Here is a 60,948-nt window from a genome sequence, read left to right on the forward strand (position 1 = left end):
TGAAAACAATTTTATCCCAAAACATTCAACAAACTTAAGTCAAGTATAAGTCAATTAATGCGACAATGCTAAAATGAAGGGACTTGGGGGTGTTAAACACCTTTCCAAATCAACAAAATGTTTTACCTTGGATCTCTTATTGGAGATAGAAAATAATCATAATTTTCATTTAGTTGAAATGTAAATATAATGACTTTAAATATCAAAACTCAATTTTAAATAGTAATTGTGAAGGGTAAATTATATTTATTTTCAAAATAGTCGTTTTAATTGGAAAAAAACAACCTTTAATCCTCAATCAAAATAAATACACAAAGGTTGGGATGAAAATAGATGCTATACACTTCATAGAGGGAAGTGAAGGAACAATTTATATGCTTAGTTTTCATCTCACTCCCACTTTAATCCCCCAATATATTGTTTGTTTAAATTATACATAACTTCTCTTAGAACGGTATTTTCTATTTACCTATCAAATACCAAAAATAACTAAGAAGACCTTATCTTCCTTTAAAAACCATTTTCCTTCAAGCCAAATAACCCACTGAATGTGTGAGCTAAATGTAATGTGAGATTGCTTCTAGTAAGAGTAAGTTAAAAACCAAAGATAATTAAAAGAAAGTAAAAAAATGGAAGGAGGTTGATCCATGAAGTATGATTCAAAAAGAAAAGAAGTGTTGTTGATCTAAGTTTGCATTAATGAGTTCCTACATTGATGTGCAAAATAATATCAGACAAAAGACCAATTGATAAACATAAAACATATACAATGGGCATCTTCTTCTTCATTCAATACTTTCCAAGCTACTGCTCTCTCATAGGATATTGGCCTTCCCATACTTGACAAACAGATACCACCTTGAAGACATGCAAAACCCTACAAAAACATATGTAAGATATGATATCCAGTTACACATTGAAACTTCATAAATAGAGTTGCAGTAGTAATGATGCTTCGATTACATAGAAAACAGCTTGGCTACTCACAGTCTCACCAACAAAGAGAGCGTGTCGGTTTTGAGATTATAAATAGAGGAACAAAAGCAGGAAATTAAATTAGACTAGTGAAAAATGCACACACACACATATATATATACCTGCTGCATTATCTGTGGAAGCTCAGAGTAGAGAGCCTTTCTTCCATTGTCATCGAAAATCTTTTCCAGACTAATATCTTGAAGGGCTACTAAGGTGGTTTCTAGCATGTCAAGTCCAGCCTCATTCGCGAATGTGAAAACTGGCAGTGCCTGTTATCAAAAGTACAGCTCTTAAGAAAAACGCCTAACCATTGCAAAGCAAGAAGCAAACAACTACTTGAGTAAAACTCGGAATCTGATGGTAAACCTCAAACTGCGACTTAATTGAACTTAATGAAAATTAGATATTTAATACCTTCATAGAGCAACACATCAGAGCATCTGAGTGATCCCAAATTTCTTTCAGGATGGATTCACTTCCTCCGCTAGCAGATTTGAGCAGCTCCACGCCTAAGAAGAATCTGCAAGAGAAGATAACATATAAGAATTGGAAATATTCATGCAATAATGTAAAAGTACAATAATAGAACCAGTCAGAGATTGTTCCTAGTAGTTGCTAGATGCACATAATACAAGAAATGCTCTAGTTTTGAGGTTATATCAGGTGGCGACAAGCAACATACCTATAACTTTGGCAAATCCAACGGGCAAGAGTCTGGGCTTCAGGTGTGCCAGGTGGAGATCTTAGACCAGGGAGAGAACCAATACGAGATGGAGAGAGAGCCAAAGCAACCCTCTGAACAGATGATATGATACTGCGGACATATTGACGTGCCATAGCAGCTATGCTTTCTTGAAGATGAATCTCAAATGCAAATTGAAATGCTATTGTCATAACCGATTTTGCGCTACCAGAATTCTTGGAATGATCCCCAGTTGGTCGACTTCCAGCTGGTCCAACCTCAAGAGTTGATGCAAGATCAAGTGTGCGGTTTGGACTAGATGCATCCTGCATTGACTTGAGAAGTAAATTACTAAACGTTGCAAAAACTTGCACTTCCAGATTACATTTAGCAAGTATACTCACCGCCTTGGAATCCAGAGGAATGATACGAAAACCAGAGGGAAGGAGAGGAGCATCATCAGCAAATGAGGCATCAATAGGAGCAAACATGAGCTCTGCACATGTTCCAATAGCATTCTCGTCCACTCCATTACAAAGCTGTGCATTTCAAATACAAAGGATCAGTTTGTCATAGAGACGGCAGAAAGTAAAACATAGGTTTAAAGACTGAACAGCAGATTGTAGACAGTTGGGACTTAGACGTCGTAAAACTGAACTAACACTCACAAGTGAAAGTCAATGATTAGCTGCTACAACAATAATTCTTGCGCCAAAATCCAATTAGGGAAGTAACAATATAGAGTAATGCAAATTGTTTTAAGAATAAAAACGTACTTGCAGAAGGAAGATGTCACTAGGCATTATCATGTCATCTTGATAGTGGCCAATGCTTTCAAGTCTTATCACCTCCATAAACTGTTTTAAGAGGGAAAAAATATTAATAATATATTTACCTATAAAACATAATATATGCAAATGAAGAAGTAAGATCAAGGCGTTCTAGCAAGATACTAGAGATAATTCTGAAATAGTCACTTGCCTCTTCATGTTCAATTGTGTGAGCCAGTGGAAGAATAATTTGTCCACCAAAACTTCCAGTTCGGGTGACTGGTATGCTGCATGGACCAGCTTTAACTGCAGCAGCTGAATAAGCATCGATACCACTGTCTGCCCATTCTGATCGGTGTTCCCGCAAGAACCTTAGCAGAATGGGTGGAGGTACGTTCTGCCAAAAGAAGACAAGATGTGATGAAACAGGTTCTATAAGAAAGAGAGTTAATAAGAAACAGAAGTAGAACATTAGCTTCCGAGGAAACTAGGATCTTCATAAATGGCAATAACTTTCAGGAAATTGCTAAAACTGAACATGGTCCAGATGGAATACAGGAAAATATCTAAAGAACATGCAGAAATTTCAACAATGCATCCAATTGACGAAAATAAAACTTTTACGTCTCAAAGAGAGTACTTTCAAATCCCAGATTCCTTTTAAATAAAAATATAAATTTTTAGAAACTACAAAAATTGTATTGTGAACCCACTATGTTATGAAATATTTTTAAAATGCTGGAATAAATCACAGTTAAAAAAAAAACAATTATTCAAATAGTTGAACGTATGTAGCAGTATATCACATAATTTTTAGTCTCAATATGCTCTTCGTGCAAATTTTTACTGTTTCTGGATTAACCAAGAAACTGAAACTGCATCGCTTGCCCATGCTTTAAACCTTGGTAATGAAATAGAAATTTTATGAAAACAGTTCTTTCATTTAGACAAATTTTACTGCTCCTATTAAATCAGAATGTTAATGTCATTTAAGAATGAGCTTATTACGTAATCCATTCACATAGCTTAGCTCAAATCAATTTGGTCAACAAACTGGTACCTGTAAAAGCATAGAAGCCTTGGCACAAAGCACAGCGCTGCTCATCGATGGAAATCCATTGGCATAAGAGATGTTTGCACCCATCAATTTGCTGGGTGATGAGTTCACAAGAATAGTAACATCATCTACGCCATCACTTTCAAGCATAGACCATCCCTCATCAGTAAAACCGTTAACGGCCTCGTTAAAACCCCTTCACAATGCGAATCAGAAGTTCGATCACAAAGGTAATAAAATGTTAAGATGTCAAAAGAAGATAAGGAATTGAAAGACCAACTTGCTCAATCTTTGACCAAGTGCGCGCAACGCAGCAGGTCTTCTTCCCCAGCCAGAGACAGTAGGATGTGAAATTTCTTGAGAAATTTGTCTCAAGTGACGTAATGCCTGAAATATGTTAAACATCAAAACCACAACTAAGAACTTGCGGTGACTATAGTTCGTTTCGATATCTATCTTAGGAATTCAGAATGAGATTTTCTATGTTAAATATAGAGTCAGAAATTTAATCCTACCGCCATAGTTGTCCTCTGCGACAACAATGTTGATGACTCATACAGTGGACGCAACACTTCAGGCACACTCCATGGCTGACAAAGATTATTAGCAACATATATTAGAAAATAAGTACGGAGAAGAAAAATCATGTAATTTACAAGTTAACACACCTCTAAATCCATATGGTCAACTATGTGAATGATTGAACCACCTCCTTCACAGGGTCGTATCAGATATCCACTCGGCAGTATATCTGCTCTCACAAAACTCTGCACCGGTGGCATACTAGGACCATTCTGAGTGTTGTTCAGGGATCTTTCACATATCTACAATAGAAAAACGTATATTGCATCATCATAATAACAACGGAAAACTGGATTTTTACTTTGTATTGTGACTTTCAATTGTAATAAGGCAACAGCTTTTATTTGATAATTTTACGAGGGACTCAAAGATCTTAGATACATACCACAAGGCTACCATCTTCCATAACAGATGTATACCGCATTAACCAAAAGTCACGAGCTGGTGCCAGTGTAGTAGGTGCATAGAGCTGAAATAAAGTCAAAATACTATATTTAGTGAAAAGTTGTGTTACACCAACAAAAAGTACGGGAAGAATTTTTTCTAATATTTACCTGCATGTATAGCAATTCAATGGTTCCACCGTTTCCAGTGGACATCACATTGAGAACATCCACTGCTCGGCAGTCACGAAACCATGATGGCCGATCTTTAAGAATTTCAGCAACCTTTATAAAAAAGAAGCACAAATATACTTAGAATTTCAGTAGGGAAAATACAAAACTGAATTGAACAAGTTATTTAGGATGAAACCTACTCTTGTAGGCTCTAGACCCACAAGGCCACAAGCACGCGAGGCTACTCCTGAGCAACCATGAGAAATTGCAATGATTCCAATGGAATCCGGACCAGGCTGCAGGCATGAAAGAAAGACATTTTTAAGATTATAAATGACAGAATTTTATGTTCAAATTAGCTATTATATAATGAAACGTTGTGCATATAAGTGTGTACATGATCAAATCATCCAGAGTGTCATACATGTAGAAATTATGTTTAAGAAAAACACTTCTCACGACTTACGATGTATTGATGCAATTTATAAGTCGATAAACAACACTCCAAAATTTTGTAAATTGAAAGATAGGCAATGAAACAAACCTTCATCCCAGGCATTTGGACCCACTCCACAGCAGTTCCAGTTGCCTTTGATAAAAACTCTGTTAAAGTTTCCTCTGCTAAGGACAAAAGTCTGGAAATATATTCAAATATCATCATACAAGCTATGGAAAATAACACATACACAAAATAAAAAGAAGGAAATCGGACTCTGGTGATTATCTACTTACCCCGCAGGGCTTGCATCCCTTGGTGGACGCTGAGGGGTCAAGTTGTGTTGACCACTCGTCACCACAGATTCACAACTATTGTTGTCTGTGGTGGCTAAGGCTGCCTGCAATTTAAAAATATGACAGTTACCACAAACTTTACTACAGCTCAAATTATTTCTCTAACATTGAAACATTAAGTTGGATAATAACAACAGATTGCTTACAGTTTGAGTCTGTTGGCGGAAAAAGCTATTCTCATACACCAACTGTGAAACTTGCTTCTGCAACCTATCGTTCTCTTCCATCAACAGCTTATTCATTGCAGTCAATTTTCTGTTCACGCCTTGAAGGCGCGATGATTCTTTACGTTGCTTCTCTCTACATCTACATTTACAGGAACACAATACCATAACCATCTTATATAATAACAATATTTTTTCCAATATAATAAGAACAAAGAAACTCTAAAAAAAAAAAAAGCAACTTCCCCAATACCTTCTGTTCTGGAACCAAACTTTGATCTGTTTTGGCTCGATATTCGACAGAATTGGACACTCCCGAATCAACTGCTGGCGACGGAGTGAACTAGGCTTTGGACATTCATGATACAACCTCTCCAAAGCCTCTACCTGCTCAGGAGTGTACCTCACATATTTACCACTATCCATCCCAAATTTGTCTTTACAGCTTGATGTCACAGCCATCATCACTTCAAGAAAAATATCAATTTTGAGAACCAAAAAAAGGATTGCATAACAAAAACAAAGTTCAAAAAACAGAGATCCCCTGCTTCATCTTCATTTCCCACATCTTATATATATTAAAACTGCCTCTACAAATCCCCCTTTGTTACAAAACCATCAACCAATAAAAGTTGATTTAAGCAGTTGCAGTGTACAAACTTGACAAATTTTTTTCTTTAGTCAAAAGAAGGGATTTAATAGCAAAAATCCTTCCTACCCAACAAACTCCCAAGATTTCTGCATGTGTATATAGAGACATATATTTTAGAAAAACTCCCATGTGGGAATGAAAAACATTTGGATAATATGAAAATGGAAACTTTCAAAGTCTTAGAAATGAAGAAATGTATTATTAACACACAAAGATTTCCTTACCTTGTACAATTAAAATTTCCTCTCAACACCCAAAAAAGCTGTCCTCCAATTCCCCCACACTCCCTTCAAAACCACGCAGCGTCAAGCACAAAACATAGATCTTTCTTCATCCCACAAAATCAAGAAGAAAGTAATAAAAACACAATCTTTCTCAAGAAACAGCAAAGACTTTTCTCTGTATAAAAGGATGGTGGTCTTTCTTTTATATTTTTGATGCATATAAATGGAAGAGTTAAATGGGAAACACCATTTTGATTACTTTGCATATAATGGGGTTGCCTCTAGTGCTATAATTTTTTTCCAAGAATTATTTGTGAAAGTAACAGAACAATGTGTGTGTGTTCTTTTACTCTGCAAAACTACAATCTGTCTGTCTTAAAACATCAGAAAAAGATGGGAATGTGAGAGACACAAAAAGAAAAAAAGTCCCACTTCAGTTGGTAGCCTGCTCTGCTCTGCTCTGTCTTCACTTTTTGACGTTAATGCCCCCCTACCCCACTCCTATAAAATAATAATAATTTGAGTACATTTTACTCTTTGTACTATTAAATTTGTTTTTAAAGAAAAAAAAAGAATTGGTTTTCATCTCAAATATAGTCTTTTAAAAAAAAAGAAAAGAATGATGAATAACGTCGATTTCAAATTCGTATTTTGAATATAAAATATTTTTTATCTTTGAGTATAAAAAATTTTTGGTAGAAAGTATGTCTTTTACATAGATTTTATGCAACATAAATTTTAATTAGTCGAATCTCGATGCACATATCAACGCCACCATATATATTAACTTTGGTAAATATTTGTATATGAAGGGTGAACAACCATAACAAGTGGAATTCAAAAGAGTAGGTTATATTTTTAGTAACTTAATCATGATAAACGAAAAGGCAAAACTTTGCTAGCTAATCATAATCTATGAGTTGTGAAGAATAAGTATTCCAAATAATACTCTGTATATCAATTTTTATGTAGAAGAGTTTTAATTTTAATTTATTTTTTCTATTTTAATTTGCTAAATAATACAGAAAATATGAAATTTGGTAAGAAGGTGAAAAAATGAGGGGTATTTTGTGGAAAGAAGATATGTCATGCGTACGTGGGAAATAGGAAAATATAGTAACAGAAGCTCAAGGTTAAAAAAAGTGGGGAAAAAAAAAAAGATTGCTTAGAGGAGTGAAAAGCAAAGGCAAAAAAATAAAGAAGACAGCATAATGAAAGATGTTTTGCATGCGCCCCCTCGATTTTTGTATGCGACGGTTTTTAGATTTAAAATTTAAATTGTGAATTATATTATTTTTTATGTAATTTATATAAATATAAATCTTATTTTTAAAATAATTAAAAATTTTAAATTTAATTATTTAACTAAAAAAACAAAAAACAATACATAAATTGAGACAAAAGGGAATATATTGTTTTCCCCACACACCTATTTGTATTTCTCTCTCATTACTGTCACTATCATCATCATCATGATCATACATAGCATGTATACAACAAGCATGACATAAAAAACAAGATTTTTCAGTTCTTGTTTTTTCTTATAAATAAACAAGTATATATTCATGATTCTTTAGTATTTGTTTGTTTTATTTAAGCAATATTAATATATTTTGTGCAATTTCATGAATGGAATTTGAAAAAAAAAAGATGTATAAGTAGTTTTATTTTTATATTACAAAAATAGAGAGATTATTTTTGATAATTTTTTAAACTTTTATAAGGTATATAAAAAAGTATGTATAGTAAATAAAAAGAAGTTAGGTTGAAAATAATAAAGAAGAAATAGTTACATTAATAAATAATAGATAACTAAAGTATAGGAAATAACCAAGTAATTTTAAACTCTTCACCTGTCTTCTACCTCATACTTTTAAGTGATTTATAGCTTCATTGTCTTTATTTTCTTCACCTCCCACCCTCACCTCACCTTACCTTACTCCCATTTTTTTTTCTTTTTCTTCTTCTTCTCCGGTCAAATTATTTATAAAATTCATATGAATTTTTTGGTTTAATTGAATTATTGATAGCAAGTTAATTATTTTTTTAAGAAAATTTATAATTTTGAAGGTACTATAAACTATTTCTTTTCATATAAGTTCAAAATTAGAAATGACAATTCTAAAAAAATTATCCTCGAAGTTGAAAGAACTCACTTAAAATCGGATAAAAAAAATTTACATGATACTTTCTAATCATCTTGAAATCTAGTGAGTTTATCAAATTGTTCGAAATATAGAAAAATATTCAAATAAATTTTAAAATTAAAGAGAATAAAACTAGTAGAAGTTAAACAAGGAAGGTGAAGATGTGGTAAAAATGGTGACATTGAAAGTGAGAAATTTCAATGGAGATGAATGGGTTTTTGCAAAAGAAATAAAAAAATAAAAAAAAAATATAAATTTTATAATAAAATATTTATAAAAATAAAATAAAATAAGTTATTTTAGATTGCTCACTCTCTTTGAGAGTACGCACCACTCTCTATGTCAAGTGGACGAAAATGATATAATAATGTCAAAATTATTTAGTGGGTAATAGTACTATTGGAAAGTTAAGGTATTTTTTTAAAAATTCGGGATAACTTAAGTGGTGACTTTATGATTTTTCTTTAATAATAAGGGATAATGCATAAGTATTCCCTCAACATATGTCCGAAATATCAGAGACACAATTATACTATACTAAGGTCCTATTACCCCCTTGAACTTAAGTAATTAATAATTTTCTACCCCTTTTTGGCCTACGTGACACTATCTTGTGGGCCCAACGCAGGTTGATTTTTTTTCAAGTTAGTGTCATGTAGGCCGAAAAGGGGTAGAAAATTACTTATAAAATAAGTTCAGGGATGTAATAGGACCTTAGTATAGTATAAGTGTGTCTCAAGAATTTCGAGCATAGATTGAGGGAGTACTTGTGCATTTTCCCTAATAATAATAATAACATTAAAAAGGTAACTAAACAACTCTGAACTATCTACTAACCTTTTCTATCTAGAGTAATATCCCTAGTAAGATGTAGGTATGTCATGTCATGCTTTGTCTATCTTTCTTTTAGGTTAAACTCATAAACAAATCTCTAAACTTGTTGGGTTTTTCCCCTTAGAGACCTCAACTACGTCATTTTCCTATTAAATCATTGAACCACCCATAATTTGTTCCTTTTAAACATCGTTAGTTGATTTTGATCGGCTATTCTACTGTAAATACCTTCGATTATGTTCGTCTTGTAATTTTTTTTAATCAAAGAATGACAACAAACTTCGTTAGTCTCATTTGTATTCTAATATGTTCAAATGAATTGAAATAAAACATAATTATTCTCGAAGATTTTCAATGTCAATTGGACTAATGAGTTCTGGAACAACATATGTATCTTGTATCAATGCCCTTCAAAAATTTGTTTCCACATCAGCCAACAGTGTTTGTTTAAAAGAAATAAACTATCGGTGGTTTAATGATTCAATATGAAAATGACATAGTTAAGGTACCTCAGAGAAAAAACCAAACAAGTTTAGGAATCTGTTAATATATTTGGCCTTCTTTTTATACAAATTATATTATAGCTAACATCCTACACTTTCAAACTGAGATATCTTGCATTTTTTGTTGATCACTTACCCAACTTATCTTAGTCGTGCATCTCTTATCTTGTTTCATTGAAGTCATTCCCACCTTGTTCGAATAACTAATAACTCTATTTCTAGTCCTATTTAATTTTCTCTCACATCTTCTGAATGTAGGAGTGTTTGATCGGTCAACATGACTTTATCTCATACAATATAGATGGTGACCGACCACAACTTTATAAAGCTTACCTTTAAGGTTTGATATCACATTATTATCAGATAAAATATCAAATATGGGCTTGTATTTCATCTACTTTGTTTCAATACAATGTATAATATCATCATCAATCTTTTCATTTCCTTAGATTATTGACTAGGGGTGGAGCCACCTAAGTACAAGGGGGTTCATTCGAACCCCCTTCGGCGGAAATTTATATTATTTATATATAATTAAAATATTTTTCTATGCATATATATAATGCATGTCGAACCCCCTTCTGCTATTTCGTAGATCTATTTCTACAGATTTTGAACCCCCTTATTCAAAATCCTGGCTCCGCCATTGTTATTGACCCTATAAATTGGAACTTCCTTTTTAGAGATGACTTGTATATCAATCATTACTTATACATAAGTTACTATCAAAGGCAAATAGAATTGGGTCAATACTCAATTCCTAATGCAGCTCCATCACGACCAAAGAGTTATTCGAGTCTTCTTTCATACTCTGGTTACTGAGGTCTTGGCTTCATCGTACATCTGATCATACTTCCTACACTTGGAAATGGACTTTAACACATATGAGCAAGTAAGACATCACTCGATCCAAGTTGATATGCTTATGATAAAGGGTTCAATTCTTTAGCAAGGAATCTCACAACGTAGTATAATATCTTTCTTAAGAACATTCCTTCTCGAACGAAGTCTAAATAAGCTGAAATGAAAATTTATTTACAAAATATAACATGTGTCTTCTTTATTATAGTATTATTTCATGCTAGATGGTGCGTAGATAGATATATGGTTACATTGTTTGTCAAAAGGATTAATAAAGGGCATATATTATGGAATCCTAAGTAGTAAAAAATATTGACATTTATGCATGGTGGACATCATTAGTAAGTCAAATGATGTTCTCTTTTATTTTCTTCTGCCCTTTATTTGCTTGTTGGTAGAAAGAATAACATCAAGATTTCCTAGTTGACATATTCCGACAATGACAAAAAAGAAGAGCATCCAACTTCAATTCTTACCAAATCCTAGTATATATCATTGCTTAAAAAATATTATATTATATATATATATATATATATATATATATATATATATATATATATATATATATATATATATATATATATATATACCTCTTTTTATTTCCTTTTTGTGTTATGAGTATATTAGTTGAAAATTTGATTCTTTTTACATATGTACACCTGCATTCTATATATCTTTATTTAAAGAGTAAAGAGTCTAAACACTCTTAAATTTTTTATTATTGCATTAATAATGTACGGGTTTATTAATTGGGTGGGGTTTAGTTAGTAATGAGTGGGTAGTGGGTTGGTTTATAAATTATATTAATAAATTAAATTATAACTAATAGTTGAACGTCATATTTTAAAAAATATTTAAAGAGTTTAATTTTAAAACAATTAAATAAGTGGTCAATTTTGAACCCAGAGGTGGATGACAATGGTATTTGGAGCCAATAGGTGGATGAGAACGGCATTTTGGAGCCAATAGGTGGATGAAGGGTAATTTTGTACCATTTTCAATACTTTAAGGGTATTTTAGGCCCTTTTTCGTTTATAGTTTGATTTTAAAATGTCATTGCCGTCAATATTTTGATTCGAAAATGTCCTTGCAGTCAATACTACGATCCGAAAATGTCTCTATAGTTACTAAATGGATCAAAAATGCCCCTTTTCGAATAAGTATAGCATTATTTTTCTGTTAAACACATCTTCTTAATTAAACATTCCTTAAAGAAACCTATTCTAATTTTCTTTCTTTTAAAATCATTTTAACAAATAAAAATGTAGGAAATATTTTTTTTCAACTTAATCCCATTTTATCAATTATATATATATATATATATATATATATATATATATATATATATATATATATATATATATATAAAAGAGAGAATAATTACTATGATAAAATAAGAAATATTTTCAATTTTTTTTGAATTAAAGTAAGATAAACATCTGTTAATTTAAAATAATCTTATGAGAAAAAAATGTGTTAAATGAGTATTTTGTTCCATTAAATAACAGTAATGACATTAATAGATCAAAGTATTGACAAAAAATATTTTTTAAATCAAATTAACGAGTGACACTTTTATTCTTTTTTACCTTTTTTCCTTATTTAATTTTTTTTAAAACGTTATTGGTATTGTTAATCTGATTAATTAGGTATAGTTGAGAGTGCAAGTAGCATCCAGATATAATATAAGACAGGTCATTTGAGATGAATTTACTTTATCTAAACATAGAACTCAAATATCAGGCAATAGTAATCGTGATGATTTTATGGTGATTAATTGAAGATGCAAAAGGGTGATGAATTCAAGCTAAAATCATATTGATAAAATTTATGGCATAATTAAAAAGTAAATACACTTTTTATTTATTTATTTGTATTTGGTGTGTAAATAAAAAAAATATTATTCTAAACTAAGCATTCGTATATAATCCGTGGTGGGAATGGGTACTAGATAAGCGAGAGTGAAAGATGAGGTGGGTTGGAGGATAGGAAAGCCACAATTTATGTAAAATATAATTTGTAAAATTTGTTTTCGTCACTTTTATTAAAAAGTTATTTTTCTCATTTATAAGAAATTTATTTTTCTGAGATAAATTTCTTTTTGATAATTTTAATTAATTAAACATGAAAACAATTATAATGTATTTTCTCAAAAATATTAATTTCCTTCCCACCCTAAATGACGACTCATTCTGGAGAATCCTTAATTATGCCTTAAAAGTAGATTATTGAGCATGAAAATGAAATAAGCCAAAATAAAGTGGAATGAATATCAAGACTTGTATAATGTGCTAGACTAATTAGTATATATGATGGAGACGTAGTTGATTAATTTATTAATTAATAAAATTTGCATATTTTGTTATAGCTTTTGACTAGTATACCTCAATATTTTTAGATATTTTTGGACAAGTGGTCCATAATTTAGATACCACTATGTTTCATAGTACTTACTACTCTAATTCATATTAAGTAAATAACGATTTCTTTAAAAAAAAAAAGTGATTTTCTTATATTTGAAAAGGAAAAAAAGATAAATATATTCTTAAACTATCATAAATGGTATGTAGATATTCTTTGTCATATTTTTGGAATATTGGTACTCCTATCGTTCAAAAACTAGAGCATATATTACCCTTGGGTATATACGTGTCATAATCTTATCCATTGATCCGACATTTATTAAATATCGGATCGTTGGATAAGATTGTGTCACATGTCCCTATTTGGTCTTTCGTTAGAATGAATGACATATATGCTCTAGTTTTTGGACGACAGGGATACCAACATCCGAAAAGTATAATAAAGGATATTACATACCATTTATAATATTTCGAGGGGTATATTTTTCAGTTTTTCTATTTAAAAAACTTATTGGGATTTTAAAAGAATTTGAAGCGTATTCATGCACACAATGAACTATATGGTGAATGTGGTGATAAACAAGCGTTAGAAAAGCAAATCATATATTATTAAAAGTGTGAAGCTCCAAACCTCAAAGTTGAATTATCATTTTATCCTTCACTTAAATATTTTTAAATATTTATTTTAATGTACAAAATATAAAAATATATTTTAATAACTAATTGAATAATCAATGTTAAGTATTCAATTTAAATTATTGTAACTAAGATATAATAGAAGACAAAATGTCATTCAAATGAATGAAATAGGTTACATTAATTTGCTAGGTGGAAGTTCAAACATTTCAAATGAAAAGTATTAAAAGAAATTGTTATATATTGCAGTCTCCAAAAATTTATTCTTCGCCCCTAATTTGTATACTTTCTCTTTCAGGTTTTCTTTTATCGACAATAATGTGTAGTTGAATTTGGTTTAGACAAAGTAAGACTCTCATCTTCCTCTCCTTTTTACATAAAGTTCTTATGGTATGTTCTTTAGTATTTTGCATTCCGTCTAATTTTTTAATTTTTTATTTATCATATAAATCATGCTCAATTCTTTAATTGTTATCGAAGGATTTGATCTTTCACATGAAAATAAACTATTAAAATTTTGTTGTCACCATTTATGAGGTAGATTTTTAATTTCAGGGATAAATATATGATGATTTTGCAGGCAGTTGAATTACTTTGTTGCTTCTATTTTTCATGATAAGTATTGGTCATGATGCGATTCAATATATATATATATACATACATACATACATACATATATATATATATATATATATATATCAATTTAGTTTTTATTGTTCATGCATAATCGTTAGTTTCACAAGATAAATAATTTTTCATTACAATATATATTTATCTTTAAATTAGAGTACTATGTATATGTCAGAAAAGTACTATCGAATTTGCAAGAATTTTTAATCTCAATTTATGGGCTTGTTATTTTTGTTTTCTATTGTATTTGATTTTTTTTCTTTTGTAGCACATAAGAAGTCTATAGTAATATATATATGTCATTTAAATTTTATCATTTGTCATAGAAGAATTGTTTTAAGTATTTCCGGATAAACATGTGATGCACGTTCCCAAAGACTAGTATTATTATAAGAGGGAACAAAAAAAGTTAAAAGTTGAATTACAATTTTACCCTTACTATAAATTAAAATGTTATTAAAGCATTTATTATTTAGTTTAAATGTTAAATTGTATTATTTTGATAAAAATATAGATGACTTTTGTATTTCCTTAAATTAATTCTTAATTAAAATATAAGCAAATAATTAAATGTTTGGAATGTGAAAAGATATATTTTAATTATACATGTATATCCTAGAATAATTACTGGCATATGAAAGAGTGCTCCCCATTTATCCGGTTAATGCCACTGATTTTATTTATTTGATTTATTATTACTAAGATATTAAAAGTGTGTTATTATATATGAATGAATTAGTAATAAATTATTGAGATGACTTGTAATTGCCACATTTATTACTAATTATTACAATGATTTGTGTTTTTCATCTTTATAATTATTAGTGGTAATGTTAATTCTCTTATTAAGTCTATGACTAGGTGATAACCATTGAAAAATGAAAGATAGTGTCATTCAACTGATAATAAAAAAACTATTCCATCTATGATAGGCAAAAAAGACATGAAAAAATAGAATACATGAGGTGGGAAGAAGAACTTGAAGACTTCTTTTTAAACATGCCTAAGTCCTCATATCTCTTTCGATATATATTCTCCATCACGAAGATTATTGTTGTTTCTAATTTCTTTTTCATTTCTAATAAACTCATTGCGGTGTTGTAATCTTTTAGCTATTATTATGAGCTTTTGAAATAGATGTATGTATGAAGTTGAGTGTTTAAATTATGTATCTGTCAGTTTTATATTTTAAATGTAATTGCTTTTAATCTTGTATAATTTTGATAGTATGGTCTTTTAATTTTAGAACCTTACTTAAATAATATAAATATTTCACTCTATCGTTTCTCATTAAAATAAAATAGGGAATCTTATCAATAAGTGTGCATGTATTTTTAATATCCATTTATGGCTATAAAAGGTTATCACTGATATTTAGATCATAAAAAAGTCTTATACAAAGTTAAAGGAGACTATATTATATTGATTAATTTCACATACTTTTTGCTTGATGCCAAATGCGCAATCCCTTTTTATTTATTTTTGTTGATACATGAAATATAATTGGTAAAATTAACATTGTTGATTTAAATATTTTCTATTTAATAACATAATTTTAAATTATATAACAATATTAAAAAATAAACGTGCAATCCACATTGTCAAAAACTAATTTATATAAAGGAACAAAAATATAAATAAATAAGCAAGCAAAGAGTACATTAGGCCAATAAACATAATATACACATCCAAGGTATAAAGTAAATGAAACATGAAAGAGATTGTTTGACGTTGATGTTGGGAGGCCACAAACATTATTTTAAGGAAAAATATTATCTTGAATAATTAAGGTGTTTTGCAATAAGTAAAATTGCTTTTAGATAGAAATAGATACAATTTTCCGACCGTAGGAAATAAATCAAAAGTTCATGCTTCTTTTAAGAAAAATAGAAGAAAATAATTTTTTTCAAGATCAAAATATTCCTACCATATATACATATTTATCAATATGTTCATTATATTTATTTATTTTTGTGGTGAATTTTTTTTCAAGATCAAAATATTCCTACCATATATACATATTTATCAATATGTCCATTATATTTATTTATTTTTGTGGTGAATTTTTTTCATCTGTAGTGATTTAATTTGTGAAATTATATTTTAATTTAATTTGCTAAATATTTGTAACTATATTTAAATCATCATATTATTATTATATCAATATTCAGTTTTTATTTATTTATTACATATAATGTTGATAGAAATTTGAATATGTATATTTTAATTTAATAAAATAAAATTTTAATTAAAAATTTATAAATAGATATTTAAAATAATTTTTTATAAAATAATCTTAATTTTAAAAGTGCATTGATACTTACTTTTTCGTAATTTAATTCTCAAAAGCATTTTATAAAATAATAGTCAAACACAATTTTCTTATCAAAAATATTTTTTAAATGAATTAGCGAAACATAGATTATTATTTTCTAACGCATTTTTCTAAAAAGCTATTTTAAAAAATCAATTCTAAAAAATAAGCAACGTTTAACAGCAAGGTCAAACACACTTAATCTACAATGATATTTGATTCTTCAGCGAAATCATCAGAATTATTACACCCCTTTTTCACCCCGTTTAAAAATAAATAAGATTTTTCTCACTTAAAATAACTATTTTAAATAAAAATTATGTTATCTATTTTAGAATCATCACCTCAAAATTAAACGCCAAAATTAAACTCAAGTGACAATTTTAACATAAATTTAGTAACTCATTTTTTAAATATTCATTTTAATTGAAAACAACCTCTTTAGGGATAATTTTGTATTTGCATTCAAGCTAAAAATCACATCATTATTCAATAAAAATAGATAATGTAATGTACTACATATCAAGAGAAGCTAATACAGTAACAGACCTACTTGAAGTATGTGCATATGGAAGGAAAACTAAAGATCCCACTATATATAGCGGATAATTTTATATTTTCGATGCATCTCATTCATTCGTATTATTCGCATTAGAAAGAGATGTCACGGGAACTATATCGCTTAGATTAGTTCCTCTTTTGTATAGATAAATCATCTATTATTAATAATAAATAAATCCTTCTGTTCTTAATAATAAAAAAGAAAGGTCGGTAACATAAAAGACTATACTAATAAAATTTCATATATCAATTAATTAATTATTAAAAGGTAACAAGAAAACGATGTAAAATAAAAGTTGAAAAGTTAAAATAGATCATAGGTCTAATATAATGTTAAGAATAATTCAGTTTGAATATAATATTTTTTTCATTAAATTAATATCTATTTAATTCCATTAACATAATTCTTAATATAATAAAAGCAAAACTTCAAATATGATATGATTAGTCATTTATCATTCAATTTATATATCTATCTCTCTACATATACATAAATACATCATATAGTCGTAATGCAATAAAATCAATTACTTAGTTTTAAAATATAGGAACCTGTATGTAGAAACTTGAGTTATAAGTTAATTGCTTATTGGTAAAATGTGTAAATGATGTGTGTGTGTATAATATGTAGAGGAGTAAGTTTAAATACACATGATGTGTATTATATATATTTTTTTAATGTAATTTTATCATAATTCGATTAGCAAAATAAATAAAAATAAAAAAATAATCCAATTACAATATTTAGTTGTTTAACTAATTAGCTTAGATTAAATTTTTAATATTTCAGTGGAAAATCTTTCAAGCAAGAATTTTCATTTACATTCAATATTCATTTCAAATTCAATTCATATAATTCAATAATAGGGTATTTAATTTGTAGTTATAAATTTAATTTAAATGTTTAATATATTGGGGGGGTGGGGAATTAAAAATGATGAGAACGCTAAGATATAATTATTGAGTTTTTGAAGGAAAACTCATTGGAGGATAAAAAATAATGTTAGATACCAACAATTAATATATTGATACAGTATAACTAGAGATTTCAAGTTTAAGTATCTGTATATATAAAATCGTCTTTATTAAAGAAATATTTTATTCTCTAATATGAGATTTTTCGGCGCCAAATATATTTTTTGCATTTTCTGGCATGTACTTTCTGCCCATAATTTAAAATCTAATATAGATATGGGAGAGAAACAGAAGGTTTGTCTGTCTTTATGGATCATAAGGGAATAATATATCCTGAAAAAATTGGTATTTGTCCACATCTTAATTACAATAATTAATTAATTATTTGACAGTACTATTGTTTTTATCAAACTTGTGCCTAAAGTTAAGGGCTATGAAGGACCATTTTTTAGATAAGAAAGTGAGAGTAACACAGAATATAAATAAATAAATATATATCAACTTTTTCAAAGCATGCTTGAAAACAATAGTTTATAAATAACTTTTACTTTATAAAATATTAAAAATAGATGCTTAGTGTATTCCACACAGCCGTTACTTTTTCTTTGATAAAGCTTTTAATTCAAAAGTGGCCATGGCTAAGTGAGTCTTCAGTAGTGGTCAATTGCAGTAGCTCAGGTTTCCAAGATTTGAATTATTCAAGATTAATAACATCACTTTAGGTTTCGAAGCTAAGTTTTATCGAGACGGACTTAGAATTTAAACGGTAGAATTTTTAAACAAATTAACTAGGTATTTAAAAAAGAAATTTTCATATATAGCCACTCAAAAATAGCTTAATTACGCTTTACAGCTATAGTTTGTCAATTACTATTCGTAGATACATGTAATAGGGAGGAGAGTAGCAAGCGAGACTAGGAGAGGGAGGAGAGAGGCGAGCGAGAGAGGGCAGAGAGTGAGAGAGATGTGAATTGTGTATGTATATTGGATAGATAATTGTATATTATACATATGTATTTGTATATTTTGGCGAGAGAAATTGGAGATGGAGGAGAGAGGCGAACGAGATTGAGAGAGGTAGGAGAGAGACGAGCGAGATTGAAGAGATAGGAAAGAGGCGAGCGAGATTAGGAGGGGGGAGAAAGACGAGCGAGGGAGGACAATAATTTGTATAATTTGCATCTCGTTTGTATATATAATACATAGGTACGTTTGTATAATTCACATGCTTTTGTATATTTGAGTAACATAAAGTATGAAATTATACAAATATAAAAAAACTTGAAATAACAAATTGATACAACCATAAACATATGAACTTTATACAATTATTTATACAAATTACATTATATAAACTAGATTATACAAAATCCAAAAACTACACACTTAAACAAACTTTAAAAAGTTATACATAAAAAGATTGAATGTATATGATGACAAAACTGAAAAATCAAAGGAAATCATCTTCATATACAAATAATACAAACCATGATATACAAATACAAATCAAACAAAGAATTGTTTGTTGTGAATTATACAAATGTGGCGAATTATACATATATAAACGTGGTAATTATACAAACTCGAAGCTAACCCATATAATTAATGGTTAATGTTAGTTACGAGTGGCCGGTAATTATAGCAAACTTATAAACTATGATGAATAATTAAATAATATAAATTTATGACAAAATATAATGAAATAGATATATTTGAACCGAAAATATAATAGAAAAAATATGTATTTTAGACTAAAAATTTAACTAATGGTATATCTAAACTATTACATTCAATCCTTTCCAAATTAAAAATAGTTGATAAACACCAACTATTGAAAAATACTTTGGGTGTTGATGATATAATTTATTAATAATTCGTTACACTTCTTAATAAAAATGCAAAAATTACATTTTCTATTGCGTTTACCCATAAATATTAATATTTAATTTATTTTTTAATAGTATGGTTGAACAAATATAAATATAATTTAAGACTATATATATATATATATATTCAAATTTGGGTTCCATAAATTTTTAATGAAACGTGGTCTATTCAAAGAAATGTCGATAAAAAAAATAATTTCCTTCATATATAGCAGATGATGAGTGGATGCCCAGTCTTTTTGGATATTGTAATTTTCCACACACAAAAATCAAAATGCATTGGTCTTAACTCTTCTTGAAGATGGAAAATGTAAGTATTTTTGAAGTTTGAACATAACGTTTTCTGAAGAATTATCAAAATTAGAGTTAATGGCAGACACATCTAAGTGGGTTTCAAAAATATTTAACAGTCCACGCACTCAAATGTAGACTTCTAAATGGGAAAAACAATACCGTGTTTTTAACATTATCACTTTGTTCCGAGGATTGTTACGTATTCTATCGTATTATATTATTTTAATAAATATAATATTTGAATAGATTATATTATTTATTATTGTTAAAATATTCTTACGAAAAATTATAGGATGTGAGGTAGAATTCATATGAAAAGGTAGGATAATTAATAATAAAATAGAATTAATTATTGAATAATAAGTAAATACAAAATGAGAAGAAAATATAAAGGCAACAATGTCAACACAATCACACAAAATGTGTCTATCACACATAAATCTCTGTAAAGAGTTAATTACATTTTATCCATACTTTTTTTCTAATTACAATAATTCCTTAAAATTTATACTTTCCTGATACATTAAAGAGTACTTCGGATACATTATAATATAAAATTTGATACATAATATGTAGCTCTGATATATTAAAAACTAGCTCAGATATATTATAAAATAAATCAAACACATAATATGTACCTCAGATACATTAAATATTGGCTCGGATACATTAATGTATAGCTCGAATTCATTAAATACATTATGAATAAGAAATTTCAGAGATTTTTAAAAATAGAAGGGAATACTGAAAATAAGGGAAACATAAGTCGTGTATTTCAGTAAATTTTCCTCAATTGTAACGATATAATCCAATAAAATTTAAGCAATAATCAAAACAAACATTATATATAAACTAACGATACAATACATACAAACATGGTGTATGTGTGTGGATAATGTAGTATATTGAATACTATAGAAATTTCAATTTAAGTTTCAGCTGAGGTAAAAATGCTAAATAATTTTTATCAACCAATTTAAATCTTGATGGAAAGAATTACTTTATACGTATATTAATGAAAGATACAGATGCATAATAAAATTAATTAAGGTATATGAAAGTTGGTCCGTCCAAAATTATAAAAATAAATAGTAGTGAAAAGGATGAGTTTATCTGTGGACTAATTAGTTTGTGGTATCATATAAGTCAGTCCAAGGTTGAAGCACAATATATACTGCTAATGGGAATAATTCAAACTTTAATTTAGTCCTCCAAATATAGTCAACATATTTGAAATTAAAAAAGACATAAGAAAAACATAGAAACGTTCAAATCTAAAATCAAAAAATTAATTGACATATTTGAAGTTAAAATGAGAGAATAGAAGAAACGACATGGTTTTAAAGTCTCGCCAACAATATTTTTCTTTTTTTTTTATCTTTAGATTACTAAAAGAATACATTAATGCTTGTTAAAAGTAGAACAAAAAACTTGAGAGTGCTTTGTATATCGATTTTTGTAGGAGTAGAAACCTTTACTTTGATTTGCATGAATGACTACCCAAAAAATTTGATCTTAGAAAAATAAACTAGATTTATCGTATTTCAAAACTAAGGTTGAATTAAATTAAGTTCTTTGATTCGTTACTATACTTTATCATTAAAGTCGTCGCATCTTCAAATCAATGCTAAGTATCTTCTTATATTTCTTGATGATAAAGATTTCAAATTCATTAATTTTTAACGTATTTATTCTTTGCTTTCAAAAAATTACATATACGTAGAGATCAAATTTTTATTTAATAAATACAATCAATATTAAGTTATACATTTAGATAAGAGTGATTAATCATGTCACATAAATTCAATTTATTCCTAAGATAATTTATTAAACAAATGTTAGTGTCTTGTGTTCTTGCAATCTATTACAACCAAATCATAATCTGATTTCCCAAGCAAAACAAAGATATCATAGCTTAGGTTAGTGTGTTGCAATCATTCAATAAAAAATAAAGAAAAAATAATTTGATAATCTTATTACCCAAAAATCACGAAATTAAACACATAAATAAAAGTCTAGTGAATTTTATACACCTATTGACTTCACAAGATTACTAGACCAGTGGACGACTTAGTTACTTGTAACGCGGAAAAATATATATAACAATATTTTGAAGTCATAAGAACTTACTTACAATTGAAAATAAAAATAAAAAATAATAAAAGAACTCGATATCATTCGTTCTTCATAATATTGCGTAACTAAAGAGAATAATTGTTCAACTATCAAAAATAGTAACTCATTAATCGTAATATAAAAATATTTATAATAGTCCATAAAGTAAGAATTTCTAAAACTATCCAAATAGGTCATTGACATACTTAAATATTATTTAGAATAAAGCGTGTTAAGTTGAAATGAGCTAAAATTTAAGTTACAACTCAATCTATCTAATTTGTAATTAATATATATACTGGATAAACATTTTTTCCTTATATGATAAACGTAAAAAAAAAAAAAAACATATCAAACAAAAGAAAATATAAATAATTTTTCAAACACAACTAAATATGTTAAAATGAATTCCATTGTTGATAAAATAAATGAATTATTTATTCATATGACTTAGGAGTAATGATTATTTTGGATTGCATTTGTCACGCTTGACTTAACCATAAATTTTGAGAAGTTTAGAATATAGTAATGTAAATGTAAATAATATGAAACTTAAGGTTTTACCAAAAATTGTAACAGCACGACACGTGTCCCACATTGAAGGTCAAAAGTGGAGGGTAAAAATGTAAGTTGACTCGAGTGGACTGTGGTGGTCCAAACATGTGGGCCGCCTATCAGATTGTGGTCCGCACGCGTAAGGGGCTGCCCGCTACCTTTTCCTACTCTGAAAATTCAAGCAATGTGTTAAAAATAAGGGAAATTGCATAGAAATTGAAGATATTAAAATAAATTGAAATATATATTATATTTGATCCGTTTAAATTTATTTGAATAAATTTTAAATTTAGTAAATATGAAATATTTGTATATTATAGGTATAGTTTGTATAATTGCGATCCATAACAAATTTTTATGGCTATTGATATGTATATTTTGATATACATATATGAATCAATTATATAATATGTGTTTGTATAAAGAGAGAAAGACAAAAGAAGATTGGGCAGGGGAAGATCTGTATTTGTATAATTATAAGTGTATAAGCGAGAAATGGGAGTGGCAAGCGGAAAATTCAGGGAGAGAGGCGAATGACAATTGTTTGCTACGGGTTACAATTAAATCAAACTGTGTTGATACCATTTAATTTGAATTAACAGTTTGCTATTTTATACAATTTTCTCTATTTATTTTAAGTTTTTAAGTTGGGTCATGACCTGTGTAATTTGTCTCGTTTAATTTCAATAATTTTTACACATTATTACTTACCTTTCGTAACCACAATTGAATTTCAACTCAAGATTTTTTATTTTTATTTTTGAAAGAAAACAACAAATTACTAATGGATAGATAAACTTTAGAAGGTATAAAATAGATAATAACTCATATCTTAGATATGTGAACATTCATTACACTAATGCAAATTAAGAGTCTTAAGGTTGAAATTGAAGATTAAATTGAACTCAATTGAAGATTCTTTTAAGATGTGTTATGACTTGAATGGGTTGAATTTGACATAATTCAAAAAAATCTTGAGTCCACTCATAAAATTTTGAACTGATTGAAAAAATTGCATATATTTGGGCTTATTTTAACGCGCCTAAATTAAACCAATATATATATATATATATAGAGAGAGAGAGAGAGAGAAAGGTTACATATTCAGCTCAAAAATTGTGTTAAAAATGGTACAAAATCAATATGAAATATGCATATTTCTTTCGTGACTTAGAATTTCATTAACATTATTCGCGTAAGAAAACTGTATAGAATTCCATATAATATTCATACAAATTTAATATAATTACAACAAACATACAAAACTTATAATACAATTATCATACAACTTTAATTAACAAAATTTCATTTTAATTTGGTTATAACATTAAATTTCGACAAACTAGAAGTGAAATTCAATCCAAATTAGCTTAAATTATACCCAAATAGCTCTAGAGTTTTGATTTAAACAACTTTCAATATTTCAGTTCTTTTAAAATATTACTAAGTCAAAAATGAATATCTTTGAACTTAAGCTTCAAACTTCTTTAATTAATGGTTGATAACGAAATTTCAAGATAAAGACTGCAATGATGGCAAAAATGGGTTTTGAAGAGGGAAGAGCCCTTTACGTTTGGAAATTAATTTCAGACCCAATAGTTTTTCTGACTAATTGGCCCTTAAACATGCCTAGGCCCAATTCACTTAGGCTCATTATTTGGTCACCAGTTCAGTCCCAAGTTAAAATTGAGGTGCATAAATTTCATACATTTGGTGGCTAGTCAAATCCCATTTCAAAAGTTTCTCCCATTAAAAAATCTCAGATTTTTCATTGATTACTTGGTTGTCCGATACATTGCACATGATACATTACTTAATGAGAGAGATATATCCGAGAGGAGATATAGATGTATCTGAAAGAAGAAAGGAATGTATTCAAGAGAGGAGAAAATATATCTGAGTGGAGATAGAGTGGTACTTGAGAGGGGATTTTAGTAATTTTTTTAAATGATAGAGAATTTTAGAAATTATAGTATCTTAAGTTGTTTACTTGTGTAATTTTCCCTAAAATTAACTTATAGCCCATTTTTTAATTTCATATTCCACCAAGGCGTTTTAACACATCAGGCCAAATAATTGCAAAACATATAGTGTGTGTATATATATACACACACTCTTCCATTAAACCAGGCCCAAAAGCTACCCTTGCTAATTGATTCATGGGAAACTTTCACATATAGCCACTAAAAAATAATTAATTACTCTCCATAGATATAGTTTGACAATTGCAATTTCTAGCTACATGTTATATGAAGGAGAGAGACGAGGATACTGGGAGAGAGCGGAAAGAGGCGAGAGAGAGGGGAAAAGAGTGGGAGAAAGGGTGAATTTGTATATCTATATTGGGTAGATAATAGTATATTATACATATATATATATATATTTGTATATATGGCAAGAGAGGTTGGGAGAGGGAGGAGAGAGGTGCGAGAGATTGAGAGATGGAGGAGAGAGGTGAGCGAGAGAGGGCAGAGAGTGAGAGAGAGGTAATTTATATGTATATAATTGTATATTATACATATGCAATTATATATATGGCAAGCGAGATTGGGAGAGGGAGGAGAGAGGCGAACGAGAGAGGTTAGAGAGTGGGAGAGAGGTGAATTGTATATGTATATAGGTTAAATAATTATATATTATACATATGTATTTGTATATCCTAGCGAATTATACGTATACAAACGTGACTAATTATACAAACTCAAAGTCAAACCACATAATTAATGTATATTATAGCAAACTATAGCTATAATGAATAATTAAATAGTATAAGTTTACTTTGTTGCGTAATTTTCCGCTGATTCATTCAAAAGATTGGAAGAAATCATCGCAACTCATAAGTTGGTTTGTTTACTCCACTTCTAACTAAAAAAACAATTTAATAACAACTTTTGCAAAAGATTTAATCAATAAATTCATCAATTCCTTTAAATAATATGAACCTAGTAAATCAACTTAATTTGTAATATATTTCTTTCAAATTGGACATCAAATAGACAGCTTCATATTCATACTGAGACTTACTTTGTTTCAAACAAGTCTAATCTAAGAAACTCATAGTTTGCAACTTGTCCAATTCTTCAAAAGTCTAATTAATAAGAAAGATTCCATTGAGATCACTCATTAACCATAATGGTCTCACACGATGTTAGCAATACACATAAAAAAATTATATATAATGCATATCCCCTTTACTATATATTATATATCATATAAAAGATATGCGATATGTATACGACTGGTTAAAAGATAGTTTAAAAGATAGTTTAATGTAATCAAAATTTTGAATTGTGTTAGTTGTTACTACCTTCATTCCATTTTGATTATTGTTTTAGCTTCTTTTTTTTTCTACCTGTAATGTGATATTATCATTAATACTCGATTAATTCAGATTCACATCGGATATAACCCAATTTAGGAGATAATACTTCATATCAAAAATCTTTTCATACCTAAAGCTCGAAATCTCTAATTAAAAAAAGAACAATCTCATCTACTGCACCATATTCTTTGGTGATTATTTTTGCTTTTGTTTTCACTCACATAAAAATAAAGTATATACAAAATATAATTTAGTAATTTACTCTTAATAAATTTGAAGTTCAATGTTTATGAGGAAAAAAAGAAAAACTAAGACTATATTGGCATTAAATTGATACTAGTGTAATAAAGTAAAGGGAGAGAGTCTCTGATCACGTGACTTATGTGATAGAAGAGCGAAAGTGCGGTGAATAAAATGAGAGTGTCACGTGACATGACGCGCCACGTGCTCTCACGTTGCTGGATGCTTAAGCTAAGTAGCAAAACAAAAAAGAAAAGGCTCAAAATGAAAAAATAAAAAGCTCCCTTTAATTAAATGCCACGTGTAATTGACCACCGTCAGTTATGGCTTTGGATATGAACCAAAGTGAGTCACATGCTGAGCTGACACACTCTCACGTGCCCTTACTACACTCCAAATATTCACGTCCTTCATTTCTATTTGTTTATCGCATGATTTTTTATAAAATAATATAATATTTATTGGAACCCGCAGCGGATTCTGTAGCGGAGCTAAAATTTATTTTAAGAAGTATTAAAATATAAAGAAATAAAATTGTATAGAAGTCAATGAGTGTCATTATGTAATATATATATATATATATAAAATATTTTATTCTAACTACACAACGTGATTTTTCTACAAAGGGATGTCGGTCGACACCCCTTCAATATATGTGGTTCCGCCATTGGCAGCGCTACAACCTCTACCAAAACACTTTGTGATGAATACTTTGTGTGCATTGGGTAAACGTATAATAACCTGCAAACTATATAGAAGATGTAAATCGCATTAGGCAAGCCCTCTATGACATATTCAACTCGGAAAACATTCAGGGCAGAGATTGCACTTGTTATAATTTTTATATATTTATTACTTAGTATTAAATAAAAAATAAATAGTTGATGTCAAAAATAAAAGAAATTATATGTTAAAATAAAAAATATATGTGAAAATTTATTTTCTAAAATAATGGATAAATAAAAGTTAATAAAGATATTAGCTTTAAATTGAAAAAAATAAATTTAAATACTATTTCCTTTCTTCCGTAACACCATGTGACTTGACATAATATTTAAGAATAAAATGAATGTTTTTAAACTTTGTGGTCTAAAATATTTTTTAGATATCTGCATAGTTAATCATTTCATTCGGGATAAAAAAATTAAAATTACATTTATTATAATAAATGGCTTTTTTTTTTTAAAAAAAAAAAGGTAAGAAAGGAGTACTATTTATTTATCATTTATAATAATAACAATAATAACAACGTCGTAAAGATAAAGTATTCTGAAAATAGCAAACATGCACACTCTCCTTGGTGACCTCCAAGTTAAGCAACATCGGGGTACCTTCCCTTTTTGTCACCCTTTACTCTCTCTCTCTCTCTTTTTTTTTTGAAAAATAAAATTCAAACACTAAATTAAAGCACTAATATTAGATCTAGTTTTGAATCTTCTTTGTTAATTTGACTTCATAGTTCAATATTTTTTATTATTATTTAGTAGTAATATTGTTGAATAGGCCTCAACTATTGATGGTAGTGAGGAAAAGGTGATAAGTTAGTTATTGTTGTTCCAATCAATAAATTGAATAACCTATGAAAGCATTAACACCTTATCCGCTCTCTTACATACATCTTGGGATCAACACTATTGTCTAATTATTAAAAAAATGCATTAATCTATAAATTAAACCAAATGGTAGTGAAGTGAGTTTAAACGTTAGGGGGTCATCAAGTAATTATCTCGGAGTTAAGTTATTTATGTATTAAATTTTGTATGATATCATATTTAATAATATTTTTTTGCTATGTAATTTATAAAATTTAACACATTTAATATGATGTTTGATCTATAGTTTGAAAAGTCATGTAATTAATATACGTATATGTTATGAAGAAATTAATGTATTATTTTATACATGATAAAAAATAAAATAACTAAATAACTAAATCTCGTATAATCAATCATTATACAAAATAATGCATAAATTCTCTCGTGAGAATTAGTTACTATTGATCACAACTTTCAAGTCGAGTCTTTTTCGTGATAGACATATAAGGATGTTTAATGAGTTTATTTTTTTTATTTTGCATTTGATATGGGTCTTATTTCATAATTATTTTATTAACTATTATTATAGATAATGAAAATTTTAAAGTATTACAATGCCACAATACATAAATATATGCTTTTTAGTTTGATCTAAATTGATATTTGTATTATTTAATTTTAAGTGCATACAATTTAATATTTAAATTTTATATAAAATTAAATAAATAGACTTATATGTTTTTGTGACATAATTTATATAGTAAGCCATGTAAGGTGTCATGTAGAACATGAATTGTCGTTTAATACACCAACTAAGATGTATTTTTAGTTGTTCAACACTATAAAATTTAATTCGCTACTTGTACAACCACACCAAAATTAAAAGACACAAATATTAATTAAAACTAATTTAAAAGATATATTTATATGATATACTTATCTCAATTAATAATCAAAATCAGATCCTACCAACCATACAATCTCTTAATTTATAAAAGGAGAGACGCAAACAAAAATCATGACCCCTTTGTCACAAATCAACCATAAGCAAGTTTCATAATTAGCGGTAGAGTTAAAAATTTTATTAAATAATTTATTTTTTTCTTTAAAAAATTGATACATCAACTAATCAAACAAAATTCAATATTTGCTATATATAAAAAAAAAACTTATTTTAATTATACATATAAATAATACAATTTTTCATTAAAAAAACAATTGGATAGATTTTAACAGTTAACAGGGTGAATAAGTAATTAGTACATTAACTAAACAGACAAATGTAAGTTAAAATGCAAATCGTAAGGAACCGATCTAGCAGGTTTGTCGCTGCAACTAGTGTCCAACCTTTACAGCCTCATTTTATTTTTTTTAATTTCTATCATTGGGATTCGTGTACAAATAATAATTAGTTCACAGTTTTTTCTAAAATATCTCTGAAAATCTTCTTATTTTATTTCATTAATTTATTTCAATCCCCATAATTAAATCATTTCTATTTTGGTTCTGCTTCTAACTAGTTTTATTTTCTTCTTCAGACCCTTCCACTAAACAGCACGATGATTACAGCTAGGCTTAATATAATTACTGACCAAAAAACTAAAATGTAATAGCATATATGTAAAATTATAAAGTTATTTTTCAAGAATTAATTTATTTAAATATTTTTTTCCATACAAATAAAAATATTAATTACGAAAAACTTAAATTAAAAACGTCGTATAAAATCGGCGTGCATAGTAAAAAAAGAGAACAAATGTACGCGGCCAACAAAAAAAAAAGTCAAAATCAATGAGAGGTAAGAACTTAACATTATTTGTTCACTCATTAAATAAACTAAATGAAACTCTAATCTCTAATTGTGATGATTAAGAAAATTATATATAATATCAGGTTAATATCATTTTAAGTCTTTTTAAGATAAAATTAATAAGTTTCTTTAATAGTGAGATATGGATGCATTAAATCCTTATTTCATATTATCAAGTTTTAATTTTAATATCTCAAAGTTATAATTAATTTTGATACTTCAACAAAAGTTCTTATGATTTTATGTATTACAAAGTTACAATACTTATCATTAAGAAAAAGTTTATTATTTAATAATATAGTAATGAATTTTTTTTTATTATTTTATTATATAGTAATGTATTAAGCTTCTTATTTTCTCTTCAAACTTTATGTTTAGAGTTAAATGACAATAAAACTTTATTTGATATTTTGAAATTCTAAATAAATTATTTAAAAGGTATTATTCATCAATAAGATTTTAAAAACAAGAATTACCGGTATTATATTATAAAAATAAGATTGCAAAACTATGAAAAGGAATTCACATGAGTTTAGAAAAAACATATTCTATTTATGTACGAGCTAAAGTTTTTTTTTTACATTCTTTACATATAAAATTATAAAAACATATGAATATTAGTTTCATAATAAAAATAAATTTTTGTATTCCTCATTAACTAAGTACCGCATATACCATGACACTCTTTTTTTTTTTTTTCCTATTGAATCTTTTTTCTTTCTTAATCATCACATAAAAGAGAAAAAGATTTGGTAGTGAAGTAGCTAATGAAGAACTATTTCTTAAGTAATTTTCATTTTCACATTACATTCTATGCCCTCACGTGTGGTCCACCAATGGAACAGTGGTAATTCTAACACTCAATTCCTTATATTATTTCGTTATAATTTATTTCTTTGAATATTAATTTGTGATATTGAATTTAAAATAAATTTTAAATTTTTTAATTTTAAATTTAAATATATATAAAATATATTAAAATATTTTTAATTTTATATTAAATATATTATGTGAAAAATTAAAACTAAAATATTATTAAAAAATAAAAGCAATTTTTTTAAAAAAACGGAGTAAAAAAGAAGTACACAAATAAACGAAATGAAATGATTAATATCACTCGAAAGGATTGGAAGCCTGTTTGGTATTGGGGGAAGCCAAAATTTTGAGAAAATAATGTTCTTTTTGAAAATTATTCGACAAAATCTTAAAATTGCTTTTAATATTTTTTTTCTGAAAATTATTATTTTTATACTAAAATATTTCTTTCGATATATATATATTTATCTTTGTATTTCTTATTAACTGATTAACATATCTATAAGTTTGATAAAGTTTTATTCAAAGAATTTTATTTTTTATATGATATTTTTATTTTATTTTATTATATATTATTATTTTTGTATTTTTATTTCATAAATTATTTCGTGGTAAATTTTCCGTATATAGTGGTTTACTTTATTGAATTCTCAAAAGCATTTTTATACAAATGATTACTCAAACACAATTTGCTTATCAAAAACTTTTTAATTGAATTAGCCAAACATAACGTTATTTTCCAAAAAATGAAAAATTAATTTTAAAAATAAATTATTTTTTGTAATAATACATTTTTTTTTTCCATTTGGCATAAAGAAACTTTAAACAATTATTATTTAATGTAAAAGAAAAATTAGGAAATAGGAAGCTTTTTTTAAAGCCATAATTTTCCCTGATCAACATCCAAAATTTCAGCTGTTTGCTTGTCCCCTTCAAACGCAAATAAACCCCCCCCTCTCATTTCTCTTCTTCTTCCACCTCTCTCTCTCTCTCTCACACCAAAAACACACACTCGTTTCACACATTCCTCTTTTAGCTGAAATAATTTCTAATGGAAACACCTGATTTCTTTCAAACAGGTTACTATAACTCTTCCGAAAAACAGCTCATTTCTGATGTCAAAAATGGTGAACATTTCGTTGTTGACGACCTTTTGGACTTGCCTAACGATGAAGGAATGGCCACTGATGACACGTTGGACCTTACCGTCATTGGAAACTCCACGGATTGCTCCGTAGTACATAATTCATGTAACTCCTCATTGTCTGGAAGCAATCACCACCCACAATCACTCGGCTACCGGGATTTCCCCAAAGGACACTTGTCCACTGAATTCGCTCTTCCAGTAAGCACAATTTTCATGTAATTTCGTAACGTGGTTTAATTTGTTGTTTTGTATATAAAAGAAGTGAGAAAAAGTAGTCACTACACAAGTAACTTTAATGCTTTTGTGACGAGTTTTGTTTAATAACCTTTTTTTTTCTTCTAGAAAAGAAAAGAAATATTTACTTTTCTTGTTTGGTTGCTGAATACAAAGATGAAAATTCATGAATTTTTTTTGTTTTTTTTCTTCTAAAATGAATTTAACGAAAAAATAGTTATTGTATTTGCCATTCGAATTGGTGCCTATTGTCCCCAAATTATGAGACCACTAGTTTGAAGAGACCAAAATTCAAATCATCAAGACAATAAGTGAATAACAGTGTAATTTCATAAGTATGATTTGAATATGTAAATCTTATTCTTGAGATAGAGAGATTAAATTATTATTATTTTTTAAAATATTTGTTACTAACAAATTGTTGTTTTTTAAATAAAAATACAGTATGAAGATATGGCTGAGCTAGAATGGCTGTCGAATTTTGTGGAAGAATCATTTTCTAGTAACGAGATGCATAAAATGCAGATGGTGCAAGCAATGAGGAATCGAACTGATTCTGAGATTCACCAATTCATTCCTGACCCGAACCGAGCATCCGCAACGTCTAACACAATCTTCAAGCCGGAAATGCCTGTCCCAGCCAAGGCACGTAGCAAACGATCACGAATGGCTCCAGGAAACTGGGCCTCTCGATTGCTAGTCGTGTCTCCGAACACTACAAACCCGGATTCCTCGATGGACACGATATCAGTGCAAGACATGTCATCGTCATCAGAGTCCGGGATGATAATCCCGAGCTCTGGGAAGAAGACAGTGAAGTGTTCCTCTGCTCCGAAAAAGAAAGAGAATAATATCCATCATGTTCCGAGTAACAATACGGGTAGCAATAGTGAAGGAAGGAAGTGTCTTCATTGTGCTACGGATAAGACACCACAATGGAGGACAGGACCATTGGGTCCGAAAACACTTTGCAATGCTTGTGGTGTAAGGTACAAGTCTGGACGTCTCGTTCCTGAATATCGACCTGCTGCTAGCCCAACTTTTATGCTCACTAAACACTCCAATTCTCACCGCAAAGTGCTTGAGATTCGGAGGCAAAAGGAAGTTACTCAAGTCGAACACCAACACCAACATCAATTCCTTCCTCATAACATGATGTTCGATGTATCCAATGCCGATGATTATTTGATTCATCAACATATGGGGCCAGATTTTCGACAGTTAATCTAGTGATCATGATACCCGTGTAGGAGTTTGCTTTCTCATATTGAGTTTTGAATTTCCTAATTGTTTGTACTAGGACTAGATTCCTAACTTATCGAATTTTGTAGCATTATCATAGAAATTAAACGAAAGGAAATGTGAGAGTAAAAAGAATGAGCAATACAAGTAGAAGGTGTAGGGTCTAGTGTCCTAAGTTTATGTTACTTTTGCCAAAAAATTTGGCAATTTGATGGAACCAATTTTTTTTGCTAATACACAAACTTGCTTTAGATCTCTTTGTTATTCTACTTTTTTTCGTTTACATTTGGTCTAATTTCTAATATAATTCTTGACAGTTTTATTTTCTATTAGGCAACAAGGAAAATGAAAAAGAAGCATAGTTATGAATTATTAATGACTTCTAAAATGCATGGTTTGTTAAGTGCAAGGAAACGTCGAATTGTAGGTTTTTGAACTTTTTTATTTTTCTTTAATTTATAAGTAAATTCAACTAGAATTTATTTGTTTTTTTATTGTATTTATTATTATTGCTAAAGTATTTCCATTTCTTCGCTTATCGTTTGGTAAGTGAAGGTAGATATATAGTCATATAATCCTATATCTTTTAGCAATAAATGTACTCACAATTGATTTAGTAAATGTATTGCATTTTATTCTAATTTAAATTTAATACATTAGGGGGGTGTTCGGTATGAAGGAAAATGTTAATGATGTTTAGAAATTATTTGGAAAAATAAGTGATTTTCTTACTTAATTTCTATTGTTTGGTTAGTAAGAAGAAAATGTTGCTTCAACAGCATTTAGGTATAATCTGGGCAAGTTATGTGACATCTGATTTAGATCCCCACCCTTTAACATAGACTCAAACCCCTTCCCCGACCTCAACATGGAACCTAAACCCTAACTTGGAACCCAACTCTTAGTCCCAACCCCGACTTTGACCTCGGTTAGGGATTCGACTTTCCAACAAGAGCCTAGGACCTAACTCTTGACTCTGACCCAACTTGAGACCCTACTTCTGACCTTGATCTAGGAATCGATCGTGACCCCGATTCAAGATTTGACTCATGACCCCAACCTAGTCCCAAATCTAAACTATCGCCCGAATTCTCTATCAATATCTCAACCTAAAATGTGATTACTCAACTTCTGACTTGGTACCTGATCGATTCTCAATCCCGATCTTGACTCGAGACCTAACTCTCAATGTCGACTCCTATTGGGATCAACCTGACTCTCGATCCCAATTTGGGACCTAACCCCAACTCGGGACCTAAACCTCGATTAGGGGCCCGACCTCAACCCCATTATGAAGTGAGGTTGAAAGAGTTTTGGAAAGTATTTCCTTATTTTACGTAGAAAAGTCATTTTTTTTAAATTAAAGGAAAGTAAATTTATTTTTGAAAAACATTTTAGCAGACTAAACATAAAAAAATTAAAAACATTTTGTTCTTCCTCATTCCAAATACACCTTTGAATAGTTCGTTTTTCACGTAAAATTCTAATATTCGACTAAAGTACATATACATTCATTTATTTACATATATAGTGTGAAAATCTATATATAATTGAAAACATAAAGTCATTATATAATTACTAGATTAGTAAAACTTATCCGCATGAGAATCTCATGTATGTAATTGCAAATACGTTTTTTTAATATCTAATTATGGTTAAGTTATATGCATATTTACTTAGACTTTTTGATTCTTAAAATTAACTATTTAGTCCAACAATTTCAGTATATATAGTGCCATATGGAAATTGTACTACTCTTAAAACAATTCTTTTTTCTTTTCATTGGGATGGTAAAAACATGAATTTCAGCAAAAAGAAGTAGAATTAATTAAGATGGTGTAGTAGTATATGTGTTGAATTGTTTTACAGAGAATGTTAAGAGGAAAATCACATCCCAAGTTCATATATATCAATGTTACTTCTATAATTTAACCCATATACACATTGGACGTTCATCCTCCTTTTGTACATCGTAATTTGTTCCACTATATATACACTATGCTTTTTCCACAGAATATCCATTTAAAATATCTTTAATGCACAGAATTCAACACTCACTCCATCCCCAACTTCAACCCAAGAGACAAGAGTAGTTAATTAAATTAAAGAAATTTCAAGAAAAAAAAAACTAAATACTATACTAAGTAATAAAATATTTAGGTGGACGTGCCTACTTTCATGCACACCATGTGAGATTCTTTAATTTACTATTTTCTAAAAACAAAGTTAATGATGAAAAACGAGAAAAGGATCTAGAGTCGAGATAATTAAGGCCACTCTCGTATTAACAAAGTCGATCCGTCTAACTCCAAAAATATGGAACGAAATTAGTAATGAGATTAGAAATTTTTTAAAGAACGTTCAAAATTTAATATATATGGATGAAAAATAATTTTTTACTTGTATATATGGTTAGTACCATTTTCTATATATATAATTTCTCGACAAAGGGTGTGCCACTGACCATTATGTGGCTATGCTATTGAACGGAGCAGTACTACACTTAAATGTATTTAGAGATAATTACTACGGACAGTTACATTTTAATTTACTTTATAAATGTCCCAAAGTTAATAATAATATCAAATTTGATGACAAATATCTAATTTTATTTTATTTTTAATTAATATTTATATTTGTTATAGCTACACTGTTTTTATCGTAGTGATGAGACTATCAATTTTGTATGTGGGATCCATAGGAATCAAATTTTATATTCTTAACTAAAGTACCAGTAATTATTACCAAATATTTTCCACCAATTTCATTGTGGTTTAATAATAATTTAAGTGTAATTACTTGAAAAAAATGGTCTGCCAAGCCTCAGTAATCCACATGGTGTTTGGTGCTTGTTTAACCTGTTTCTCATTATGGTGTCAAAAATTTAATTAATTAATTATGTCAAATAAAAATAAAAAGTTGCTGCAGGAGTTGTTACAGAAGCAGTGGTATAGCAATTTGATTCTTATAATTTAAGAATATTTGCAGCTGTGAATCAACTAATCAAATTAAACAACTAGTTTCACTTTTATTTTTCTTCTTATAATGTAATTTTAATCTGTAGTCACATGCAGCTCTTGTGCCTCATCCTGCAGTTTTATTAATTTGTTATTCAATTAATAAAGTGCTCTTTTACATTTTGTTAATTAGTGCAGCATTTGATACCCGTCTAAGGCTATTATTAACTAGCTATATCATTACTTAATTTAATTTAAAGTTACTAATTTTGAATTTTGTGTGTTTAATATAAAGGAAAATATTTTCTTGATTTTTAAGTGATTAGTAAGTGAGCAAGAAAACATTATACTAAAAATATTTTTATACGTTATTTAGCAAAATACTATGAAGGAATTCGGAGGATTGGGTGGGTGAAAGGATACAATAAACTTGAGAGGTCACTTTTTTAAATACCAAACATATTCAGTCTGAATTGAAAATTATAAATTTATATATACCGTATGAATTTTAAAACTAAATATAAAATTTTCAATTAGAACTATTGAATTCGATCAAACTCGTAGCTGATACTCTTCCTTTCGGGTCCAACCATGCCTCAAGTTTTACACTTTTTGAAAGGCATAATGTATAAGTAGGGACATATACATGAACCTATATATGGTTATTGTAGTATTGTACTTTTCACTAATAAATGAACGTTCACAATAAACTTTATATATATAATATTTTTTTTAAAAAAAGTAATGGTACGACACATATATAATATAATACAAATTAAAGTATATTAGTTACTTCACATTCAAGCGCTCTCTCTAAATTTACTCCCTCTCTTTCTCCTATATACCTAGGTCCTTGTTTAACTTAGATGTATATTAATTGTTCTTTTGTTGAATTTAATCTTTTTTAGGGTAGGCTCTTTGAATTTATTGTCTTAAGATGATGAAGACTCGCATATTTTAAATCTCGACTTCTATCAGTTATTTTTTTCGTTTCATTTTATGTGAAGTTGTTTGACTCGATATGAAACTTAAGAAAGAAAGGAAAGACTTTTAAAATTTGTGGTTCAAAATGAATGATTGAAATTGTTGTGGCTATAAATCATATCATTAAAGTTAAATTATTACTTAATATAGAAATATGTTAGTACTTCTTTTGAAAATGATTGAAAAAAAAAGAGTAAATCACGTAAATTAGGATAAATGAAAAATGTTAAGTCCTTCTATTTTGTTCTTCCAATCTTTAGTACAAATCAAATTATACGATTTCTGTATGTATGCACTAAAGAGTTAAATCTCTTTGGTAAACAAATAAAAAGTGAATAGAAGAATATTATTAAATTCTAATTAAATATAAAATTTAATTAGTCAACCTATATCATACATGTTTAAGTTTGTGTAAACACGGATTTATTTCCCCTAATCAAACTAAATCAATTGATTAATGGGATACCTCGACAAGACCAGCAAATTAAGATATTGAAAAATGGTTCACTTAATTAGAGTAAGAGCAACAAATCACGTAGTTACATTTTTTAGGTAAATCTTCAACGTTATTCTTTTTAAGTACTTTTCTACGGTATTTCAAAAAGATCTTTGTTTTGATTTGTGCTTTTAATATATAAAGAAATATAATTATATTTTTCTTTTTACCTTCAACATTTATCATTTATCTGCTAAATCATTTCTCAAAACATTAGAAATACATATATTATGAGATGAATATTTATATCAAATTATTATTATTTAAGGAGCGTACAAAGAAGTTCAAAGTGATCAATAAAAATGAAGTAAAAACATAGACAGACAGCTTGAACAAATAAATAAATAAAAGTAGTTTAATCAATTCGAAATTCTAAGTTGACCCCTAGCTAGTGTGGTGCCAAGTGAGTGAGTGTTCCATATTCTAGGAACAATGCTATTAATACAAATGGTAAGACAATACAACCATACTAGAATACTTTATTTTAAATATTAAGAGCTAACATTTCATAAATTAAATATTTAATTCATAAAATATAAATAATTTAGATAGATACAAAATTACAAAAAATGTATGTTTTTTTTTCGTGTATTATTTTTTTAAATATTTTATATTTACTTGTTGAAATTTCTGAGTTCGCACTAGTATGTTAAACCTCGGGATTATATAGATATATGGGCTCCCATGCATGGGGAATATTTCATCGTTGAATGAAGACGATTTTTTGTCTTCATTTTGGTATAACATCATATCTCTGGACAATAACTTGGCTCCTGCTTTTTTAATTATTTCTTTTAACATGGTATGTTAGTGCTTAAGCACAACTTTTACAAATTATCCCCCTTTTTATGACCAAAAAAATAAAAAAAATCATTAAGATGGATGTTTTATTACGGAGAAAATATTTCCATGAAAAATGTTTTTCTTAAAAAATAATGTTTATATCGACGAAGTATGTGATACCCTTCCATTCAAAACAGATAATTTTTGAGAGTTCAAAGATGTATCAATTACTCTTATTTTTCTAAAATTTTACCTCTTCTTTGGATAAAATTTTCAATTATCTTTTAGTTTTAATTAAAAAAAAACTCGAGAAGAAGCAAATGACAAATTATCCTTTGATTAATGTCATCTATCTAACTTTTCTAAAGGACATGCGATATCCTAAAAATTATTTATTTTGAACAGAGAAAGTATAGAGCAAGGATAGTCTATATGATATCAATGTAGAGTAAATTAAAAGTAAGATATTTGCAGGAAAAAACTTTCATATGTAAGAGAAAAGTCAGTGTTTCGAATATTTTAATAGCTCAGTTAATTGACTATTTAAACTTTTACCTTATTGAAGAGAGTTCGATTATCTCAATAATAATTTCATTTTTTGAGCTAAAAGAAAAAAAAAAGACTAATGAAGTGAATTAGAGAGGGATTTAAAGTGCAAAAGCTATGAAGACAGCTCATTATCAAAATATAGCTTTGACCATGATTAATTCAAATCTTAAGAATCTTCCTTCTCAAGTAGTAGTTTTTATTTAATTCAGCAACTTTATTACTATGATTTATGGGTATAGGAATATAATATCTATCCACTCCATATACAAATTTTAAACTAGGCATGGTAGGGTTATTTTCCCATATGATTCTCTAAGCATTTACACAATCAAAAACTTTTATAAATTACATCACATCCACCTTCTCAAGAACTAATATAACTAGCTTCTTAAAATTATGCAACCTCTCCTAAACTTAGTTATTTGGACTCATCATATGTGTAGTACTGAGAATAAAGCATAGGGGACAAAAGCTGTATCGAAAATGTCATAACGTTAACAATCTATATCCATAAAATTTGTGATGTAAAAATCTGCAGTGAGAAAATGACTTTCATCGTTACCAAAACACACTTAATTATGAGGAAACTGTGCCAAAAAAGGCAATATTCCAAAGTATGATGGATCTTCTGTACCATCCAAGCCCAGCACAAAGAACCAATTCAGTTACCTTTTCTTCCTAGATAGGATGTGTTTACATGATTTCACAACAGTGCATTGTGGCACCCATTAAGATGGTAGGACAAACCAAATTATAAATGAGTACAGGCTAAAAAGGGACCCAATTTTTGCCCTTTTCTCTCTCACCCCCACTTTTTTTTTTTTTTTTGTGTCAGGACCAGCTTTCGCACACCTAGACTAATTCCTTGAGATATCCATCACCTTCCACCACCACCAAGAATCAAGTAACATTATCCACCAAAGCTAGAACAGATGAAAAGAAATCACTTAATGTTTTTTGTCTCGATTGGGAATTGCACGTGAGACCGTATGGGTGCCCCACTTTCCACCCTTTTCTTCCCTACCAAAATAGACAATGGCAGAAGAAAAGTCCAGGATGGAAGAGTGACAATTGATGATGGAGACAAGATGGCAGTGGGCAAAGGATAGGAGACACAAATATCATCAACCATCCCACCCCCTCACATGCACTTCACGTTTTCACAACTAAGATACTATCATTCAGCTTCTTCAACAAAGTATTTACGCCTTTTCATCTGGCTAAAACTTTCAGATCAAACAAATTTACCTGAAAAGTAGAGTTTACCTGATAACTCTCGGGGGTTGAAAAAAAATACCCACGAGATATCCCATCACAAACAATGCAACAAAATGGATCAAGAGATGCGCTCATGGTATTAATGACAATATGATATCAGATTGAGCAGTATGACATGACTACAAACATTATTACTTCAAAATTGTTTCTAAACAAAATGAGGGACAGTATCTTATAAAACATTGATAAAAAATATTAGGGCAATTGAGGTAAAACTCAGAAGTTGCACGTGTCAATATCATACATGATTAAGAACAGAGATTGCCGAAAATTACACAAGGACGTCAGCTGATAAGAAATTGTGATTGTCAATTAAACAACCTTCTTCTTTGAGCAAAAGTCTCTTATCGCGGCACTGAGAGTCCTAACTCTGGTAAAAGGGAACATCATGAGTCAGCATTATCTATTAAACTCCATAAAGTAAAATAACATCAAATTAAACATGACAGCCCAATTAAGCAGCAGTTCTTCAGGGAGCACTCTGATGTTTATTAGCCAACCAGGTTATCATTTCATGGACTTCTGTTTTGCTTTTTATGGCCATTACAAATACATAAGAGATATGATATATACAAGACATAAATGCAAACAACATGACTGAGCACCTACTTGAAGTAACCATAACACTTCCAAAGCAAACAATTGGGCACACATCAACTCGAAAGCTGATTATTAGCTACCATGTTTGGTATGCCAGCAAAAGGATATAACTTTTGATTGCATGGTGAGACCGATAAGTGCAAGGCAAGTCAGCAATTTTTCTAGGGTTAGATTAATGAGATAAATGAGCAAATTTCTTTCAACTTCCAAAGGTTGCACTGACATGGTTAACATAGTGATCCTCATTGAGGATAATTATGTCATAAAGAATGATACAAGATCTCGAGAAAATTCGACGCTAAGAAGCATCTGACTTGTGCTCACAACCAAGCACAGCAGAACAGGAGACAATGTAACCATTGTTGTCTTGCTATTCCATGAGACAATTTTTAGATTCTATAGTCAAAGCTAATATCAAATGCCTTTAGACCCAAAAAAGAAAAGAATCATCAGGATACGCATAACTTTTTGAGAAGGATGATAGTCATAGATTCATAATGACATTTTCATGTTTATCAATGAATAGATAGGATATGAAGTAGGCTAGAACATTTCAAGAATAACACATATTACGCGTGCAATCTAAGTTGCTTGGACTCTTCACTTTTGGTGCCGCACCCATGTCAACACGATGTGGGAGGGGGTGTGGGATCCTTGCCGGATTTGGTGAACCGATTCTAGGTACTTCGACCAAAATCAAATGAGAAATTTGGGACAGATACAATGATTTTGTAATCAAAACAAAAGATGGGTGGAATTGAAGAAAATGGAATACCTTGTAAACAAAAATTTCTACGTCAGTTCTTTTCCTTTTATCTACTTTGGTGATTCCCCTAATAAATAATTTCTCCTAAGAATACCATGGAAATTTTCACATAATTTGGTCATATAACTCTATCTTTAGATATGTCAATTATTTTTGGCCGAATCCCGCACCCGTATCCATAACCCTAAATCTTAAAATTTAGATCACGAAGGATGCAACCTCTAGATCGACACTCATATCGTACGCCAGCACCCTAGCAACTTAGCATGCAATATGATGAGCATATTTACTTAGTGTTGTATCCCAAAAAGCGACATAAAGTAATCCTTTGAGTAGTCATAGCGCAATTAATTGAAAAGGTATCCAATTGGATATGATTTAAATAAGTTGCAACTAACTAACAACAAAAATAAAAGCAAAGAGAGCATCTAAGGTAGCAGCAGCGCTAATGACCAAGTAGAGAAAAACTTCACCAAGAAAGTAGGTGAATTCTAACAATTAAATATTGATTTGATAATTAAAGAGAGACTTGAACAATTCTTACTACACAATGTCTAGCATAGCTTAACAAAGAAAAAGACGGAGAACAAATATTAAATCTACAGAACTCATGCCCAACATGCTTTGCAAATATGCTAATATCCTTTAATTGCTGTCGTTTGGTTTAAGTTTAGAGATATAATCCCCACAAAAAGATCAGCATAAGTTTAAGTTTTGTTGATCCTTTTTGTTTTCCTCATAAATAGTACATGCAGAATTTATGTGGAAATCTATGTTTTATTTCAATGGGAGAGAACATGAATAAGAATGTGAGTAATAGTAATACTGATACATGAATTAGAAATGCTAAGATAATAAAATTGACCCTCGTAATTTGTTTGTTTTAAGTAACAAATATTTTAAATTATACATTACATATTAATATATGATAATCAAACTAAACATTCAACAAGTAATCCTGCAACACTAATTCTTACATTACATTTTCTTCATTACCAATCCTTGCATTGCCTTTAAACCAAACGACCCCTTACATTATTGTAAGCTCGGCGTTTCTAGGACTTCCCTTAACAAATCTAAAGACTTCTAAAATTTCCTTAAAAGTCTAAGTGTTATTTCTAGAATGGTAACCTGCAAAGGTACGGGTCAGGTCTGCATACACCCCACCCTCCTCATTACCCATGAACTCCAGGAAACATAGTGGAGGAAATTCTTGGTGTAATTTTAAGCAGTTTTTTTTTCTAAAACCACTAAGCCTACCAAGGTAACATTTTTAATTTGGACATAAGAACTCCAACCCTTATCTTATTTCCTAATCAGAATCATTTAACGCATTTATTTTAATAAGAGTATAGTGAACTGACACCAAGATTTAACCATGTTCAAACTAAAGACATTGTGAGGTTTAGGCAGCAGTCTTATCCATGTCTCTGTTTTATTCGTACTACGTACCGCCAGCCTGAAACTGGGAAATGACTAAGACTTAAACCTTTGATTTATAGACCAATTCCTACTTTCAAATAATGAACTGGCCCCTACAAATGGGTAAAACGGATTAGTCAACTTAAGTGGCAACCAAACATTCTACATTTCAAATTGTCTTATTGAAAACAATAAGAGGTGCTGAGTATATCTCTGTTATGCAAACAGAGGAAAGAACAACTATGACAACAAAATAATGCAATAATTGAAGCGAACACACACAAAGTGCATGTAATAACTGAAACCGAATAACAAGAAACTATGAGGATAGTGGAGTCCTGAAACATATTTGAGCCATAAACAGATAAAATCGACACAAATAAGCCACAGTTCTAATATGTAACTAAAATATGCTTAGAGCCCATTTGGATAAGCAAAAAATAGCTTTTTAAGTAAAAAAATAGAAAAGTCAAACTTTAAATGACTTTTAAGTCAAAAATAAAAAGTTGGGGGAGTCCTACTTTTGGTTTTAAACTTTTTTTTAAGTCATTTTAAACTTATTTTTAACTTTGTCAAACATTATCTAAAGCTAAAAATGACTTACAAGTAGGTTTGACAAACTTTTAAGTCAATCCAAATAGGCTCTTAGTGTAGTTTTTTCTTCCATTTTATCAAAAAATAAAATCCACAAAAGTTCGCCTGTTTACGCCTAAATTTTAACATAAAACGGATTTTTCCCCTACACTTCTATAAAATAGAACTCTTCCTTAACACTTCACAAAGTGGAAGTTTTTCTTAGACTTAATAAGAAAATTAACTTTACCAATAACTTTTCACTTTCTTCCTCAAGTCAATTTTCTAACCCCAATTCACAAGTCCCAATTTGACAACCCAATCGACCCCACATTAAAAAATGGAAACATTACCTAAATACACATCTTATTTTATCATAACCTATAAAATTCCCTACCATTAAAAAAAAAATCAAAATACCCTCGAAGATACATCACTCGCCTCTCGCATATACATCTCTATCTATCTCTCGGATACAATCCTCCCTTCTCTATACATCCCTTCCCTCTCGGATGTATCCCTCCCCTATGTACCTGAATGTCCTATCCCTTCTCGGATACATCCCTCCTCTATGTATTCGAATGTCTGCTAATGTATCCGGAAGTCCAGTGATGTATCTGGAAATCCAATGGTGTATCCGGAATCCATAAAATTTTCAAGGGATTCTTGTAATTTGGAAAATAGTAGGAAAATAATGTAATTAGCTATTAACACTATGATATTTATGTAAGCTATACTTAAAAAATACATTCTTAGAAGATTGAAATTTATATAATAAAAGCCAGTAAACTAGTAAAATCAGTCTAGCAAAATGTTTAGTAAAGCTAGATGACTTTAAAATGTTTTCCAAGAACTGCTCTTTGGAACACAAGTTCCAACCACCCTTATTATATTACAATTATTTCTAAAAACAAATCTTAATTAGATGACTGGAGAAATCAATTAATTTTGAACTTTCATTTTTACTAGTTCTTATTATAATTATAATCTTCCGAGAATTCAATTTTTTTGTGGGATAAATTGTTGGGTTGGGACTAGTGAAGGGTTAGATAATTGATTTGAGGAATAAAGTGAAAGGAAAGTGAATTTTTTTTGGTAAAGTTAATTTTTTCTTATAAAGTGTAAGAAAAACTTCCACTTTATAAAGTGTAAGAGAAAATAACACTTTATAAAGTGGAAAAAAAGTTATGTTTATAATGTGTAGGAAAAAATTATGTTTTATGTTAAAATTTAGACATTATCAAACTAACGTCTACGTTTATAGTTTTTGATAAAACGGAAGAAAAAACACACTAAGCCTATTTTAGTTGCATAATAGAGTTATGGCTTATTTCTATTAATTTTGAACTCTTTGTGACTCAAATAGGTTCCAAACTCGAGAATAATGCTAATACCACTAGTATAAAGAAGGTCCAAGTACGACCACCAAGCCTATCCCATACGAAAGTGAGAAAATGCTCAACTACCAACTAACCCATACCTCAATCCGCGACCTCCAAACCCTCCTATCTAAGGGCATGTCCACAATAAGCTTAAGATGTGTCATTCTTGTCTAATTACCTCCCCCAATATCTCTTCATCCTATATCTACCTCTCCTGATGCCTGCTATTGTCAATCTCTCACACTTCCTCACTTGGGCATCCACACTTCTTCTCTTCACATGCCCAAACCATCTCAACTTACTTCCCTCAACTTGTCCACCACGAACTCCTACCTTACCATGGATATCTTCATTCCTAATCTTATTTCTCCTAGTATGCTCAGACATTCACCTCAACATCTTTACAACGCAACTTTCATCTTCTGAACATATAAGTTATTGACCGGCCAACACTCCATTCAATACAACATAGCTGGTTTTACCACCACTCAGTGACCAGTGTGTAGAACTTAACTCTAAGTCTTGGCGATACATTACCTTTCTATCACACAAGACTTCAGAAGTGAGCCTCTATTCACCCGTCTCGCACTAATACGATGTGTGACGTCATCATCCATCTCCCTATTACCTTTAAAGAAAGGCTTTAAAGGTCCCAGATACACCGGTGAGAAATGGATAAAATAAATTATTCGTGCATCTCTTTCTTCAGGTTCTTAGTTATAATCATTGGCTCCCTAAAAGAATTTTTTTTCAAAACATAGGGAGTTCAAGGGCACAGAGACCCACTGTCTCCTTTTTTTCCATATTAGTCATGAAGGACCTGGGCAAGAGGCAAAGCAAATGGAATAGATAAAAAGGTTTAGGCCAGATAGGAGGAGAACAAACTCCCCATAGGTTCCACGCATCCTATATATTTTGATGACATATAAATACTTTATGATGCTGACAGACTATAACTTAACGTATTTGAGGGTAATCTTATTGGTATCTAGTCTACATCGATCCAACTAAGAGCGACATATTCCTTGTTAATGTGGCTATAAGTAGTGAATAACCTAGTGAGACTCTAGGCTGTTGTATTGGATGCCTCAAAATACTTATTTAGGACTTCTCCCGAGCAAAGAACAAGGCAAGGGAGATCTGGCATGGGATACTGTAGCTATGTGAAAAAAATGTTTTTGGAAGATACATCACTTCTCCCTTGGAGACAGAATAGGTACTAGTTGATTGTCTTCTACTTGGAGTTAGGTTGACGTATAACTTGCCACAATATTGCCTACGTAAATTTTCTTTCAAGAAGATTGATTTATGATAGATGTCCGTTTTGCTTACTTCACTCACAAGTGAAAAAAATGATCAAACACATTAGCGAAGAGTTGTCCAAATGAGGCAATCCTTCAAAATATTGAATGACAAACTTGAACTAGCTAAAGCTACCTTCGCCATAGAGGACTTATTGATTGCAAACAATGAGATAGATATGCTAACACATTAAACTCAGTTTATCTGATTCTAATCATTTACTGGCACCCTCTTCAACCTCTCCTTGTTTATGTCCCCTGCAATTGCAACCTCTCCATCCAAGAATACACAAGACGATTATAAAGGAGTGAATGATGAGGCTTAAATGTTTGCAGTATCAACTCAAAATCCATAAAAGTCAATTCAATTTCTCTCCACCTATACAATGTTATATCCTCAAGAAGCTCTCTGTTCAGCTATAAATCCCTACCAGATGTTGGTATAACCATGAGATGTTTCCAGTGGCCAAAATTCCAACAGCCATGTGATCTAAGCATATAGCACTATATTTAACTAAAATTTTATTGTAGTTCTCGTGATCCCACATATCACTAGCGATCAATTGCATCCATTTACAATTACTAACTGTCAATTAATTCCCTTGGCTATATTGCGAACTTGGAGAAAGAAGATAATTTCAGCCAGAGCGCATTGTTCGTCCAAACATTTACATACACCACATTCTACCAATATACATAACTACTGTCTTTGCGTCGACCAAACGACCTTACATACTAGCCACCGTCTTTCTATCAGGGTACCACAACCACAAACAATTATATGCGAAGATTCATGCCAAGGTAAAATCTAGATACTACTCAGTTAACAAAAAAGTTAGCCAAAGAGATACATAAGCATAAACATTATCAAAAGTGATTTTGCTTACAGATACAGTTTCTAAAATATCAAACTCCTGGGTTGGCACTGCAGAGCATACCCTGAGACAACGATCTGGAGCCCTTGGAATCAATACCAAGGCAAGATGTGAGTCGAGCTGCAGAGACAGCAGTGTGGAGCGGCAGCAGAGATTGAAGACAACCCATTTGAGGCAATGGCCTGAAACATCAAAATCAATTATCAGAATTGAATCTCTATTCAAGAATTTCAATACATTGGATGAAGGACTTGCCTTGAGAGTGTTGGAAATGGGCGAGGAACGTTAAAAGAGGAAGTGGGCATGCTTGATTGTTTGTTCATTGTGGATTTGACAAAGTTAATTGCTGGTCTTGAGAATGAACGACAGCGAGAAGCCATTGCAGATGAAGCACAAAAGCTTTGCACTGATGTTAGGGTTTGGAAATGGGGTTTTGGTGAGGTTTTACAAAAGGTTGTTTGTACCATAGGCTATACACGTGGTAAATCAATTTGTCCCTATTTTTATGGCAGAATACATCAATAGGTGACTATTGAATTTAATTTGGACATTTGAATTTGAGTATTTAAATATATGATAATATATTTATTTAAATTTTAAAAATGTAATTGTGTGTTTTCTTAAGAATTTAATATGTATATAAATTAATCATATAAAATAAGTCACTTTTTTTAAAATTGTAGGCATCAATATCAATTGAAATAAATTTGAGGTTTTATTAAAGCTAACGTGTATGTTTTAAGGAAACTGACTGATTTTAAGTGATTAACTTGTCTATTTAGTGGTGCTTGAGATTAATTACAAACAAATTTTAAAATTTGAGGCGAAAATGTCTAATAGAAACACTTTAATATGTGTTTATATGATTAATCTAAGCACACTGTAATTTGAGCGTCTAAATAAAATTTATCAACAAATTCAAAAGATTATCGGTATGTGTTAGCCTATTTTTATTGCACTATATATTTTTCTAACAATTTATTGTCATGTCGAGCCATATTCTAGACATGACATGAAATATGAACATACATCTATACATGAGCTAAATGCATAGTTTACAATAAATTCGTCATGATAAAAAGAAATAAGTCTTCAGATAAAAGTTTTTCACAACCATTATGAAAGTTTCGAAGTATAATGACACAAAAATCAAAATTGAAGCATTTAAAGTATAATGACACAAAGGTCAAAATTAAAGCATTTAACATGATTGAGTAATGTCTAATGAAACAAAATTTCGAATCTACCTTTAGCTAATCTACTAACTACTTAGTTGAACTAAATATGACTAAATCTTGTGAAAGTAAGGACTAACATCTCGAAAATGTAGTTCAATTACCAAATCGAGGTAACCGGTCATTTTCGTCATGTATCATTCTTCCATTTACTCAAGGTCTTTTTCACCCTATATACTTGGGTTTATTTAAAGATGGACCATATGGTGGTTCCTTTTCTTTCAATAAATTCTTTTGTGGTGGGTTCATTTTCAAAAACTATATTGCTAAGTATTCAACAATATTTACGATTAAATGGAGAACAGTGATAATTTACTCTGTTTCATTGCTCCCCTGTAAACACTAGCGCGACGTGGGGCTATCCAACCATTCAAAAATATGATCTAGTTGTTAATAAAATGCTTTGTAAATCATAAGGTCTGAGATTCAAATCTCAATAAAGATTTAAAAAAAGACCACAATTTCTCTCCATTTATACCTACACAAACTAGTTATTTCTATAAAGAGATTGTTTTACTACTCTTGCATTTGGATTAATCACTAAAGTCTTATACAATTTAACGCCGAATGATTTAGACCGGGAATGTAAACAGCTACTTGTTAGCCAAAACAGTGATTCTACAACTGCGTCAATTCTCGCAGGAAATAGTTAAACTAATTGTAGTAATATTTTCATTCATCTCTTCAAAGAAAGTTAAATTAACGCACCAAATAAAAAATCTTAAAATCCATGGGGTCTTACAATTATTTGGAAATGTAAGAGACCAGTTCCATTTGAACAAGGCATCCACATTTGTGAAATGTGTTTAGAATAATGTTATACACAAAGTTCAATAGTAGCAAAGAATTGCAACATCAATTGTCAAAGAACACCATACACTTTTTAGATTACTCTATTATCATGCAATATAGTACATGGGATTTGGAAGTTTAAAGGACCTCTCTGCTACAGCGAAACCCGTCAAGTCACTCCACTGATCTCCAGAGTTTCCCCGAATCCTGTAACCTTCATCTTCTAACTCCTTTCTTTTCTCAGATTTGTATTCGGTTGCCAGTTTACCTTTATCGGAAGGTCCCCTGTTACATTACAAAGGTTCAGCCACAGGTTTAAGGTGAAGAAAACTTACAATTTGGTAAAATGGAGTACTCTGATTAATGGTAAGAAATGCGGTGATTTGGGAATTAAAAACATCAGGCATCTTCCTCTTTTTTTTTTAATGTAGGTCATTCATTCAAGATATACCACATGTTGTTGTTAGAAACCTCAGACATCATAAAATGAGCTTATTGACGAAGTGCCTATGGAGGTTGAATACATAAGTGGAAGCTTTATGTGTTTGTTTATCAAGAAAAAGTATGTTGTTGATTGTTATTGGTGTACCAGATAAGTTCGAACATCTTTTGGCGTATGAACATGAAGGGTATCAGATCACAATAGCCTTTTTTTCAAGGCTGACTGGTTTTAAAGTAGGCAATGTAAGGAAAATCTCATTTTGTTTGGATAACTGGGCTGGTAATGGCTCTTTGAAGGAGTTTTTTCCAGATTTCTTTATTTTGGCAGTAAACAACGATCTTCTTTGGCTAATAGCAAACTTAATGGTATTCAGATGATTAACTTTAGAAGGAATTTCAGTGACTGGGAAGTGATTAGGTTTGTTGGAATTTCCAATCTTCCAAACACTTACTAGCAACTATCAAATACTGATGATAGCTTATTATGGAACCCTAACTGCAAAGAAGTTCTAACACTGAGTTCTTGTTACAGGAAGCTAATAAAGGTAGAAAATCTGACAAAACATTGGCCATGACTACAAATTTGGAGATCCAAAGCACCAAAAGGTAACTTATTTCACGTGGATAGTCAGCAAAGTAGCCTGTCTCGCACCAGAGAATTTACAAAACAGAGTTTTGCATTATATAGCAAATGTCTTCTTTGTAGGAGACAAGTAAAGACCATCTGTCATTTATTTTTGCACTGCCAAGTTACAACTGTGGCAACTTTTCTAAAATATAACCAGTATGCATTGGATTATGCGAGAAACAATAAGTGACTTGTTGAGATGCTGGACCAGAAAAGTAAATAGGAAGTGTGAAATTAGGTCTTAGGCCTAACTCACACCCCAAAAGCTAGCTCAAAGGAAGGAGGATTGCTCAAGCCTTATAAAGAGTCCACTCATCTCATTAATCACCGATGTGGGACTTTTGTCATTCTTTAACACCCCACCTCACGCCCAGTGCTTAGCATCTGGTGCGTGGGCAATTTTAATTTTGGGGCCCTAAAATCGGGTGAGACGGGTCCTGCTCTGATACCATGTTCGTTAATGAAGGGAGCTTCATTATGATGAGAAGAAAAAGAAAAAAACAGCTAAGAGATAGCTAGGAAGAGGAAGAAGAAGTTAAGAAGAAGAAGGAAGAGTAGTATATTTCTGGTGTCAAAAACGTGAGTAACATATACAAAGAAGAGCTGTATATATAGCTCTTCATTATACCAAACTAATAACAACTTTGTAACTAACTATTTGAAAAGTAGTTATAACTAACTTTATGTAAAAGACTATTCTACCCTTTCTAAATTCTACAACTTTTCTATATTACAACACTCCCCTTCAAGCTAGGAGGTGCAAAAATATTCAAAACCCGTAGCTTGGATAACAAGTGTTCATGTTGTAGTCTAGATAACCCTTTTGTCAATACATCAGCTGGCTGTTCTTTGGTATGAATGTACTCCACTTTAATCAGTCCCTTTTGTAACTTTTCTCTTATGAAATGGCAATCAATTTCAATATGTTTGGTCCTATGTTTGGTCCTTTCATGGTATACTGGATTGGCAGCTATTTGAATAGCAGCCTTGCTGTCACTGTAAACTTGAACTGGTACTTGAACTTTAGCGCCTACTTCCTTAAACAATCCAAGCAGCCATACCAATTCTGAAACAGTTGAAGCCAAGCTTCTATACTCAGCTTCAGCTGAGCTTCTTGATACTGTTGTTTGCTTCTTTGCCTTCCATGATATTAATGATCTATCAATCTTAACCATATACCCTGTCACAGACTTCCTAGTGAGTGGACAAGATGCCCAATCAGCATCACAGAATGCAGTAACTTGTCCATCTGAATCACTTGCCAACAACAGTCCTTGACCAGGTTGTTTCTTTAGGTATCTGATCACCCTTAATACAGCATCCAGATGAGACCTTTTTGGTTGCTGTAAAAATTGACTCAATGTCTGAGTACTGAATGATATATCTGGTCTTGTCATATTCAAATACAACAGCTTGCCTATTATCTTTTGATATGTTGTTTGATCAATCAAAGGATCATCTGATTCTGCTTTCTTCACATGCTCATCATATAGTTTAGATGTTAGTTTAACATTGATGTCAATAGGTGTTCCTGCAGGCTTAGCTGCTGTCAATCCAACCTCAGCTATAAGTTCCAGTGTATACTTCCTTTGATGCATCAATATGCCAGCTGTTGATCTGGTAAACTCAATGCCTAGAAAGTATTTTAATTCTCCTAAATCTTTCATCTTGAATGCTTGTTGTAGTGCCTTTTTTGTGTCTTCTATTAGTTTAAGACTGCTGCCAGTAATTAGCATATCATCAACATAAACCAACACTAATATAGTTCCTTCTTCTGATTGATTAATAAACAAGGAATAATCATGTTGGCTTTGTTTGAACTTGAGATTGCTAAGAGCTTCAGTCAATTTTTGATTCCATTGCCTAGAGCTTGTTTCAGACCATATAGGGACTTTGTTAGTCTACATACTTTCTCCCCCTGACCAACAAATCCCTGAGGTAGTTGCATATAAATCTCATCATCCAAATCACCTTGAAGAAAAGCATTGAATACATCCATTTGATGAATATGCCAATGCCTAGCTGCTGCAAGAGAAACAATGGTTCTGACTGTCACCATTTTAACAACAGGTGAGAAAGTCTCCTTGTAATCAATCCCTTCTTGTTGAGAATAACCTTTAGCCACTAACCTTGCTTTGAGTTTCTCTACTTCTCCTGATGACTTGTATTTAACCTTATAAATACATCTACAACCAATGGCCTTCTTCCCCTTTGGTAGATCAGTAAGCTCCCAAGTATGATTACTTTCTAGTGCTTGAATTTCATGTTGCATGGCCTCTATCCATCTTTTATCTTGAACAGCTTCTAGATAAGACTCAGGTTCCTTAATTACAGAGGTGGTTGCAATATAGCTTTGGTATGCAGGAGAAAGATGATCATAACTCATGTACTTTCCTAAAGAGTACATGACATCTTTATTAACAGTTAAGGACACAAAGTCTTTCATCCAAGTTGGTTTGGGTTTCTGTCTAGTAGACTTCCTATGAGTAGTAAGACTTGCAGACTCTTGATTCATCTCATTATCTACCACATCACCAGTTGGAGATTGTTCTACCTCATCAACAGAAGACAATACATGAGTCTCATGAGACACATCATCATCAGGAGACACAGTAGTGGGAGGATACCTGGGAATCACAGGACTTATACACTGTACCTCACTATTTAGCATGTCTGAAATTTGCATAGGATCCACAAACACTTTTTCTTGTAATGAAGGATCTAACTTTGTAAAATGAAACACATCTTCTCTAAACACCACATCTCTACTTGTGAAGAATGATTTATTAGTTAGATCAAGGAGTAAATATCCCTTTTGTAACTCTGAATAACCCATAAGAACAGTTGGTCTTGATCTAGGCATCAACTTATCATGTTCTATAGAAGTTTAGCAAAACACAAGCATCCTAGAGTTTTGACATGAGATATTGATGGTTTACTACCATATAACCTTTCATAAGGAGTATTAAAATGTCGAACACTACTTGGTAACCTATTAATGATATATGCAGCAGCCAACAAACACTGACCCCAATATCTGATAGGAATATGAGCTTGAAGTCTCAAAGCTCTGGTAACTTCAAGTAAGTGTCTATGCTTTCTCTCAGCAACCCCATTTTGCTGAGGAGTGTATGGACATGATCTTTGATGTAGGATCCCCAATTCTGTAAATAGCTTGTGACAATCTGAGTTTACAAACTTAGTACCATTATCAGTTCTCAACACTTTAACCCTCTTTCCAAACTGAGTTTGAACATATTGCAGAAACATTCTAATTGAGACACACACAACAGACTTATGTGAGAGTAAAAACAGCCAAGTTACTCTTGAAAAATCATCTACAATTGTAAGAAAATACTTCTTGCCATCAACAGTAGGTGTATTATAAGGACCCCAAAGATCAACATGAAGTAGCTCAAAACAAGCAGTACTTTTAATGCTACTGTTAGGAAACACATTCCTTGTTTTTTTAGCAAATGGACATACAAGGCACTTAGAAATGCTACATGTACTTTGCTTATTTACTGAAAACATTCTTTCAAGCACTGTGGATGATACATGACCCAATCTTCTATGCCATAGTACCATGTCTGTCTCCTTCACATCATGAGCAACAAATGCAGCCTCAACTTCCTTTTCTTGATCATTACACTGAGTAGTTAAATGCTTTATTAGTAAGTACAATCCTCCTTCCTCCTTACCAACTTCTTTCACCTTCCCACTGTAGAGTTCCTGGAAGACACAAAAATGAGGAAGAAAGGTAACAGAACACCCTAGTTCCTTAGTAATCTGACTTACTGATAACAAGTTATACTTGAAATCAGGTATGTGAAGCACATTTGATATAACACTCCTTGTTGATAAACTACAAGACCCAATGTGAGACACCTGAGTAGTAGTACCATTAGGTAGATATACAGGCCTAGATACTTCAAGTTCATGCACAGTGTTATTAGTCAACATATTCAAACTAGACACCATATGATTTGTTGCACCAGTATCTATAATCTACAAGTTACTGTGTTCAGAAACAAAGGATGTTTTACCTGTATTGTTTGCAGTATTACACACAGCAGTTGTAGGCTCAGACTTTTGTTGAATCATTTTTAGAATGTGGTCATATTGATCCTTTGTGAATGTACAACCTTGAAGCAACTGTTGAACCTCTTTCTCTGCTGGATTCACTGTTCTATTAACACTGGGAATCTCTGATGAAGATTGATACTGCTCAGATATATTTCCCCATCCTGGTGGAGGAACATTGGTGTTCATTCCATAAGTGAGATTTGCATGTGTTAACTATGTCTGACTATAGTTGTTACTACCAGTATTACCATATGCAGGTGAAGTTCCTTGCACTTTTCTTTTGGACTTAAAATCAGGAGGATAGCCTACAATTTTGTAACAAAATTCTTTGTTGTGCCCCTTACATTTGCAAAAATCACATATCAACAATGTGTTCCTTTTCAATTTCTGACTTACATTGGAGTTGCTACTTGCTTTAGAATAAAGAGCAACTGACTCCAATGCAGCTGAAATACTATTAACACTACTCACTACGGCCTTTTGACTTTCATCACCAACTATCATAGCATAGGCATAGTTAATTGATGGTAATGGATCCATCATCAAGATTTGACTCCTTGCTTGATGATAAGAATCATTTAAACCCATTAGAAACTGATATAACTTCTGCCTATTCATATGAGCAACAAAACGTTTGGATATTTCACAGTTACAACAGGGAGATGGCACCAACACTTCAAACTCATCCCACAAGCTTTTCAGCTTTGTATAATACATAGAAACAGAATCAGTACCCTGCTGCAGTGAAGCAATATCTTTGTGTAGACTATAAGTTCTAGAGCCATCTACTCTATCAAATCTTTCTTTTAGATCAGTCCAAACATCAAGAGCAGCAGAAGCAAATGCAATACCACTTAGTAAACTCTTGGATACAGAATTCATTAACCATGACAACACAATAGCATTTACCCTTTCCCATTGCCCCCACATTTCCTTACCAAACATCTCCTTTTTAGCAGTTCCATCAATCAAACCTATCTTATTTCTTCCTAGTAGAGCTATCTTCATAGATCGACTCCACAAAGTGTAATTCTCAACACCAATCAACTGAAATGAGATAATACCCATACCACTAACATCAGTAGGATTAAGAAACAAAGGATGGTTATAATCGATACCTTGACTTTGCCCAGAACTGACTTGTGAAGAATTATATGCACCTGATCTGTTTGGAACTGAATCTGCATTTTCACCTTTAATTGCCATTTGAGACTTGAGAAACAGTGACTCAGCTGTAATTCAACAAACTGAAACTTAAAGATCTTTCCAGCAAAACTTGTAACACTTGTGAATCTGTGAATCAGTAACTGTGATTCTTTGATTCTGTGGATTCTCCAGCTTCATCAGTGTTTACTGAGAAGCACAAAGCTTTGATACCATGTGAAATTAGGTCTTAGGCCTAACTCACACCCTAAAAGCTAGCTCAAAGGAAGGAGGATTGCCCAAGCCTTATAAAGAGTCCACCCATCTCATTAATCACCGATGTGGGACTTTTGTCATTATTTAACAGGAAGCTACTACAGTGGAACTATACCTGCTTGTATATGAGAGAAATTAGAGGTGTTTAGAAGATGGTGCCAAATTCATTCACAAGATGATGCTAATTGTATATTTTTGTTTTGTTTTTGGAGTAGATGAGGTTGGATGGATTTTACTTAGAATCATTACAAGATTAGTTGGGGCATGCTTTTGGGTTTTGTTTATTATGGCAATCTTATGCAGTTTGAGAAGCACACTCCTAGTGCTGGTTCATTGATAAAATTACCTTGCCTTCTCAAAGAAAAACAATTGTTTGAATACCTCAAAATAAGTCGTTCCCAATTGCTGTATCCAGCATGCACCATATTCCTTTCTGTCTTGTTCCTTTGATTTTCAATCCGACCAGTCAACAAGAATATAGTAAATCCTCGCTGTTGTAGCTCCTTGTACAGTTTTAAACTTGCAGGTATAGCAGGAGCATTAGCTTCATTCACCCATTTGTCAAAGGTGATTTCATCGAAGATCTGCGATCTGCATACAGCAGCAAAATGTGATCAACCACAAAACAACACAGCAACAACAAAGAATTAAAAGAATCACATTTGACGGTCAAGTTGATCTTCAGCTAGCATTGTCAAAGCGAAAGTGTAGAAAAGTAATGTCTACAGGAGCTTTAAGCTGAAAAGAACAATTAAAACACGAGTTTTAATGAAGAAAAAAGTGCAAATTAGAAGACTTAAAAAATTATGTCTAATACCAAAAAGAGAAATAACTATTAACAAAAAAACAACAATTACATGGACAAAGAAATTGAAAAATCTAAGTTAAGTGAAATACACTACAAAAATGTTCAGAGATCATTTTAAGAATTTTGTTTATGCAGAGATGCAATTTTAAGTTTTTACTTGGAACTTTTGACTAGTTTCCCATAATAAATTTCTTAGAATCAATAAATATTCATTTATAAGTTTTTCTTCACAATTAGCATATAATCTATGTATTTATTGTTTAGTACTTTCTTTTTCAAGACTTATCTCATGCGCGACAAGGTACACATTTTAATTACCTTGTGGAATGCAATTCAAGTGCGACAAGGTACACACTTCAATTATCTTGTGGAATGCAATTCAAGTGAAGTGAGACACCCAGACTATGTTGCACCTAATTTCAGGGATTGAGTACATTTGAAACAATCTTTTAGCAACAGTGTCTACTAGACTTTGAATACTAAAGCATTAAAAGTCTACCAGAGGCACACTTTCTTCTGTTCTTTTCTAATAAATCAGAGGAATACTTAACCCATTCTTTGATTTGACAATATTCTTCACCCTCAATTTCTTCAATACTCAGAATCAAGAATGCAGATACGTCGAATAACAAAACGAGAAGCAGTAAAACAAAGCTACAGTTTTTCTGGTAAGTACCAATCCCATTCCCAGTTTTACCATACACATCTGTTTGAAAATGAATGGCTAAAACAACAGGATCCTTTCTGTTGTTGAATTATAGAACTTCTGTGGTAGTACCATATAACGTCTTTAATTTAATTTCGAGATTACGACAGCAACATACCCAGTGTAAATCCCACATCAGACTGTATGAAATCTTACTTCTAAAGCATAATAGTTTAAAGGCTAAGTCTTAAAGGAAAACAAACTTATAACTGCTTCATCAGGTGACGAATTCTTCCAACACTGAATTATTCAGTACCTGCCCAAACCACAGAAACAGTTTCCATAGACAATTATTGAATGTATGATCAGAATGCCAACAAGCAAGTAAAAATCCACAAAGTGCGATCTATTTTAAATCAGAACATTGAAGTTTGCCCTCCTGTGTCAACCAAACTACACTAAATAAACTAGAATCTTCTCGGATAGCAGTATCACATGTAACTCAAGCTCAAATGGGAAACTGTCTTATGAACATCGAAACAAAGGGGTTACAATTTCAGCATAACTTTGGCTCGAAATCTGGGTTTTGTATAAATATTTACGAAATTGGAATATTTACAAGAGCATTAAGTAATCCTCAACAACTTACACAAATTGTACTATATACTTCTTGCTTAAGAAGTATACCAAGTTTTTCTGGCTAAACTAGTCGTCCCCAGATTGCTTTTAAAAGTTTACCTCGTGTGGTGAACACTCTTCCATCCTATGATTGATTTGTCAAAGAGGCATAATGTAGTACTCCTAAAGCTTTCAACAAAATAGAAACTAGGAGAAGTGCCAGGTACAGAAAACGAGTTGAAGTAAGATATAATCCTTGGAAACTTCAAGCATGTCATACTTTAACCAAATGCAAATTACACCTTGATCCTTGATAAAACTAGTCTATTTTCAACATAAAGAGAAGCTTAGGCTTTAAGGCCACTTTTTCAAACCATTATCGTTTTAGGTTCAGAGTAAAAAAAAACACTAAACTAATCAAATTATATTCTTATTATAGGATTTAGGAAAATTCAAATAGATTTAAAAACAATAGAAAGTCAAATCTCCGTGCTTCTATGAAAGAAAATAATTAGGATATAAGTTTACTACTACTGCTTTCAACAAGATTAAACTTTGCTAGGATAGCTTCAAGGGACTGCAACTATAACTCTATAAGTTTGCTGATTGCATCAATGGAATGTAATTTTCACCTTGAAGCCCTATCAAGCTTGCCTAAGCAAAGAAATAGTTAATAAGAAAAGCTACTGCATGAAGCTACAAAATAAGACTGCTCAAACTGTTTGAATGACAATGACAGAACTGTGGCTGAGGATTTTACTCATAAAAGAAAACTGTAAATTTGAGAGTCTATAACTAGTGGTTGCATAGAAATCAATAGACTGTTCCTTTTGAGTATTTTCTTGAGTATGTTGCGGGTGCTTGTTGCATCATGGCTTGATAAACAAAGGTTAACATGACGATGGAGTGAGATCCAAGTTTTATCACTAGTTTGTTACGGTTAGATTCAGATATGCATGCACACAGAACTTTTACAGGATACTTGTAATTTGTTAAGTACAAGCGGATGCTTAACCAAGAGTTGCTAGATTCATCATCACCACAAAAATAAAAGGATGTTTTGTATATTTTGGTACATCTATGACCTAACGATCTACTTCAACATGGCATGATGAAAACATGTAGATCAACGAGCAAACAAATTTTTCCAAGCAAATGAAGATGGGACCTGAAGGGAGAACAAGGAATTATTACTTCTTCACAAGCCAGGTAATCTTTAAAGCAAGCCCAACAAATTGGATATCCAATGCACACAAATATTTACAAGTACCAAAAGAATGTGATAAAACATGAGTATCTCACTGAGGGCCAATTTTATGTATTTATGCAGTAGCCTATCGTAATTTCGCCTAAACTCGCCAATTATATCTAATGACATGGTCACTACAGGATTCCTGATTGTTACTACTATATAGCTGATATTGACGTGACTTAATGGTAAATGCTATCTTTCCCCAAGTCATATATGTATTCCCCAAATAAGCAAGTTTTAACAAGCTAAATGAGACCAACTGCGGTAAAGCAAAAGCAGAAATTACTCAGAAACAGCAACTGTTCAAAATTATTAACCAAATGGATTTGAGGAAGAATCATTCAACATTGTCATTTTGTATAATAAACAGTCCAGAGTAACCAAATGCATATGTAATGAAAGAGAAAATTCAGTAAATTACAAAGAAAGTAATCATTACCCGAAGCCATGTTCCACATAGTAGGGCAAGTTGGAGAGCAGCGTTTCGTCAATATCGAAGACCCAAGCGTCCATTCCATCATTTGAAACGTTTATTGTATTGGCAAACGCGAGTGAGAGGTCAGCCACTGCTGCTGAATCTGAAGAATAACGATCCCCGGTGGTGTAGTCCTGAACGAAGGAAATGCATCTTTGAGGGATCATAGACCATAAACCAGCGTTATTAGTCTCGACCGTGAACCTCCAGCTATCACAGTAGAGAGCATCGTCATTGGGAATTTTGCGGTGGCGGAAGACGCGATTGATGGCAAAAAGGTCTAACAATTGAGGGGAAATTTTGAGGATTGATTGAGAGAATGAGGTAGACATGAAGGTGAAAGAGATGAAGAGAACTGCAATGAAGTTCTGATGAGCGTACACCATTATAGCAGAAACCTGTTAATGGCGTCGCTTAGCTATGGAAAGTGAATCTGGAGAGAGATTGGAAATGTAAATGGTATGTGAAAATTAAAAGGCTAACATTTTCAAGTTCATTATCTTCTTTCCCACCCACTGCCTCCGCCATCACATTCCGTCATTATAATATATCTCACTCTCTTAATCTCATTCCTTCATTATAATATTTCGACATAATATATAAATACCATTCTTAATTTCTTTAGTTGATATAAGTTTACAATCAAATTTATATAAAATTAAATAAATATACACATATATTATATATGACACACTATATAATAATTTGTGTCTTTAAATGTATTATATCATACTAATTTTATATAAATTTAAATATATGTTTATGTAAACTCAAAATTAATTTTTCCTTAAAAGTCAAATTATCATCGCATTTGTGTATTAATGCCAAATATTTTATTGAATAACATATAAGTACTTAGAAATCTGCACTAATTTTAAGTGTTAGTGTGTAGCCTAATAATATATATTTTAAAAATATAACTCCTACTCCCGTGTATTTGAGTTAGCTCTAACAATAGAACTTGTCTCGTTACAATAACAAAAAACTAAATTATAGGCCCGTTTGTATGGGATTAATAAAAGTAGCTTTAAAAAAATACTTTTCTTAAAATAAGCAGTTATGCGTTTGGATAAAAGTGCTGAAGTTAAAAAAAAAATTGTTGATGTGTTTGGCAAATAAGTGCTGATAAACAGCTTTTTAAATTAAAATGTCTGAAATACCCTT

The 60,948-nt window shown here is 30.6% G+C and overlaps 4 protein-coding genes across 5 annotated transcripts; 1 reads left to right on the forward strand and 3 right to left on the reverse strand.

Moving 5' to 3' along the window:
* Positions 1–640: 640 nt before the first annotated feature.
* Positions 641–6,936, reverse strand: LOC101251205 (homeobox-leucine zipper protein ATHB-15). Its single transcript, XM_004245107.5, has 19 exons — positions 6,459–6,936; positions 5,836–6,049; positions 5,565–5,724; positions 5,359–5,462; positions 5,171–5,261; positions 4,827–4,922; positions 4,624–4,737; positions 4,455–4,538; positions 4,156–4,311; positions 4,003–4,077; positions 3,768–3,874; positions 3,491–3,683; positions 2,642–2,827; positions 2,437–2,517; positions 2,065–2,199; positions 1,661–1,986; positions 1,393–1,498; positions 1,098–1,247; positions 641–877 (listed from the first exon to the last, which is right to left on the reverse strand). The coding sequence occupies exons 2-19, from the start codon at positions 6,045–6,047 to the stop codon at positions 731–733; spliced, it is 2,523 nt and encodes an 840-aa protein (XP_004245155.1). The 5' UTR covers positions 6,048–6,049; positions 6,459–6,936; the 3' UTR covers positions 641–730.
* Positions 6,937–31,689: 24,753 nt separating this feature from the next.
* On the forward strand, positions 31,690–33,669 carry LOC101251496 (GATA transcription factor 12). Its single transcript, XM_004245108.5, has 2 exons — positions 31,690–32,140; positions 32,621–33,669. Exons 1-2 carry the CDS (start codon positions 31,847–31,849, stop codon positions 33,404–33,406), a joined length of 1,080 nt encoding a protein of 359 aa, XP_004245156.3. The 5' UTR covers positions 31,690–31,846; the 3' UTR covers positions 33,407–33,669.
* Positions 33,670–40,519: 6,850 nt separating this feature from the next.
* LOC101251800 (protein NONRESPONDING TO OXYLIPINS 2, mitochondrial) lies at positions 40,520–47,864 on the reverse strand. Of its 2 annotated transcripts, none has more exons than XM_004245110.5 (3): positions 47,640–47,864; positions 47,448–47,566; positions 40,520–40,835 (listed from the first exon to the last, which is right to left on the reverse strand). In XM_004245110.5, the coding sequence occupies exons 1-3, from the start codon at positions 47,849–47,851 to the stop codon at positions 40,810–40,812; spliced, it is 357 nt and encodes a 118-aa protein (XP_004245158.1). In that variant the 5' UTR covers positions 47,852–47,864; the 3' UTR covers positions 40,520–40,809. The 2 variants fall into 2 exon arrangements, with proteins under 2 accessions (XP_004245158.1, XP_004245157.1); XM_004245109.5 differs by having other exon boundaries at positions 47,397–47,566; positions 47,640–47,863.
* Positions 47,865–49,318: 1,454 nt separating this feature from the next.
* On the reverse strand, positions 49,319–60,360 carry LOC101252310 (acid phosphatase 1). The gene is made up of 3 exons (XM_004245111.5): positions 59,749–60,360; positions 56,367–56,576; positions 49,319–49,696 (listed from the first exon to the last, which is right to left on the reverse strand). Exons 1-3 carry the CDS (start codon positions 60,168–60,170, stop codon positions 49,519–49,521), a joined length of 810 nt encoding a protein of 269 aa, XP_004245159.2. The 5' UTR covers positions 60,171–60,360; the 3' UTR covers positions 49,319–49,518.
* Positions 60,361–60,948: the final 588 nt, after the last annotated feature.

This window comes from Solanum lycopersicum, chromosome 8 (assembly GCF_036512215.1).
Source record: "Solanum lycopersicum chromosome 8, SLM_r2.1".
NCBI classification, from domain to species: Eukaryota; Viridiplantae; Streptophyta; class Magnoliopsida; order Solanales; family Solanaceae; genus Solanum; species Solanum lycopersicum.

Bases quoted from the DNA above. Each gene is read 5' to 3' on its own strand.
- LOC101251496 (XM_004245108.5), top strand. From the start codon at position 31,847: ATGGAAACACCTGATTTCTTTCAAACAGGTTACTATAACTCTTCCGAA. The intron at 32,141-32,620 runs GTAAGCACAATT...ATAAAAATACAG, and splicing joins CCACTGAATTCGCTCTTCCA to TATGAAGATATGGCTGAGCT.
- LOC101251800 (XM_004245109.5), bottom strand. From the start codon at position 47,851: ATGGTACAAACAACCTTTTGTAAAACCTCACCAAAACCCCATTTCCAA. The intron at 47,567-47,639 runs GCAAGTCCTTCA...TTGATGTTTCAG, and splicing joins CCATTTCCAACACTCTCAAG to GCCATTGCCTCAAATGGGTT.
- LOC101252310 (XM_004245111.5), bottom strand. From the start codon at position 60,170: ATGGTGTACGCTCATCAGAACTTCATTGCAGTTCTCTTCATCTCTTTC. The intron at 56,577-59,748 runs GTAATGATTACT...TGCTGTATGCAG, and splicing joins TATGTGGAACATGGCTTCGG to ATCGCAGATCTTCGATGAAA. The intron at 49,697-56,366 runs GTATTCAAACAA...GTAATGTAACAG, and splicing joins TGGGAACGACTTATTTTGAG to GGGACCTTCCGATAAAGGTA.
- LOC101251205 (XM_004245107.5), bottom strand. From the start codon at position 6,047: ATGATGGCTGTGACATCAAGCTGTAAAGACAAATTTGGGATGGATAGT. The intron at 2,518-2,641 runs GCAAGTGACTAT...CTCTTAAAACAG, and splicing joins ACACAATTGAACATGAAGAG to TTTATGGAGGTGATAAGACT. The intron at 1,987-2,064 runs GTGAGTATACTT...AAGTCAATGCAG, and splicing joins TTCCTCTGGATTCCAAGGCG to GATGCATCTAGTCCAAACCG.